Source organism: Talpa occidentalis, unplaced genomic scaffold (assembly GCF_014898055.3).
Source record: "Talpa occidentalis isolate TD23 unplaced genomic scaffold, MPIMG_talOcc4v2.1 talOcc4.12, whole genome shotgun sequence".
NCBI classification, from domain to species: Eukaryota; Metazoa; Chordata; class Mammalia; order Eulipotyphla; family Talpidae; genus Talpa; species Talpa occidentalis.
In genome coordinates this window covers 44,340,486-44,411,851 of record NW_023601212.1, presented here as the reverse complement: position 1 = coordinate 44,411,851, position 71,366 = coordinate 44,340,486, and the positions used below count along the sequence as shown (strand labels likewise).

General features: G+C 45.7%; 1 long non-coding RNA gene across 2 annotated transcripts; it reads left to right on the top strand.

Annotated features, from left to right (window-relative positions):
• Positions 1-22,978: 22,978 nt before the first annotated feature.
• Positions 22,979-45,072, top strand: LOC119241063 (uncharacterized). 2 transcript variants are annotated; one of them, XR_008551114.1, is made up of 5 exons: positions 22,979-23,012; positions 23,734-28,696; positions 36,644-36,831; positions 37,407-37,489; positions 39,528-45,072. It is a non-coding gene; the product is annotated as an uncharacterized LOC119241063 (long non-coding RNA). The 2 variants fall into 2 exon arrangements; XR_008551115.1 differs by lacking the exons at positions 22,979-23,012; positions 39,528-45,072 and adding an exon at positions 37,684-38,252 and having other exon boundaries at positions 23,083-28,696.
• Positions 45,073-71,366: the final 26,294 nt, after the last annotated feature.

Here is a 71,366-nt window from a genome sequence, read left to right as displayed (position 1 = left end):
TCCAGGAGCCATTCCAATAAGCCACTGTTAAAAAGTGCCTTCCTATTGCTGCTCAAAATGAATAAAAATGAATGACCTTCCTAAAAATGAGGTCTTTAGCACAAATATAAGCACAATGTATTTAGTTCTACTCTTAAGCCTTAGCCCTAGGAGTCACAAATCAGAGAAATAACTGCATTCTGATTTAACTTACCCTCCTCATATTTTTCTCCTTTGGGTTTTTTCTCATTAAAGTACAAGATTGCCATCAAATAGTTGCAAATTATGTAGTAAAAGGTTTACTAAACCAGTCAATTATTTTTGGAAAACATGTGTTTACTAAATAAAGTTGAATAAAGAATAGGTCACAGCCTGCTCCTGGAAACTGAAGGAACTCTCTTATTTTCTCCTTCCTTATCATAATTCTCCAGAGAATATACACATATTCTGCCCATGTTCCACATCATCAAATGATACCTTAGCCAACAAGTCACAATTATAGACTGTGATGGTTTCACAGCTCACGTCAACCCTTTAGAAATAAACAAGGATTTGAAACATTGGAATTACTTATAATTTTGTTAAAATTATAGTCAAAGAAATGAGATAACTATATCTATAGTTTTATCACCACTAAACAATCTTTTCTGGGTTTTAGAACTTGATCTTTATTTGCTTTATGCTGATCATGTATAAGAAGAATTAACAGAGTCATAATGATGTTTTTATTAATATTATGCATTGCTGTTTTGAATAAGCTGGGAGAGGATTGGCATCTAACCTTATTAGAGCTAGTAAGTATTGCTCATTGCAAATTTATGCCACAATATATTTAAGTGACAACAAGTTCTTGTCTTAAATGTTAATTCAGTTCATTTTAATTTATGAAACTCTGTTTTTTCTGAGCAGTATTAATTTTTATCCCTCATATCACATATCAGGTCTCAATGATGATCACTTGTAATATTTTCACTCCAGGATAATTTATTGGATACATGACTGAAGACACTGCATGGACTGGACAACCATACAAGACCTCTTTTAAATTTATGATTTTTTTTAATAAAAATCAACTAGCAATTTACGTATTTTATTTATCCTAAATACCCAGGGCATGTGCATTTTCAAATTAAAAAATGAATCACATTTTGGAAAGTTTCATAAATATTTTATGATATATATTTTCTAGGTGGGCACTAAATTAACAATGGTTAATTTTGTGGTATTCTTGTTTAAAATTACAATATGACAAATATTATCTGGCTGGTGGTGGTGGTGGGGTGTGTGTAATAAATTGATTCGATGTATATTTGCTCCTACATTTTATCCTTATGCAGAAGGTGTGATTATATATAGAGCAAATGGAACTGCAATCACATTTAATAACATTTTAAAAGTAAGTTATTTGTATACTGTTGTTGTATGGTCTATCAGATTAATAGATAGTTGCATTTACATATATTCAGACTTTGTTAGTGAAAGAAACCTCAGGTTCCATTTGACAATTTCTGAGTTCCAGATGTTATGCTTCTTCATACAGCTGTGCACAGCAACAAAGATAGGTAGTGACTCTTCATCCTGAATAAGAGCTAATAAAATCAATGACTTGATTTTCCTTAGGTTCAAATTATTGAGTTTTCTATCTTTTGTGAATAATTCGGTGTTCTCTTTGAGTTGTTTTTTAAGTTATAGGAATTATTTTTTTTCTATTTTAGATATGTCTTTTTATTAATATGCTTTTATTATTATGTACTGAAAGTGATAAAATGTTGTGTCATACATAAAAAACAATCGCAACACTAGTATTTACATTTTGAAGACTTGGTCATATAGTATATATTAGTATTAAAATAATTAGATGAGAAATTTGGGGAATTTTAAAAATTTCTTCAAGAAAATAATTTATAAAATAATCTACATACTCCTAAGAATATAATGATGTTACTTTGGGTTTGACAAGCGATTTGGGAGATTTTGCCAAAACAGTTATGTGCTCTGCCGTTATGTTCTCCACCACCTGTGTCCCCTGATATTAATAGTATGCTTTTGGAAGAACCTTTGTAATACAGGTTAGTGAAAATATAGTCAAAACCTTCTTTGATATAAAAGGAAATAGATTAGCAGATTTGATGAGTAGCTGAGTGAAGGGTAAGCCCAGGTACTGAAAACCAGCCCAAGGGTCCTTTCTAAATGGTTCTCACTAAGGCAACCTCACTACGCCTTGTGAATTATTGAACATCAGAAGAAAAACTAATAGGAACACATGCATTCTATGTCTTAGTGTTTATTCTAACAGTGTCAATTATGTCTGTTTTAAAAAGCAAAGAGACTGAACAAAATATGATTTTCTGTTGTCAGTTGACTTTTTTTTTCATTCCCTCTGTTGCTTTTTCAGTTGCTGTTCCCCTGCTTGTTCAGAGTTTCAAAAGAGGGAGCGTTAGTCAGGACACCTTTGTAGAAATTGATTATTTAATTTAGCAGCACTTTTGAAAAAATGGGTTTAAAATAAGAACATGGGCATGAAATATAATGTTTAAAAGCTAGCCTCAAGAGTTTAAAGATCTGACTACTTATGCTCCTTGCTTTTCCTGTGGCCATATATGACAGAATCTCTATCTTTCTCCATTTTCCAGCTTTATTCTCAATCAACTTTGACTGTAACCTGTCAAAGATATCATATTATTTTGATGGTTTCATGAATAGAAAATTCAGTTAGAGACGATGCAAAAACTTCCAAACCCATCTAAGCATTTTAGAAGCTCAGAAAACATTTATCTTCAGTTTGTTTTATAGGTTTTCATATTTTCACTGTTAGTTATTTATACATATTGGCCACAATTGCTACAGAATATTAATTCTCCCCAGTTTGTGGGGCATTCATAAAGTGCCATGATGCTTAAATTATGCACTGGAAATATATATCTTCATTTCACTGATGGTCAAGCCTGCTAGATACCAAGTGGCTGATGGTACTGCTTTAGGGTTTCAGTGCTTTATTGAAGATGATTTTGTTTTAAATGGAGGGGGAACGGAGTTAATTCCACTTCTTTATTTTATTCTCCACTTTAAAAATTTGTCAAAGAAGGCTCATCTAACAATAAAGTCATTCTCAGCTTTATATGTGCATTTGTAAATACATGAATAAATAAATGAAATTTTATGATATTCTCAATAGGCATTCCTGTGGTTTTTATTGAAAACAATCTGAATTTAGATTTTCAATTAATGCTAAAATAGAACTGTACAGGAAGTTACAAAACATTTTTAAAATCGTACAATTTTTGTATAAATGTTATTATTTCCTTTTAATATTGGTTTCTGGGGTAAACTCACTATAATATGAATTATGTTATAATTATGTTATAGTTACGAAAAACTATTGCATTCTACAGTGCTTTTAGTGAGTATAAGGGAATCATGGTGTAATTTACCTCTCTTCCCCTATAGGGTTCTAAACTTTTTAGTTATTATTAAAATTTTGCAGTAAAAAAGAATATATATATATTAATTTTATTTGTTTTTTTAATAGAGGCATGTTTTTATTTTATTTATTTATTTGTTTGTTTGTTTTTGTTTGTTTATACATGCACTGGGTACAGTCAGAAGCGCGGGAGGGTGAGAGAATTCACCAGAGCCAGAGCGGGGAGCAGAGCAGACAGAAGGACCGAAGTACACTGCTGAGGGGAGCAGCGGGCGGCAGGAGAGTTCTGCGCGCCATTTGGGACCCTCCTCCGGTGGCGGGGGAGCAACCGGGGATCGAACCTGCGCTGCAGAGGCTGCGGGCAGCTTCGCAACCCAGCAAGCTCAACCGCTGCACCACCGGGGAGGCCCAATATATTAATTTTATTTGTATGTGCAATCATCCAGCAGCCTCTCATAAAAGGCTGTTTCTTAAAAGCCAGATTAAAGATCTTGGCTTAGACGGAAAATAATACATTAACATTCTCATTCCAAGTCTTGATGTTGGTAACCATGATCTTGCTCTCAAAACACAAAGAGGGGAGGGGCGGAGCAACATGGTGGCGAGGAGACGCTGCGAGTAAGATCTCCCATTAAAAAAAGTTAATAGGGAGGAAAAGCGGCAGGTCCCAGAGAGAACTGGGACACGGAAGATAAACGGGTGACTCCAGCAAACTACCCGAAGAAGAAAGTGGCCATAAAAGAGGACTAGAAGGGAGGGAAGGGCAGAACCCTGCTCCCCTCCCCCGCCCACAGAGTTGGCACTCTCCGACCGGCAGAGAGGAGGGAAACAACACACTAAAAACACCAACAAGAACAAACGACGCAGCAAGCGGGACTGGGAGTGTGCAGCCACCACACCCCGTGAACGGGAGCTGAGGCGAACCCTGCAGGATTTGCCGCGGCGAGCGAAAGGCTCCGGGCATCATTAGAGAAGAACAAAGACCCCGGGAGACGCACACACAGCCCAGGCTGCCGGTAAGCTTGCACGGGAAAGCGGCGCGTTTGGCGCGCTTGAAAAGAAAACGCGGACCAGGATCGCAGCGGCCCAGGTCCCCGCGCCTGCGACCTAGGCTTGCGGGAGACGCGGGAGGTCCTCACTGAGGTGAAGGTCCCTCCCTGAGTGAGCAGGAACCAGGCGCCCAGGCACGGGAGCAGTGCAAAAGGCGCCATTCCCGCGCCACTGAACTGGGCTACAGCCCGCGTCCTGGACCTGAGGGCTTTGAACTGAGACCCGGGGCATGAAATTAGGGGCGTGGGTTCCCCACGACGGTGGGGCACAAGGCAGACACAGCACCCCAAAGCTGTTGAGGTTTACCCTACCATTCCCGCTCTGTTCCCTGTCCCACGGGGTGGGGGGAGCGAAAAACAGCCCCCCAAGGACAATAGGAGAGATCTCTGGCGCCACCTAGCGACCAGGAAAAAAAAAGTCACTAACACCCCATAGAACAGGAAATTTCTTAAGACTGCTTGAAAAGGGCAGAAGGCCTCTGGAGGACCCAGTGGCCAGCCGGGAAGTTAGCCCACCCCACGCCAGGCCCCTTCCGACAACAGTCTGAGCCCACAGAGGGAGCAGGCACCCACGTCCGGGGCAGACTGGGGGCGCAGAAGAGTGTGCCTGAAACTGGAGGCGCAGGGACTGCATCCCGCTTCGCCATTTTAGAACAGGGACATTTCTTCAGTAAAAACTGCCTAAAACCAGTAGAAAGCTCCCCCAGAAGACAGAGATGGTTCCTGGAAGAGCCAGAGGGGAGCGGAGAAGTTCACCCAAGATGCCAGTCAGTCCGAGCAACACTGTGTCCAACGCATATGACAAATTAGAAAACAGACAGTAGGGAGTAGGAGAACCACACGCAACCTAACAACTCCTCAGGAAAGAAGCACACCACAAAAAGAAAACCACTCCCCAGATTGCAACGACAGCAACTTGGAAGAACTTCTGAGCCTTCCAGAAAGAGAATTTAAAATTGCCATGATTAAAAAGTGATAGATCAGAAGAAGGAAATAGAGTCCCTAAAGAGGGAAATAAAAGAAATGCAGGAGATCAAAGAATTAATGGAGGAACTAAGAACTCTGGGAAAAGCAATGAAAGCAGAATAGATGAAATGGAAGAACGAATAAGTACTCTTGAAGACACAGAAATAAAAAGAACCAAAACAGAAAAGGAAAGAGAAGTACGAAGGAAAAGAATGAAGAAAGACTTCGGGAACTATCTGACTCCATGAGGAAAGGAAATATAAGAGTTATAGGAATTCCAGAAGGAGAGGAGAGAGATGTAGGAACAGAGAAAATATTCCAGGAGATAATTGAAGAGACTTCCCAAATGCGAAGAAGGAGCTGAAAATTGATATACAAGAAGCAAGAAGAACACCAAACTTCCACGACGAAAGGAAAAACACAGCAAGACACATAATAGTAAAGCTCCCAAGAATCCAGGACAAGGAAAAAATAATGAAGCTGACAAGAGGGAAGACACAGATAACATTCAAAGGAAAACCAATCAGGCTGACATCAGACTTCTCGGAAGAAACACTACGGGCAAGGAGAGAGTGGAGGGACATAGTCAACAGACTTCAAGAAAACAGATGCCAACCAGAATACTCTATCCCGCAAAGCTCTCTTTCCTCCATGAAGAAAGAAGAATATGGACCTTCCCAGACAAAGAGAAACTCCGAAATTTCATTACGAATAAACCCCCACTCCAAAAATACTACAAGGAATCCTAAAGCCAGAACCTCAGAGGGACGAATAACAACGAAAGAAGACCAAAAAAAAAAAGTTATTAAAAGAATAAATAAAATCAAAGGAAAGACAAACATAATGGCAAATACAGATGCTAACATATCAATATAACTCTAAATGTAAATGGACTAAACTCTTCAATAAAGACACAGAGTTGCAGCCTGGATTAAGAAACAAAACCCAACCTTTTGCTGTCTCCAGGAAACACATTTAGCTACAAAAGATAAAAATAGGCTCAAAGTCAAAGGATGGAAAACAATCCTACAAGCAAATGGGCCAAAAAAGAAAGCAGGAACAGCTATACTTATATCAGATAAAACAGACTTCAAACTCGAAAAAATAAAAAGAGACCCAATGGTCACTACATTATGATTAAGGGGACAATACTTCAAGAAGAAATAACACTCATTAACATATACTCACCAAACGAAAGAGCACCAAAATATATCAGACAACTGTTGTCCTCTCTGAAAACAGACATCAGAGAAAACACATACATAGTGGGAGACTTCAACACACCACTATCAACAATGGATAGATCAACAAGACAAAAAATAAGTAAAGAAACTAAAGCTCTAAATAAGGACCTAGAGCATTTGGGCTTAACAGACATCTATAGAAACTAAACCCAAAAAAAAACGGAGTACACATTTTTCTCAAGCGCACACGGATCATTCTCCAGGATCGATCACATACTGGGGCACAAGACAAACATCAACAGATACACCAAGATTGAAATCATACCAACCATCTTTTCTGACCACGAAGGCATCAAACTAGAAATAAACCATAAAAAGAAGGCAAGGAACTATCCTACCTCATGGAGATTAAAAGCCACACTAATGGAAGACCACTGGACTAACGAGGAGATCAAAGAAGAAATTAAAAAATTCTTTGAATTGAATGACAAGGAGGACACCAATATCCTAAATGTATGGGATGCAGCAAAAGCAGTAGTAAGAGGAAAATATATAGCAATAGAAGCTCACATCAAAAAACAAGAAAGAACTCAAAGAAACAACCTAATCTCGAAGCTCAAAGATCTAGAAAAAGAACAACAAAAAACCCCAAATCCAGTAGAAGAAAGAAATAATAAAAACCAAAGCAGAAATAAATGAAATTGAAACTAAAAAAACAATCCAAAAGATCAATGAAACCAAGAGCTGGTTCTTTGAAAAAAATCAATAAAATAGACAAACCCCTAGCCAGGCTCACAAAGGAAAAAAGGGAGAAAGCACAAATACACAGGTTCATAAATGAAAGAGGAGAAATCACAACGGACACAGCAGAAATCAAAAGAATAATCAGTAACTACTATGAACAGTTATATGGAAACAAGTTCAACAATCTAGAGGAGATGGACAAATTCCTACAACTCTACAATCACCCAAAGCTAGATAAAGAAGAAATAGAACACCTAAACAGACCAATTACAAGCAGCGAAATTGAAATGGTTATCAAAAACCTCCCCAAAAACAAAAGCCCAGGACCTGATGGATTTACAAATGAATTCTACCAAACATTCAGAGACGAATTAGTGCCTATCCTTCACAAACTCTTCCAAAAATTGAGAAGGAAGGGACAATACCAAACACCTTCTATGAAGCCAATATTACACTAATACCAAAACCGAATAAAGGACAACACAAAAAAGGAAAACTATAGGCCAATCTCCCTAATGAACACTGATGCAAAAATCCTCAATAAAATTTTAGCTATCAGAATCCAACAATGTATCCATAAGATAATTCACCACGACCAAGTTGGATTCATTCCAGGGGCACAAGGATGGTTTAACATCCGAAAATCAATCAACGTTATCCAACACATCAACAAAAAGAAATATAAAAACCATATGATAATATCAATAGATGCTGAGAAAGCTTTTGACAAAGTGCAACACCCATTCATGATAAAAGCCCTTGAAATTCTTGGGATACAAGGAACATACCTCAACATCATAAAGGCCATCTATGACAAGCCAACAGCCAGTATCATTCTCAATGGTGAAAAGCTGAAAGCAATTCCATTAAGATCTGGAACAAGACAAGGATGTCCACTCTCACCACTGCTTTTCAATATAATACTGGAAGTCCTAGCCAGAGCAATAAGACAAGAGAAAGACATCCAAGGAATCCAAATAGGAAAAGAAGAAGTCAAACTATCACTATTTGCAGATGATATGATAATATACATAGAGAACCCCAAATCTCCACAGGAAAACTAATTCAACTCATCAATCAATTCAGTAAAGTGGCAGGATACAAAATCAACATGCAAAAGTCAGTAGCCTTCCTATACACAAACAATAAATCTGAAGAAGAAGAAATAAAAAAAAACAACCCTTTTATTATTGAAACAAAAAAAATCAAATATTTGGGAATAAATCTAACAAAAGAGGTAAAGGACCTATACAAAGAAAACTATAAAACACTGTTAAAAGAAATAGAAGAAGACACAAAGAAATGGAAAGACATCCCCTGCTCATGGATTGGAAGAATAAACATTATTAAAATGGCCATCCTACCAAAAGCAATATACAGATTCAATGCTATTCCAATCAAAATCTCAATGGCATTCTTCAAAGAAATAGAACAATTATTGATGAAATTCATATGGAATCACCAAAAACCCCGAATAGCCAAAGCTCTACTGAAAAAAAAAGAAGGAAATGGAGGCATCACACTCCCAGACTTCAGACTATACTACAAAGCCATAATCATCAAAACTGCATGGTATTGGCACAAGAACAGACATACAGACCAATGGAATAGAATAGAAAATCCAGAAATAAACCCACAGATTTATGGTCAACTAATCTTTGACAAAGGAGCAAAGACTATGCATTGGAGCAAAGAAAGTTTGTTCAATAAATGGTGCTGGGAAAACTGGGTCGCTACATGCAAAAGAATGAAGCTTGACCACTACCTCACACCATACACAAAAATCAACTCAAAATGGATTAAAGAACTAGACATAAGACCTGAAACCATAAAATACATAGAAGGAAATATAGGCGAAACACTACGGGATTTGCACATCAAAGACATCTTTACAGACACATCACCCAAAGCAGTGATAGTGAAGGCAAAGATAAACAGCTGGGACTACATCAAATTAAAGAGCTTCTGCACAGCAAAAGAGACAATAACAAAAACAAAGAGAAACCCCACCAACTGGGAGAACATTTTTGCACCCAACACTAATGATAAAGGACTGATCACAAAAATCTGCAAAGAGCTGATGAGACTCAACAACAACAAAGAAAATAATCCAGTCAAAAAATGGGCAGAAGAGCTAAAAAGAAACTTCTCTGAAGAGGAAATGCAAATGGCCAACAGACATATGAAAAAATGTTCAACATCACTTGTAATCAGGGAAATGCAAATCAAAACTACCATGAGATACCATCTCACACCAGTGAGAATGGCACATATTAAAAAAACTAGCAACAACAAATGCTGGCGAGGGTGTGGAGAAAAAGGAACTCTTCTGCACTGTTGGTGGGAGTGCAAACTGGTCCAACCACTATGGAGAGCTGTGTGGAGATTTCTGGACCTACTAAACATAGAGCTTCCATATGATCCAGCAATTCCACTCCTAGGTATTTACCCAAAGGACACAGAAACATCAATTCCAAAGAGCACCTGCACCCCTATGTTTATAGCAGCACTGTTTACAATAGCTAAGCTTTGGAAACAACCCAAATGCCCAAAAATAGATGACTGGATCAAGAAGATGTGGTACATATATACCATGGAATATTACTCAGCATTCAAAAAAGATAAACACATGCAATTTGCAGCAACATGGATGGCGCTGGAAGGGATCATGCTCAGCGAAATAAGCCAAAAAGAAAAAGAAAAATACCGGATGGTCTCACTCATAGCAGGAATCTAGAAAACTTAAATAAGGGACCAGGAAAATGAATATAAGAAAGTGAAAATCAAAATCAACAAAAAACTATGAACCAGAGACACTTTTTGGGGGTGGGGGGCGGGAGGGGAAGGATTGGGGTCAGAATGGGGCCTTTGCAATTGTATGGGGGAATATAAAAATAAAATTTATTATTTAAAAAAAAATACACAAAGATCTAACCACTTCTCACCATTAATACTATAACTATACTAACACAATAGCTTTCTTAGACTACTTCTTTAACTTCTTGTTTTGTCTCACTGTTCAATTCTTACTTAAGAACAGATTTATTCAATACTAACAACTGCAATAGGATAGAGCGTCCAGGGTAAACTGGACTGAGCTTCAATTAGTATAGAGCAAACTGGAAATTTTAGTAGAGTGATGTAATAGGGAGAGGAGTGAACAGGAGATTGAGCAGTCTGAGAGATGCAGAAATTTTCAAAAAGTGAGAAGGGGGATTATTTAGTATGATTAGGACATCTTGGTTTGCTAGTTGGCACTTAATGAAGTTAGGTACTAACTCCTACAGAGTCTGAAATACAAAGTCGAGTCTAGTTCATGAGGTTGACTAGAACAAACTGCCAATTCTTTTGGCATCCTTGAGCTTAACCAGGCAGGACTTGAAGGAGGCTCTTGAGTCTAGCTTCTAGGATATAGCTTTGAGTTGTTAGAAACTATGTTAGTATTGGTTCAAGTCTTTTATATTTTTGTGGGGGGAGGAATGGCACACAAAAAGCAGATATTTGTGTTGACAGACTGTAGTTTTTTATAAGCCTAGCTCGAGACCTAGATGAGAGGATGACTCAGAGGAATCTGATTAAAGTTTGATTAAAGAAACCATCTTTGTTAGCAGTCAGAGAAATTTTTTTAATTATTTTATTTTTTAAAGATTTATTTATTTATGCATAAAGAGCTGGGGTACAGGCCAAAGATGGGTTGGGGAGTGAGAGGATTCACCAGAGACAGAGAGGGGAGAAGAACAGGCAGATCTAATGAAATACACTGCTGAGGGGAGCAGCAGGCGAGACAGGAGAGGTCTGCTGTGCCATGTGGGTTTTCTCTGGCCGGCCATGGATGAAACTCTTGCTTCATAGTGCAGTGCTTAATCACTTGCGCCACCAGGGAGGACCAATCAGAGAAATATTTTTTCAAAAGTAAATCAATTTCTGTCATAATCTCAAAAAAATTCTCCAGTGGTTACCTTAATACTCAGAAGTAAATTCCTTAATGTAGTATGTAAGGATTTAGATGATCTTCCCCAGTCAGTCCATCCCAAATCATACCCAACAATGTCTCTTATTCTGTTCCAGATAGTTCACATTCTTTATATTAGTTAAATATACCGAATATTTTATTATCTTAGAGCATTTGTACTTGCTGCTCCCTTTACTTGCAAATTTCTAATCCATATTTTATGTGACCTACTCATTTATACCCTGAGGAACACTCATATCATCTCAGAGAACCGTCCATGAGCTCTTTAAGATAGCATCCCACCATAAATCATTGACTCTTTGATTTTATGCATAGGACTCATCAATCTGATTATCTTTTATTCATATGTTCATTATTTAGTTGTAATGATATACTTTCTAAGGACAGGGATGTGTCTCTTCTTCATAGCTCTATGTTATGTATTTAGAAGAGAGTCTAGCCTAGCACTTGGTTGGTACTCAGTAGACATATGTTGAATAAGAATAAAATAATGAATTAATTTCCCATATGTGGTTTTATAATTTCATCTGAAAATATTAGTGTTGTTAGACATAGTTTTACTTTTACCTGTAATTTCAAGAAAGAACTTCCTACTCATTCAGAAAGAAGGACAATTAGTGCAGAAATTGGCTTAAAATGAGTCTCAAAATTTACATTGTCTACTTGAGGACATTATGAACAAGACATAGTGAATCTGATAAAAAAAATCTAATGAAGAACAAAAATGTATTTTGATTACCAATACATTAATTAGGAAAGCAAGCATAATCCAAACAAAAGAATGGCAGACAATGGGGAACATTTTAACTTACCCTTATTCAGGTGTATACTTTACCGAATTTAAAACTGCTTTCCTTTGAGCAAAATTTATATCACTACCTCACTACCTGCCCATGTTTTTTTTTCTTATCTGATATCTGTTGTTTAGTGAATTAATAGAGCTCTTCTGCCTACAAAATGTCCATCTTCAACCTTTCATCAACTTGAAATAAAGTATGCACTTACTTGAGAGAAAAAGAATTGTCATTTGATGGGGGTGATAATGACTTTCACACATTACGTTTCTGTAGGATTAATGATTAGATATTCATCCCAGGACATGGGTGTTTTCTGAATGATCATTAATCTCCAGGAAAGTGCCTGCACCTTGATCTTATTCTTTAAATTAAAGCTTAGGGGGAAAACAGAAGACAAGGCAACTGATCACAATTCTCTCAAATTCAAGTACCAGAGTATATTCTGATAAAGAATTCTAGTCTTACAGTATGTCATAATAAATGACTGAAGAAAACAAATGAATATGATTTTTTTTCCTCAAGTTCATCTCTTTTTTTTTTTTTCTTTTCTTGCATCGTTGTTCATTTTTTTTAGGTATTGGATTCTCCCTTCAGGGGTGGTCCCCATAGTGCTCCCACCAGAATAGCACCCGTGACCCATCACCATAATCCCTTGTGCTCTTTTCCTCCCCTCCGTTCACCCCCTCCCCCCTCCGCGCTGGGGGCCTCAGCTCTTGGTCAGCCTGCTGGGGTTGTCTTTTTCTCTACCTTTTGTTCAGTTTCTCTATATTTCCCACGTAAGAAACCACCTGATATTTCTCTTTCTCCTGCCTTACTGTGGCTAGCATCATCCCTTCCAGCTCCATCCGTATCACCACAAACAGCATGAATTTGTCTTTTTTGATTATGAGCAATACTCCGCAGTGTAACTGTACCACAACTTTTTGATCCATTCATCTGTTTTGTGGCATTTGAGTTGTTTCCATGTCAAGGCTATGACATGGAGTGGAACTCCGAGGAGTGGAACTCTGGATCATGTGTAGACCCGTTTTCAGTGTTCTGAGGAACCTCCACACAGCTGCCCATAGTGGCTGGACCAGTTTGCGCTCCCACCAGCAGGATCAGAGACTCATTTGTTTCCACCACTTCTCCAGCATTTGTTATTGCCAGTTTTGTTTTGTTTTGTTTTTTAATGAGGAGCATTCTCACTGGAGTGAGGTGGTCCCTCATTGTGGTTTTGATTTGCATTTCCCTGATTTTAGTGATGCTGAACATTTTTTCTATGCCTGTTGGCCATTTGCATTTCTTCTTTGGATAAGTGTCTTTTTACTTCTGCCCATTTTTTTGGACTGTTTTTTTTGTTGTTGTTGTTGAGTCATGTAAGCTCTTTGTAGATCTTTGATATCAGTCCCTTAGCTGTCATGTGGTGTGCTGATATTTTCTCTCATTCAGCGGGGTGTCTCTTTGTTTTGATCATTGTCTCTTGCTGTAGCCCCAACTGTTTACATTCTCCCTGGTTTTCCTTGCTTCTGGAGAAGAATCCTCAAAGATGTTTCTGAGGATCATGTCATTGAGTGTTGTCCTGTGTTCCCTTCTGTATATTCGATGGTGCCAGGTTTCACATGCAAGTCTTTCATCCACTTGAGTTGGTTTGTGTGTTGTGTGAGATAGTGGTCTACTTCATTCTTTTGCATGTTGCAATCCAGTTTCCCCAGCACCATTTATGGAAGAGGCAATTTTTTTCCAATGTATATTTTTTGCTCCTGTGTCATAGGTTAGCTCACCATATAGGTGTGCTTTTATTTCTGGGCTTAACTTTGATTCCATTGGTCTCTGTGTCTATTTTTGTCCCAACATAGTTTTTATTATAACAGCTTTGTCATATTGTTGGATGTCTGGGAGTGTCAGACCTCCATTTTTCCTCCCTTTTAGTCAGAACTTTCACTGCTCGAGGTTTTGTGATTCCATATGAATTTGAACAGTATTGGTTCCATTTTGTTGAAGAACACCATTGAAATTTTCTTTGAAATTGCACTGAATCTGTAAATTGCATACAAATAGGAAGTCCAATCTAGGTTTGTTACTTTTTTCCAGTTATGGAACATTCATAAAACAGAGTGTTAATAAAAAATGTATGTGTTGGGCCTCCCCGCTGGCGCAGTGGTTGAGCGCTGGATTGCAAAGCTGCCTGCAGCCTCTGCAGCACCGGTTCAATCCCTGGCTGCTCCCCGGCCACTGGAGGAGGGGCCCACATGGTGCGCAGACCTCTCCTGCTGCCAGCTGCTCCCCTCAGCAGTGTACTTCAGTCTTTCTGCCTGCTCTGCTCTCCGCTCTGGCTCTGGTGAATTCTCTCACCCTCCCACGCTCCTGACTGTACCCAGTGCTTCTATAAATAAATAAATAAATCTTTAAAAAAATGTATGTGTCATTTTCTGTAATGTCTAAAAAGGTGTTATTTTCTGGGGTGGAAATGTTGGTGAGGATACCCATTTTGTGGGGCCTGTGTGCAATTCCATTTCAACATTGCTCAAATGGGTTGAGACTAGAACATCTGTTGCCATTTTTTCTACCTTGAAAGTCACCATGTCTCAAACAACAAAGGTCACGGATAGACATGGAAATAGCCTTCTGCTCTGTGTCAGTGACTTCCTTTCATTGACAGTTGACAAAATTCATTTTTAGCCAAAAATAAAATCCCCTTTTTAAAAAATGGGAGTTAAATATTGTTGGCATTCTTTGGTTCCTTGAATGCCTCTTGCTATTCCCAGTGTTTTTTTTTTCTTTCTTCCTTTTCTTTGCACCCTCTTCATTTATGATACTTCTGACCTTGTGTAACAGGGTGGTCCCCAGGAAAGGGGGAGGTTCCAGGTTTCCTGGCCCACCCAAGTGAGGGTGGAGCTGAGCAGAGAGAGAAGAAGCTGCAGAGGAGACTGAGGAAGGAAGCAGAATGGAGCCAGAAGGAGACCTGGAGGAGGCACATGGAGCCTAGAGACACGTGAAGAAACTGTGCTTGTCTTTTGGTCGTGGACTGGGTGACACAGATGTGGGTGAGACCCGTAGGGAGGTGACAATGGCAGTTTTTATCTTGATTTTGATTTTGCTCTTTTCCTTGGGCTTGTCTGGTTGTTTCTGACCCTTTTCTGTGGGTCCCCACGGGTAGATGCTTTAGACTTGTGGCAGGCTGTGGGGCCGTGCTCTGGGCCAATCCCATTTGGATGTGTTAGGGGGAAATGATGTCCTGAGTTAATCCCATACAGGCTTTGTGGACACCAGCCCCACTCCAGACTAAAGCCATCAAGACATTGGGAAAGACAAATCCCATCACCACCAAAGGGAGGGTGGCTGGGACCTGAGGGTGGAGTTGGGCAGCCAGGTTGGATATAGAAACCAAACACGTGGGCCTTGGGGTCGCTGGCTCGCGATCACTCGCCTCCTGGCTTCACTGCTCCTGGCTGGCGGCCAACTCTGAGAGCGCCATTTTGGGATTCCTGATCAGCGGATTGGGTAGGACTCATTTAAAACTTTGTCTCCCACTTTTCTCCCAGAGCTGTACATTTCCTCATTTCCCCTTCCCTTGTAAATAAACCTTTTATTAACCTTTCACGTGTGCCTGCAGTAGAGCATTGATAAGTCCTTTTAAGTGCGTGGGTGAGGACCCACAGTCAGGCACCCCGTTTTGTATCGGGGTTGTTCTACAACAGTTGGAGTTTTACCCACAAGGGGGCGGGTAACTTTGGGTGCTTGATTTAGAAACCAGATTCTTTGCCTTTTCTGTATTGTTTCCTAATTGTATTAAAGTTCCTTCCCATTAAAGTCTCATGTTTTGTGTTAATGCGGCGGATGGCAGAACCCTATATAGAATAGGCAGGTTTGCAGGGTTTGGGCTGCCCCTCTCTCTGTCCTGTAACACTTGTACAGTTTACAAGTTTACCCAGAAATAAAACTGAGACACAGGGCAAGTTAGAGTAATTAGGCAGTTTTAGGGACACTGCACGAGGGGACCTCAGAGAGTTGAGGAAGGCTTCAGAGATGAGGGCAGCCAGAGGAATGTCACTAATTCCACTAGGAAAAACAAACATCCCAGGACCAAGGACAACATTGTTAATGCTGGCCTTGGTTTCCTTCAGGTGATAAACGGAGGTAGAGATTGGGGAAATGGAGAGTGGTTTAATTTATGGACAAATTAGAAGGGCAGCTGTTTAACTTCAATGCAGGGATGCCCACCCAGAAGACTGGGCCATAAAGATAAAGATGCAACAAATGGGGAAAGACAAACCTGTTAGATAAAGAATGTGAAGATCCCCCGCTAAGAAGCAAATTAAGTGAGACAGCCAAGAACTAACCAATCACAAAGAGACTGGTGGAGCTTTATAATAATGAGGGAAATAAGGTATATATTACCTGAGACATGACTCCACTTTGTCTTCCTTGCCCCTCCCAGGCCTGGTTTCATGGCCTGGGAGTCCCACTTTATTTCAGTTCCTTTTCTCCTCAATAAACTTTTTCTTTCTCTAAACAAACCTGCCTCTTCTCGCTTGCTTGCCTGTGAGTCTGTGAAGTTCCTGCTGCGGCTTCGTGAGACACCAACCCATGGGGGTCTAGTGGCTGGGACTCAGCGCTGCCCCTGCAGCCTGGGATCCATTCCTGGCTGGGAGACTAGGCCTGACAATTCCAGTATCAAAACCACTGTTGAACTACCACAAGTGAATCAATATAAATCTTGATACTGCCAGCTTTCCTGTCAATGATGGAACCTCTGCTGAAATAACCATGTTTTCACTTGTAGGATGAGACAGAAAATAAAAGTGTTCTCTTAGGCAGGACACTCGATTTATATCGATCTGTGACAAGTTGACTTGGAATACAGGATTTTCATTCTATTATGTTCTATATTTCTTTTTGCAAAGGCAATGAAATAATCACAGGAAGGTTTTATCATTTATTTCAAATTTTGTTTTATGGAATGTCATTGCTCCATTGAAAATTTTGTCTTTTTCTTCCCATAGTTATGAACAACTTTCAGGCCTCTTGTATTTGTTTTGTAAATTTTTTTATTTATTTATGCATACAAGACTGGGGTTGTAGGCCAGAGATGCAGTGATACTCTTCTGAGGGGAGCAGCAGGCAAGACAGGAGAGGTCTGCTGCACCATGTGGGCCAGCTCCCAGGCTGGGGATGAAACCTGTACCATAGTGGCTGCCAGTAGCTTGATAGTGCTGAGACTTATCGCAAGTGGGATTCATTGGCTTCAGTCAGAAGTTGGCTCTCAAAGAGAATTTTATTACCATATTGTTCACATATACACACATTCACATAGGCAAGGCAACCCAAAGTTCCCAGAGTAGCTCTGACTGAAGACAGTAGCCACGATGTGTCTTAGCCGGGCCTTCCACTCAGGGGAAAGTCCTCCGGCCGTGGAAGTCTCTAGGCTTGAGGGCCCAAAGTCCGGATGGTCCCCAGGATGTTGAACCGGTCTGCAGCATGTACTGCTGTCAGAGAGCAGGCCGCCGGTTTGTGGGAGGAAGAACCGAGGAGTGAGGCTTGGTTTATGGTGTGCCAAACTGAGGAGTGAGGAGAGGTTCTGGCTGGAGAACAGTCTGAGTCCAAAGAGGAGCAGCAAGCTGGACTCGGAAGAGGAGCTTCTTGAAAGTCCTTAGCTCAGAGCCAGGTTTGGGACTGCTCGGAGAATGCTCATGAATCCACTCCTTTTATGCATCCTTATCAGGTTCAGGCTCAGGCACCATCTGTTTTTATCATCTTTAACATTCAGGGTGTGGACGCAGCCCCATTCACTCACGGCGCTCGAAGACACCTTAACATACTCTTAGTTTCACTCTTAGCCTGTGTATTTATATTGCTTGTAAGCTTTTTATGTTGATTACATGCTTAACCCCTTGCACCCAGAGGGAGACCCCAGACCTCTTGTATTTGAGGCTGGAAGGGTCTGGGCTTTGAATTAGTGCCTTATTATTTTCACTGTTTTTTATTTTTACCTATAACTAGATGAAGCTTGTTGATTAAAACAATAAATATAGTAAAAATTGAAAAAGGGTAAAATGTTGCCGGTCCTGCCTGTAGGCCGACGGGGTTCAGGAACACGGCGGAGGGGCTGGGGATGAAAAGACACGTGCACTCCCTTGGCTGGAAGCAGGAACTCTCTTTATTCTAGGGGAGGGGCTATCTCTCAGAAAGCCTGCACATGCGCTTTACGTGGATTTGCAACACCGGTTACTGTTGCATCAGCCTCTGCTTTGGGCAGAAGTGACTCATCCTTGGGCGGAAGCGACCACCACCCCAGGTCCCCCTGCTGGTGTAAGCCTGGTACTGACATCTCCCCGTTTTTACTTTATTGATGGGGGGGGGACACACACTGGGCCTGTCTTAGGTTGTGGCAGTCGTACTCACGTGCTTACCCGTCATAGCCACCCACTACCAGGATCCTAGGTAAGGTAGTGGAGCTGTCTTAGGTTGCTACGGGTACACCACCATCTTACCCGTCATTGGCCTACAGGTGGTCAAGGGCAATGTTTGTCCACACCCTGGGATTTTCAGTGGGCTGTAATGGAGAATAGCGCACGTTTTGGAAAGCTACTTGCAGATTTTTCGTCTATTCCACTGGCACCACGTCTATTCCACTGGCACCACAGGATGTAGAAAATGATTTCCAGGCAGAAGAGGATTGTACCTAGGAGTGATAGTGCTTCCCCCAAGGATTTTGTCAGTCCCCAGGCCTTTGAAAGCCAGGGGAGGGCCTGATCAGGATTATATACCGAATGTTGTTAATGGTTAGAATTTTGTTAATGGTTAGAATTTGATTAGCCAATTGTGCAGTAAAATTGAGAAAGGTTTGGTTCCACAGGCCGTGCAGGTAGGCATTAAGGGTATGAACTTGAAAGGAATAGTTGAAAAGGATGGCAGGTGTAACACACATGAAGGCATAGGTAGGAATGCAAGGAACATGAGCAGTTAAAGTCAATAAGTCAATTTCTTCCTGTATTAAGGAAACTTGTGGATTCAACTGGAGTAATCCGACTGCGAGATGGTTGTTAATGGAATTTAGTGTGAGAAAGGTGCTGGAGACTCTGGAGTAGTCCAACTGCGAGATGGTTGTTGATGGAATTTAGTGTGAGAAAGGTGCTGGAGACTCTGGAGTAGTCCAACTGCGAGATGGTTGTTGATGGAATTTAGTGTGAGAAAGGTGCTGGAGACTCTGGAGTAGTCCGACTGGAGATGGCTGTTGATATCTGCGTTGAGTACAAAGTTGGATAGATCTAGGCCGCCGACCACTGAGGCCGCAGCTGCCAGCGTCGAGAAGACAGAGATCAAGGCGCCAACAACCAATGCCGGACCTGCTTGTCGATTTCAGATGATTACCTGAGAAGAAGACTCAGACACATTGACAGGCATAATAACGACCTTAGGGAAACACATGACAACAAAGGAATTGCTGAAGGTTCTGGACCAACAAGAGGAAAGGATTGTTTGTTGAACGACAGATTGAAAGACACTATAGAAGGAAGTCCAGTGGTGGAATTGGTAGACAAGAATGACAGGAGAATACCCCCCTTTCTGGAAACTGGCAGAAGGAAAGGGGGATTATTAACTATTGTCCAATGAATCATGTTGCAAAGGATGTGGGGGTGCTGGGCTGATGGCTGCAGAGCCGCCGCCATGATGGTGCCTGTAACAGTAGCCCCGTCAATATCCTTACACAAGCGTATGTACCCAGAAATATCCTGTTTATCCTTCCATGGGCGAATGGCCTCCTGGCACCATTTGTTAGCATTTTCAAACGCCAATTGTTTTTGACTAGTATAGAGGTAGGCTCGCCCTCACCCATAATTCGAGAGGCTGCTGTTAGAAGGCGAGCTACAAAGTCAGCAAATGGCTCTGAGGGGCCCTGGAGGATTTTTGTAAGGGATTGGTGAGGCTGTCCCCGGGATCCCAGTGCCTTCCAAGCTGATTTTGCTGCCAAGGCTACTTGTGCAAAAACAGCAGGATTATATAAACATTGTTGCTGATTAGTACTATAATTGGGACCCTCCCCGGTTAACATTTCTTTAGTTTTTTGGGGAAAACCTCTTTGAATATTGGTTTGAGCATACTGGTCACAGAGTTCTGTAAACTGACCCTTCCACAAAAGATAATCCCCTGGGCTCAAAACCGCGTGGAAAGTGTCCTTCCAGTCATTGGGTGTCATAATAAAGGTTTCAAAGGTGTCTAACATTTGGTGAACAAAAGGGCTCTGAAGTCCATAGTCTTTGATAGATTCTTTTAAGAGCTTGAGGTCTTGGAAAGGCAGTGCCGAATGTTGCCGGACCTGCTGTCCCTGATCATTTTGAACAACTGAGACCGGGCAGGCCAGAAGGGATTCCCGAGAATTTTCAGAGTTGGAGGGTACAAATCTTGAAAGAACAGAAGTTAGGGACTGTATAAGCCCAGGAAGGTCTGGGTCAGAGCCATGGGAGTTGAGTGGAGGGGCAGAGGGGAGAGTGGTGGGGGAGGGATGCCGCCGATTTTTGGTTGATGGGGGTGGTCTATCATAGGGAGGTGGATAGTCTGTATTGTCCTCCACATTCCCCTCGTCTGAAGAGGAATCTCCCCCCAGATTTGAGGATTGAGAAGGGGGGGTTTCTGTGGCTGAGCTTGCTGCGGCCGAGTATGTGGCAGGCTTTTTGCTTTTGGACTGAGCTGCAGAGTGCAGTACCTCAGCCACTAGTTCATAAGCAGCTGCTCCCCCATCACTAAGGGCATCACGGACTAGCTGCCACACAGAAAAAATACGGGGGGGAATAGTTTGGGGTCCATAAAGGTCCCTGTAAAGAAGGAAGTCTGCTTTGACCTTTTCCCAGTTTCTTACTGAGATGGTGTCCTGTGAAAGAACCATTTGCTGATATTTGTGAGGACTGAGACTAGATCATGAAGGGTCTGAACCTTAATGGGAGTTCCATAATGTTTAAGCAGAAGTTGTAGGGCTCTAACAAGTTGGCCCTTGGACATGGTATTGCCCATGATGCCGATCACTTACCTAATCCTTACCTTACTGATTGATCGGTCCCTCAGAGGATCCCTCGTACTTGTGTCCCACGTTCGGGCGCCACTTGCCGGTCCTGCCTGCAGGCCGACGGGGTTCAGGAACACGGCGGAGGGGCTGGGGATGAAAAGACGCATGCACTCCCTTGGCTGGAAGCAGGAACTCTCTTTATTCTAGGGGAGGGGCTATCTCTTGGAAAGCCTGCACATGCGCTTTACGTGGATTTGCAACATCCGGTTACTGTTGCATCAGCCTCCGCTTTGGGCGGAAGTGACTCATCCTTGGGCGGAAGTGACTCATCCTTGGGCGGAAGCGACCATCATCCCATGTCCCCCTGCTGGTGTAAGCCTGGTACTGACAAAATGTGCTCATTTGGACTGACAAATTAGTTCAAGCTAAAAATTGAAAACCTATTGATGGAATTCAGGTGATGGGGTTCAGTGTGGGGGGATTCTTGGATCCTCTGACAAATCATTCAGTAATGTTCCCTTTCATCAGCACATGGCAAGGTGATCGAGGAAAAGAGAGCAGGAAAGAGAGAAGTCTGCATAGACTCAGATAGGCTCTGAAAGAACAAAAGCTGCATTTTGCCAGGGTAAGACGTGTTCTTTCTTAATGTTTTGTGATGGAGTGAGTGTGGAAATTATTGCCTTGGGGTCAGAATGGGTGGGTCTTTTAAGTTTGATAATCCTCTCTAGCTCCACCTCTGACTGGTCATCTTTTCTGACCCCACCTTAGATTGCTGGAACCTTCCACAGGTGGGTTAATATTTATATAGATTGCCCTTATGATACCTCCCTCAGTAAAAACAAAAAAAACATCAACAAGGTGAACTTGACATTAACTGATATGCCGCTGCTCTTCCCACATCTGCTTTACTATCTGGACGACAATATTTTCACCCTTAGAAATTTTTCTATAACTGCAACAGAATTTTTAAGGCTTTCTTTAAAAAAATTCTATGGTGGGCCGCCCTGGTGGTGCAGCGGTTGAGCGCTGGGCTGCGAGGCTGCCCGCAGCCTCTGCAGCGCCGGTTGGATCCCCGGCCACCGCGCGAGGGTCCCATATGGCGCGCAGACCTCTCCTGCCGCCCGCTGCGCCCCTCAGCAGTGTATTACATCGGTCTGCCTGTTCTACTCCCCGCTCTGGTTCTGGTGAATACTCTCACCCTCCCCAGCTTCTGACTGTACCCAGTGCTTGTATAAATAAATAAATCTTTTTTAAAAATTCAACTTTTTAATACAGACACACACATATATGTAATATCCCAAATGCTAATATCTAAATCCAGAGTCCCCGCAGAAGGGCGACACCGACTTGTTCTCTTCTCCGAATGAGCGAGAATCCCAATTTCAGAGGGTTCTTGCCTCCACGTCATTCTATCTCCCCATCTTCAGGGCTCTGACGCCACACACTCCCGCTTCCTGCTCCCCCTCTGAGCGGCCCCCCACGGCTCTCGGCTCTCCGGGCTGTGTCCCCTCCTCACCCGGCTGACCCGCCCCTCGGCAGCGACTCGGTAACCCCTGTGCCTCCCGCCGGCCCTGGCGCCTCCGCCCGCCAGTGTCCCGCCTCGGCCGCACCGCCCCTCCGCACCACCAGGCCGCGTGCGCCGCCGCTGCCCCGCCCCCGCCCCCCCCCCCCGCGAGCCTCTATGTCCTCGGCCTTGCCCCGCCCCCTGCGCGTGACGTCCCGTCCCTGCGCGCTGACGCGGGAGCGGAAGTGGCTGAGCCGCGGCCTCCAGCGGCGCCCACCCAGGCGGAGCAGGCCGCGGGCCGAGGCAGGAGAAGCCCGCGGGCAAAGCACAGGAGGTGGGGAAGTGCGGGGAGACGCTGAGCAGGTTAGGGGAGGGCGAGGACGTCTCCCTGCCCGCGGCTGACGGCCGAGCCGTGAGTCAGGGGCCCCGGGGCGGGGCGGGCGGGCTGTGGAGAGCTCTGCGCGGGTCATTGGGGTCCTGGGGGAACATGGGGGTCAGAACATTCCCGAGTGTGACCCTGAGGGTGCGCGGCGCCCCTGAATGAATGTGCATCCCCCCTGTTTGCTCCCAGCGCCTCCCTGCTGCAACGATCAACCCCCGGATGGGTTTTCTGGGCTCTCCGTTCTGTTCCATTGATCTGTGTGTTTTATCTCTGTGGACTTAGGTTATAATTTGGAGAATGTATTGTAAACTTTTCTGGGGCTGACACCCCCTCCCCACGGCAGGTCCAGCAGGCAGGAGGGCAGAGCCGAGTCCCAGTCTCCCGGGGTGCAGGTTCTTACCCAGTAGGTTGCGTGGTGCCTGGGGCTCTGCATTTCTCACGGGGTCTGAGATGCTGCCCGTGCTGGGCCTGGGCCCACGTCTGAAGGGTGAGGCATCACTTACCTGTTGTGCAGCTGATGTGGCCATTCAGAGCCTGGAAGAGGGAACTTTGACACCTACAAACTGCCTCATGAGGCGACTTCAGACTCCCCTTGAATAGAACCAGGCTTTCCTGAGCCTTGAGTGACCAAGAGCCACACGGCTGCCACACTCTGGCTACAATGTCTGCTTTTCAAAAATGGGTTTGTAGTCACCATTTCAGTGTATTGAAACCTGTGACTATCTCTTTATCACTATCTTTATCACTAAAGGACACCCCCGAGATTCCCACAGCAAGGACAGCTGGATGCTATCACCAATGGGGATGGAAGGTCTTTCATGGGAAATCATCTGAGACACTGAAGGGCCCATTCCTAAGCTCTTGAGGTCTTTTCTCTGCTGATATCTGGCCCTAAGAGGATCTCTCCTGTATTAGAGCATGAATAAGCCACACTCATTCACCTGGGGAGTGGACATTTTGTCGATAATCAACTTTTTAATATTTATAATCTGTTAAACTGATATTACCTCCTCCATCATAAATCCTTTTATGCTTGCTTTGGAGAGAAGTTGAACAGGTCAGGGAAGGGGAAAGAAATCGATGTTTATTGAGCACCTGCTGGATATTACCTGACCCTGTGCAACAAGTCCATTACTTAAGTTATGTGATCTCACTGATGGCACTGTAGAGACATTATTCCTACTCCGTAGTTGAGAATCCTAAGGTCCAAAGGAGACAGGAACTTGTGTTAAGATCATACAAATAAGGACAAAAGTCAGGGATTTTTTGGACTACATATTTTTGGCCAAATCAGAGATTGTCAAATGAGGCTAATCTGGAAACCCCCTGAAGGCCAGCGGGAGGGGAGGAGTGTGGGCAACCCTGTCCATCCTCAGAACAGCTCTGTGGGTGTTGGACTTCCTCCTTCATAAGGAAAGAGCCTCAGGTTAAAATAAAAGTTTAATGTATCATTGTGTTACATGCATATGCTGTCTTTAATGTTGCACATGATTTCCTTAATAGTTTTAGAAATAGCTCTAATCCCAAATGTGATTGCTACTCACAGGAGACTGCATTTCAAAATAGCCTTTTCTGTAATTATTCCCATACAGCAGACTTAGCTGCTGTACCTACCAGAAGGAATTCCTGGAGATCTAGAACAGTTGATAAGAAAGCAATGCCTCAGCAGTGCCTGCAGTATTATTCAGGATAAGAGCCCCCCTTTGACTGTTAATGATTTGATCTATGTCATCTATACAAGTGGGAAACACACTAGAAGCAGTGACTGGTGTCCTCAGGATGTTGGTATTCACGGTGATTGTTTTGTTATTCATGTTTCCTCTGTTGACAAGTTTTTCAGTGAACTTGTATCATTTTGTGATTAGATTTTAAAAAGGTTATTTACATAGTCCTAAAGTTTAGATTCTTGCACATTGCTCTTAGTAATTTTCAGTATTGAAGAGCACACATCCATTCTCTGAAACGATCTCGATTATGTTTGTTATTCCAATGAATCGAATGTGAAGTTGAGTGTGAAGATGTATGTCCTACTTTAACAAAATGCCCTGGAGAGCGAGGCAGCGCTCCCGCCTGCCTGTGACTGTGCAGGTGTTTCTTTTCACAGACCATTGGCGTTTGCAGCTCTTTCTGCCCGCTGGTGTCTGTGCACTGTCCTGTACTTACCTTCGCTTTTAAATTGTCCTTTGGATATAAAAAAAATACAGAACAATTCTCTGGAGATAAAAATAGGTCTATTTCATCCTGATACATGTTCTTAAACATATTGTGGCAAGCGTTTCTCTATCCCAGCACCAGCTGTGATCACCTCCTATCTTCATTAGGTTTGCCATAGTGGGGGTAGGGCCAGCTCCAAACAGCAGCCTTAGCAAAATACATTTCTTTGCTTTAATAGGTGTACTTATATTGCACCAAATAAAAGGTGGTGCAGGCACACCTTGAAGATATTGTTGGTTCATTTCCAGAATACTACAGCAACCCTAATATTGCATAAATAAAGTCATTACTTTTTTGTTGGTTTCCTGGTGTGAATGAAAATTGTTTGCTCTATAGTGTCGTCTATTAGGTATGCAGTAGTATTTTGTCTAATGAGAAAATAGCCTAATTAGATATCACCGAGACATGAGGTGAACATATGTTTTTTTGGGAAATGGTGCTGCTGGACTTAGCCCAGTCCAGGTTGCCACACACCTTCAATTTGTGAAAAGCAGTATCTGATAAAGCAAAGCAAGCAGGATGGGGTGTGCCTTTATAGACACTTCTGAGAACAATCCTTTGGTTTTTAATAAAGTATACACATCTGGATAAGTGGACTTTAATTTAATGATGATGTTTATATGTAACTATTTTTTTTCAGCAGTTATGTCAGCACAGGAGGGTGTGTATTCTTTTCCATGATAGAAAGTATGCTGAACACTCAAGGTAGTGAACAAGGGTTAGCTAAATGCCTGCAGTCTGCCAGGGACTGGGCTATACACATAGCCTCTTTAAAATTTATTGTGGTCTTTTAAAAATGTCAAAAACTTATAGCTATCATTTGTTGAATCTCAGTTGTAAGTAGAAAATAGGGAGTTTAGTTTTTATTATGCTATTGAACAGCTACAGAGGAAGCACATATGACTTGGCTTCTGCCTAAATTCTTCCCCAGGCTGTAAATCCATGTGTCTGCAGTGAGGTAGCCAGTACTCCCTGCCACCACACTCTGATCCTTTTGCTCCCCAAACTGGACATTACTGTTGACATTTGGGATCATGGTACCATTGCTGTGCTTTATTGTTTTGAATCATTGGTGTTTTGTTATTTATCTTTTTAAAACACTTATTTATTTATTATGCACAAAAGATCTAGGGCACAGGCCAGAGAAGAAGGGGGTGGGAGGACTCACGAGAGACAGAGCGGGGAACAGAACAGGCAGACCAATTGAAATACACAGCTGAAGGTAGCAGCGGGTGAGACAAGAGAGGTCTGCCTCGCCAGGTGGGCCACCCGCTGGCCGGCCAGGGATCAAACTGGGGCTGTGGGGGCTGCAGACCCCCTCATAGTGTGGTGCTCAACCCCCAACCCCCTGTGCCACCAGGGTGGCCCTAGATTTATTTTTTAATATTTTATTTTATATAATTCTTATAACATTCCTATTTTTATTTTTATTTATTTATGCATTTTTATGTATGCATACAAGAACTCTACCAATTTCTAATTCAAAGTTTGCTTTTTTTGTTTAAAGATTTATTTTTGTGTAGAAGACCTGGGGTGCAGGCTAGCAGTGTCGGGTGATGAGAGGATTTACCAGTGACAGAGTGGGGAGCAGAACAGACGGATCTACTGAAATACACTGCTCAGGGGAGCAGTGGGTAAATACAGGAGAGGTCTGCTGTGCCCTCTGTGGGTCAGCTCCCTGACTGGGGATCAAACTTAGGCCATATTGTGGGCCATTGTGGTGATAATGGTGAGACTTAAGCCCTGGTCTACTAGGGAGGCCCTCAAAGTTTGTTTTGATGTTGAATAAGCATAATTATTTGTTGAGCTCATTTAATGTTACAGAATACTAATACAGATGTTCCAAAGTTAGTTTGGAGGGCCTCCCCGTGGCGCAGCGGTTGAGCGCTGGGTTGCGAAACTGCCCGCAGCCTCTGCAGCGCTGGTTCGATCCCCGGCTGCTCCCCGGCCACTGGAGGAGGGTCCCACATGGCATGCAGACCTCTCCTGCCGCCCGCTGCTCCCCTCAGCAGTGTCTTTCGGTCCTTCTGTCTGCTCTGCTCCCCGCTCTGGCTCTGGTGAATTCTCTCACCCTCCGGCGCTTCTGACTGTACCCAGTGCTTGTATAAATAAATAAATAAATAAATCTTTAAAAAAAAAATTGTGGCTCTTAGAACTATAACATCTATTAAAAAAATAAAAAGTTAGTTTTGAAGGTGCATGAAAAATATTTTCATTATGGATCTGATGGTGGGTATTGTCTCAGGGGGCTTGTAAATGTTATCTCTGAGACCTGAGGAATTGGTCGTACTCTTTAGATGCAGACTTTACTATTTGAGGCCAATTGAAAAATTGGCATCTTTGATAGAATGGAAGATATAGTGATCATTTAATTTTACATTAAATAATTTAGAATATTATAATAGCTAATATTCAGAATCATCTGGAATAATTGGAAAGCTGAGTCTGTGTGGGAGACTGTGGCATTATTTTCTCTCTGAGTCCAGGATAATGTATGTGCTATTGCTCGGAAATCCTCAGTGGCCACTTTGTTTTTGGTGGGTTTTGAGTGAACCTCCTCTGCTGTTTGTTCCCAATATTTGGTGTTGAGTTTTAATGGTTTCCATATTGTGGAAAATAAGCTAAGGTCATACATGTAACAACACTAAAAGTAGCCTTTCACTTGGGTCTGCAGGTAATGAATTTTATAGAACAACTTGTAGGGTGCGTATTCATCATTAGCGTACATGGAAAGATGGTGACATTTGCAGTGGCAGGTGCCTGTTTTCCTTAAGTCCTGGAAGAGAACAAGAAGAATCTTTACAATTCAAAGATTATAGTTTATGGATCAAGAATTTTTATACAACCTAAGCAGGGTGAGGTCTGAGCATCCCTAACATACAAATGCTACGTCCATGTTCAGGGGAGATCGTCTTTTCTGTTCGCAGTGTATCTGGGTTTTTCTGCTGAAATGAGTAAGTCTCATGTGGCCCTGTGTGAACCACTGATACTAAAGAATCTGTAGATGGTACCTTAGTTAGGATTGCAGGAAGATCATCAAGGGTTAGAACGAGTGCTCATCGTGTATGGTTCACTTCAATGTCTGTAATGAAACCTTGCAGGCTTCACTGATTAGGGATGAAGAAGGTTGTGGCTGACACCCCAGGATGCCAAAGCTGCTGCAGCCTGTGTGCTCATGAACAAAAGGGCACTGAGAAGCCAGTGTCTTGTCTTAAGTACCTTCCTGTGTGGAACTCAGAACCCCAAGGAAACAGGTGAGTGTCTGAGTTGATGCCTGGTGAGCAGCAGACCAGGTCAGCTTGCCAAGGAGCAGCCCTCAGCCGTGTTCCTCTGACACCTTGGGATCACAGAGCTGTAAGCATGAGGCAGCTCTGGAGTTGTGGCTGCCTAGGCCTTTTCCTATCAGAATAGCATCTGACAATCATATTATTTACTCTCTCAATGACCACTTTTTGAACTGTGCTTGCCTGCTGTGCAGAAGCTCTTTGCTATGCTATGAGGTGAGTTTGTACCTTGATTCTTCCATCCACTCAACAGATCAGGTGGGCACTGCTGACCCCTCTCCCCTGGGGTGGCCACTTCCTAGTCCTGCCAGTTGCTCTTCCTGCTGTTTGCTCAGGTTGTCTCCAGAGTGTGCTGACTCAACACAAGTTTTTTTTTTTCATTAGTCCCATGTGTCTTCTCCTTCCTCCCTTGTTTGGGGTGCTACAAGGATACAGAAGTACCTTCCTCCAGTCCTACATATTCTGTCATCGAGTCATTCTCCGTGGTGGCAGTAGTGACTGGAATATGGTGAAAACTAATTGTTGGAGACAGAGGAAAGGGTGTGTGTGTGTGTGTGTGTGTGTGAGAGAGAGAGAGAGAGAGAGAGATGTATACATATAGTGCATCAACAGATAGATACCTGTGGCATTAAAATTTCCTGATGATTAGGGAAAACAGCTGCTTTTTATTTCGTTTCCCCTTTTATTTTACTTCCTAAACTTGAGGTAGTTTAATTTCTTCATTTGCTAGTACTGCCGAGCTGATGTTCCTTTTTGAGAGTCTAAAGTATTTATTGCTTATACATAATGGAGCTTTTTGTGTCCTTGGTTCTACTGCAAAGGTCGCATCAGAATCGTGACAAGACTGACTGGTAGACAGAAGGAAACGCTGGCAAGGGTGAGGGGAAGGATGGACTCTCGTTCACTCCTGAGGAGAGAATCACTGCTCCACCATTCCACAGAGAACTGTAGGCTTAGGCGGTCTCTGCTGCCTTTTGTAGTAATTCTATATTTTCAGGAAATGACCTGAGGAAATGCTGAAATACGGATAAAAATCTTTATGCGTGGCCCTGTTGCCTAGCACGGAGACCCCCGGGAGCGGGTGAGGATCCCGCGTGTCCGGGTGATGAGGCGCAGCCCTTAGCCGGGGGCCCACGAACAGGCAGAGGGACGCTGGAGGGTCCTGGGGGAGCGGAGGGGCTCCCCCTGGCGGGGAGGCGTGACTCTGCGCCCGGAGAGTGTAATGGCAGTGCAGGCGGGTCGGGCCGAGGGGCGCGGGCGCGTCCCATCAGCGGGCGGCGCCGTCCCCCCACGCCCTGCGTGCGCGGGTCTCCCCAAGGACCGGGCGGGCCGTGTCCCTTCCAAGAAGCGCGGGGCCCCGGAGCCAGTGGAACGGGGCAGGGGGTGCTCTCTGCGCCCAGCGCCCCAACCCTGACCTGGGCTGCTGGCTGGGGGTGGGGCGTGGGGGAGGCCGGGCCGCCGCGTCCCCCTGGCTTCTAGCCGCACCCGCGTCTCCTGGCTGGCGCGATGGCCGGGACATTCGGTGCCCTGATTGCAAAGGGGGGTCCAGGCCCCTGCCACGCCCCCGTAAGGGGCGCTGAGCTGGGAGGGGGCTGAGAGGAGCTCGGGGGTTGGGTCTGCTGGGGGTTGGGTCTGCTGGCCATGGCCTCGCCTGGATCCCCGCACGGGTGAGGCTCTTCCCCCCCCTTCCTTCAGGCCGGCCCGTGACCCCTGCTGGCGCACATTGGAGGCTCCCCAGGCGCGCCCGGACCCTGGACGGAGGGACAGTGATCCCCGCCGCCCTGTGGGTCCTGACGGACACCTGTGATAAAGGCCAGTGAGTGGGGGGAAGCACATATGGGCCAGCGTGGACTCCCCCTCGCACCCCCGGGGAGACCCAGGAAAACAGTGGCGCCAACATGGCCTCGGCCCCTCCTCAGTAACATCTTCACTGCGGACGGGGCAGAGGACTGGGGGCCAGCGCTGGGGGCGCGGGAAGCGCTGCGAGGAGCCGCCACCTCTGAGATGGATGGAGACGTCGGGCAGCGCACGCAGGTGAGACCCCGGAGCCTCTGCCAAGACGGGGTGTCCCTGTATTCCTGGGATGTGTCTTGCAAAAGGGCAACCGCCGCCCGCCCGCCAGAGCCCCCCATCTGATTCCAGAAACACCCAGTAAATAGAGTCCTCCTGTCAAAGGGGCCCTTGTAGAGCCCGAATGTCATCCCCGCGGCCCACAGGGGCTCATGCCCCGCACCCGAATGCATACGCCCGTGGTGTCAGCCCAGCCTCTGTTAAGCAGCAGGTTGAAATCTAACCCGTAAGCTCCCCGTGATTTGTGCCCTCCACTGTCCTTACCTGGTGAAGAGGGGAGGCCCCGTGCCCCTCACCTTCCTGTGCTGGGCCTGGCGGCCCCGGCCCTATTGAGTGCTCAGCCTGCTGCCCAGTGAGTATATCCCCCCGACACCCCAACTCCCCTTCAAGCTTGAGTTTTTTTAAAGATGTGGTTTTATTTATTAATGCATACAGAACTGGGGTGTAGGCCAGAGTTTGGGGTGAGAGGATTCCCCAGAGTGGGGAGCAAAAAAGGTGATCCGTCAAAATACTCTGCTGAGGGGAGCAGAGGTCAGACTGCACCATGAAGTCAGCTCCCTGGCCGGGGACAGGACTCAGGCCATCGCGTGGGCCATTGCAGTGGGAGCGCTGAGGCTTAACCCCTAGGCCACCAAGGAGGCCCGAAACTTGATTTTTTTTACTGTTACTTGATGCTGACATTTGATCTTTTTTTTCATTTAAGATATTTTATTAGTAATGCCAGGGAGCAGAAAGTAAATTATTTTAATAAAAGAAAGACCAAGTACTTGTCACCTCTTTGTGTTGAAGAAATCCTCTAGCCCAGGATGGAGCCAGCCTGCCCAGGGTGTCAGGTCAGTCGGGGTGCTCCTGTTGCCATGAGTCAGTGCTTCACCGGAAGGGCAGCTCGTCCAAGCAGCCGGTCCCCAGGCACCATGCAGCCCTGGCCTGTGCTTATTTCCCTGGTCCTTGATCTTTAAGATAATGTCGGGTATTGGGGATCCCGGCTAGTCATGCTCTATGTCAGTACCTCCACTTCCATCTCTCTGTATACCTTGTTTTTGGCCACAGTTTCTCAGGAAGTGTGTCCCACCCTCCTCACCTCCAACCCACTGATGGTTTTCCCTTGAGTAGAGGTCTCCAAGCCCACTTCCAAGTTGTCTTCATACACGGGTGGGCCACTTCCCAGATGCTGGGTGCCACTGTTTGTTAGCTTCAGAATTTGTCCATCTCATCCAGATGGTTGACCTTGTCTGCATATAGACGTGCGTCGTGATCTTGGATTGTGTTTCTCTGTGACCCAGGATGTGTCTTTTTCTTGACCACAGTTCCTGTCTGCTGTGTCTGTTTTGATTTCTTCTCTTTCATTTTTGGTCCTGTTTATTTGATTGTTCTCCCTTTTTTCTTTGTGAGTCTTGCTGGAGGTTAGTACGTTTTACTTATATTTTCAGGGAACCAGCTTTTGGTTTCATGGATCTGTTGGACTGTCTTTTATTTCTATTTCAGTTAGTTCTGCTTTATTTTTTTGTTATTCCCCTTCTCCTACTGCCTTTTGGGTTTTTTTTTGTTGTTGTTGTTGTTGTTGTTCTTTTTCTGGTTCTTCGAGATGGGAGATCAGGTTATTTTTTTGTTTGTTTGTTTTTCTTGTTTCTTGATGTGGGCCTGAGTTATTCTATACTTTCCTCTTAATACTGCTTTTGCTGTTCCCCAGACCTTCTGAAAAGTTATTTCCTCATTTTCAGTCATTCAAGACCCTTTTTAATTTTTTCTTTGATGTCATCATGAATGCAGTGGTCGCTCAGTTGCGTGTTGTTCCATTGCATGTAGAGTGGGGGTTCCATGCTCATTGCATAGTTGACTTCTACCTTGATGCCATTATGGTCAGAGAACACCCTGGTATGATTTCAGTCTTCATGTGCTTGTTGCTGTTTGTCTTGTGACCCAGTACGTGACTGATCCTAGAGGATGATCTGTGTGCTCTTTGAAAAGTGTCCTCCTGTCCTCCTTTCCTTGCTAGCCCCACCTTCCTTCGTTCCTCCTGCCCCCACTTCTGTACTGTCGCCCTTTCTTCCCCCTCCCCCTAACGGTCCTGAGAGTCTCAGACTCACAGTGTGTTGTCAGGGGTCCATTTACAGTTTGTCTCTGTCTGATTCTGTGCTTGGTTTGTCTAGACTCCACATGTAAGTGAGACCATCCGGTGTTTATCTTTCTCCTTCTGGTTCACTTTGCTTAGAGGCATCCCTTCAGCTCCATCCATGTTGCTGCAATCGGCTTGAGTTTCTCATTTTTCTATCGCAGAGTAGTGTCCCGTTGTGCCTACAGACCCCATCCTGTTCCCCACATCTGTCCTGCGGCATATAGGTTGTTTCCACATCTTAGCTAGTGTAAATAGTGCTGCAGTGAGCATAGGAGCACAGGTTTCCTTTCAGATTAGTGCATTTGTGCTCTTTGTTTTTTTTTTTTTGTATGATTTATTTATTTATGCATACAGCAGCTTGGGTGCAGGCCAGAGGTGTGGACGGCACAGGTGATAGTACAAACCAAGACAGAGTGGGGAGCAGAGCAGCTGGGTCTACTCAAGTGCAATGCTGCGGGGAGAGAGGAGAGGTCCGCTGTACCTAGTGGGTCACCTCCTAGGCCAGGGTGACTTGTGCTGCAGTGGCTGCGGACAGCTTCACAGTGCTGAGACTAACCCCTTGCAACACCAGGAAGGCCCCTCTTTTGTGCTGTTTGGGTAGATACCGAGGTGTGGACCTGCTAGGTCGTGTGGACCTGCTAGTCTTTTATCCATTTTCAGTCTTTTCAGGCATCTCCACACTTCTTTCCATAGTGGCTGGACTAGTTCGCATGCCCACCAACAGCGTAAGAGGGTCCTTTTCTCCGCATCATCTGCAGCACTTGCTGTTTGTGTGTTTTTTTAACTGTGGGCCATTCTCACAGGTGTGAGGTGGTGTCTCGTGATGGTTTGATTTGCATTGCCCTGAAGATAAATGAGAAGGAGAATTTTTTCATGTGCCTGTTGGCCATCTGCATGTCTTCTTTAGGGAAGTGACTGTTTAGATCCTTTTCCCATTTTTGATTCGGTTGTTTTCGTTTTGTTGATTTGTATAGGTACTTTGTGATCTTTGATGTGAATTCTTCATCAGAGGTAGGGTGTGCAGGTGTGTTCTCCCATTCAGACGGTGTCTCTTTGTTTGGGTCACTGTCTTTTTTGCCGTTCAGAAAACTGTTTGATATAGTATCCATTTTTCCTCTTTCCTTTGTGTGTTTCTGAGATTGATGTTAGGGAGTGTTTTACATAGGTTTTTCTCTATATGTTTGATGGTTTCAGGTCTTCTATCCGAGTCTTTTATCCATTTTGAATTGATTTTCATGTGTGCTGTGAGGTAATGATCTAGTTTCATCATTTTACATGCGGCAGTCCACTTTTCCAGCACCCTTCATTGAAGAGGCTTTCCTTGTTCAAGTGTATGGACTTTGCTCCTGTCTTGTATGTTAATTGTCCATAAATGTGGTTTTGTTTCTGGGCTCTCAATTCTGTTCCATTAGTTTCTGTGTCTGGTTTTGTTCCATTACCATGCTGCTTTAACTACTCTGGCTTTAGCATATAGTTGGAAATCAGAAGTGTGATACCTTCATTTCCCCCCTTTGATATCAGGAAAGCTTTGGCTACTTGGGGTCTTTTGTGTTTTCTCATGAACTTCATTAATCTTTGTTCTATTTCTTTGAAGAACGCCATTGGGATTTTTATTGGGATTGCATTGAATCTCTAAATTGCTTTGGGTTGGATAGCCATTTTGACAATGCTGACTCCTCCAACCCATGAGCTGGGTATATCTTTCTGTTTATTTAAAGGAAGGGGGATGGAGTACAGATGATCCAGGGTTTGTGGGCCAGGCTAAATTTCAGTCTTTGTCCTTAGAGTAATGGATAGCAACATAATCCTTGTTTTTAGCTTTCACAGCATTTGCAGGATGACACTAAGAGTTTCTTGTGTTTTTTAAATAAGAATGCCTCACCCCATGCTCCACCCCCCCCCCGCCCAGAAAGCTTTTCCTCATGTGAATTACCTCTGCATTTTGCCAGTAACTTTCACATTATGCATAGGAATATAATAAAAATGAACATACAATTCTGCCTGACAAACATAAAACCAAAAAAAGTATTTGGGGATTTAATTTATTTAATAAATAAGATTAACTGAATGTTGATGGAAGAACGGTTAATAGTTTCTTGAAAAGTGTATTTTATATATATATATATGTAAATAAAAGGTCTATTTTCTTCTGAATAACATTGAGAACATATTGATCAAGGTAATATATAAACATAATTAGGAAATTTCTAGAAGAATCTGAGTGGAGTACCATTCAAAATTCACAGTTCTTGGGATCACGGGGTCATATCTTTCTCAGTCTAGTAAAAATATCACGAATTGTGCTACATCATTTTGGTAAGGTTTTAAAGAAGTCATCACACAGGCATCATTGAGCAAACCTGAATCTATTCAACAGTACTGAGCAACACGTTCTTATTTCTGAAATGCCACATTAGATATATAAAATTATCAATATTTATATACAAAGAAAAGTGATAGAATTTGTGATTACTGAATAGTCTAAGTCGTCAGACTCATCCAGATACTTCTTTTACATCTGAGAGAAATGTGTACTGTTATGGAGCATCAGATAAAATCCAGCTGTACTTTAATCCCATTTCAATCTATCCTCACAGAAAATATTGACTCTTTTTTTTTCCTGCAGACATGCATCTGTCAACTATCCAACTATGGGTCTAGATTTGCATTACACTTTTATTTCCTACCTGTTCCTTTTCATCTATAACACTTGTCCCATGAAACAGCTTTCACTGTCTGAATATGAAGGCAGGAAGTGCGGTGTCATCAAACCTGTTGGATAATGTTCATGGGCACAACAAATAATATTGGCTAAATTTAAGGAGATATATTTCTGTTTTTAGAAGTGGTAAAATCACTACTTATCGCCATGCATTGTTAATGTCATAGTTATCATTCCAGTAAAAATTTCATTTCGTACCAAGATGTATGACATTCTGCCCCCCCCCAAGTAAAGTCTTTAACACATTGAAATACCCACAAAGTATGTGCACTGGATTGAAAAGTAGGTGAAGTTACAGAAGCTCCTAGGGAGATACATAGACTGGGATCTCTGGAAATCTTAAAGATTTGTAAGCAATAGCAGAGAGTATATATATTGTAAAGATTAGTGAAGACCCACAAGATTGTGGTGATCATTAAATCCAAATGCAACAGTTCAACAGAATAAAAAATTCTTTCTTATGAATTCCTTCTTAGAACAGTTCTCTTGAACCATTTTTTTCCTGCTTGGTCTTATAAGAATACTAGCAACCTCTGGCTCACAGATCCACTATCCTAGATAGTATCATAGTATATTACATCAATTCTTTGGATGTGGACTAAGAGGTCATTGAGAAGGAACATGAGCTTCTTATCATGTCCAGAGGTAACATCTGTCACATTTGTTCACTTTGTATTGGGAAGAACGAGTCACATGATCACTCATAACTGCACAGGAACTGGGAAAGCTACGTTTGCATCACTAATTTCAGGCTGTAACTATTATGGAATTGAAAAAGGATTTATAGGTAGCTTCTTGTCTTTAATATAGAGAAATATTGCTATTCAATTGTTCTGAACGTAAGAGGGTGTTTTTGTTGCAGGTTTTGTGGGGTTTTTTTGGTCTGTTTATATTTTGCCTGCTCAATTTTCTGGCCAACTAGGTACATATAAAGCCCCCAAATGCAAATTAACTCATATTGGGAACAACAGAATGAAATAAATCTGCAAAAACAAGGTCAGCATAAAGAGCTCATCTCACTAAACAGAGGAAAGAATTGAACTCAATATTCTATATCCATGTAGAAAATGTTTGAATTAAGATGAATGCTTGAATTAATGCTTGAATTAATAAGGTGAACAGATTTTTGACTTTGAGATTCATGTAACATTCACAGTGATGATAGCCTAAAATGTCATTTATATTTGACTGCCTTATAAAGACCCTTTATATTTTTGTGTACAATGAATAATACTCTCAATTCTGAATCTCATAGGAACATCCAGGGAAGTGAAATAATGCCCCAGGCAAACATGCATGAAATTAATTAGCATCATAGAGTAAATGCCACATTTGGCCTTATATGGTGGCAGCCCTGTATGAGTCACTGAAATGGCTTTAAAATGGAAATGTTTGCTGGTAGCCCCTGACGTATTCATCTTTTTCTCCCAGCAGAAATACTCAGTGAGTACAAAGGAGATTATTTTTTTTTAAGATTTATTTATTTATTTATACATGCACTGGGTACAGTCAGAAGCACGGGAGGGTGAGAGAATTCACCAGAGCCAGAGCGGGGAGGAGAACAGGCAGGCTGAGGAAGTACACTGCTGAGGGGAGCAGCGGGTGGCAGGAGAGGTCTGTGCAGTATGTGGAACCCTCCCGGTGGCCAGGGATCGAACCAGCACTGTGGAGGCTGAGGGCAGCTTGGCAACCCAGCGCTTAACCGCTGTGCCACCAGGGGGGCCCACAAAGGAGACTATTTTACAATAGTATACACATTCATTTCACAAAGCAAAAGGAAAGTAAGAGGGATCATTTGCATGTCTGGACCTGGGATTTCTTGCATAGCACTCCAACAATAAACAAAACTCTTGCCAGGTCCCCATACCAAAAGCTTTCCCTATGGTCCTTGTGTCCCAGAAGATGGGTGATCTTGGCTCTCTTTTCCTTATATAATACTTTTCTTCTTTTCTGGATTTATTGGACTGCTTTCTATGGAAATTTTCATCTTTCTCCAATTTCTCTCTCTCTCTCTCTAGTCTATAGGTAGAGTGTACCAATGATGTTCCTGATGCTGGTTTTCATGGAAAGTCTTGTAGAGTTATCCTTTCAGAACGCTCAGGTAACCACACCAGGATGAGGTCCAGATCCTAGCACCTCTTAACAAGTTTCTGTCATGGACCGTGCATATGTGGGGATGGACCCAACTTACATTTCTGGAGGACTGTAGTGCAAGGAGAGGATGAAATAACGTATTCAGAATAGAGATAAAATATACAGGTCACAAATATCCTAACCTGCAGGATTCTCCTACAGAGACAAGAGAGTAAAAATGTTCTGCCCAGACAAACAAAAGCTGAAGAAGTGGTCCACTAACAAATCTTCCCTGAAAGAAATGTTAACAGGAGATCCCCTGTATAATTTGAAGAGAAAAGAAAAAAAGAAAAAGCTGAGCAGGGAAATAGAACCAGAAAACTAAAGTGAAAGTGGCAGTAGAAGATCCTCTATAGAGCTCACCAATCCAAAGGCAGAGAGAGGCCAGCCTCGGTTCAGGAAACAAAACCCAAGATTGCACAGTCCCCAGGAGACCCGTCTGACCCCCCAAAATAAACACAGGCTCCCGGCTGAAGGCTGTGTATTACACCAAACCACGGAATAGACTCAGGGATATCAGAGTCTGGGCCAAAGTATATTGTGCTGCACCATGATGTGCAACAAGAAACATTCTATGTGGAGCCGAGAGCCTTCATTTTTCTCACAATATATTTTGAATAGCAGCTGCTTTGTAATGTTTGCAATAGGATCCATGTCAGGATCTGCAGGTAAATGATGTTTTAGTCATGCTTTTATTTTACTTATTTTTTTTAAAGATTTATTTATTTTTATACAAGAACCAGGGTACAGGCCAGATGCACTGGAGGGTGAGAGCATTCACCGGAGACAGAGCGGGGAACAGAACAGGCAGACTGACGAAATATACACTGCTGAGGGGAGCAGCAGGCAAGACAGGAGAGGTCTGCCGCGCCATGTGGGAGTCTCTCCGGCCGGCCAGGATTGAACCAGTGCTTCAGAGGCTGCGGACAGCTTCACAGCATGGCTCTCAACCACCTGCACCACCAAGAAGGCCAATTTTTACTTATTTTTTAAACAGATTTCTTTACTTATGAACACAAGAGCTGGGGTGCAGCCAGAGGTGCAGGGGTGGGGGCAAGGGGATTCACCAGAGACAGCGCGGGGAACAGAGCAGGTGAACTGCCTGAAATCCACTGCTGAGGGGAGCAGCGGGGAGACAGGAGAGGTCTGCGGCGCCCTATGGGTCACCTTCCCACCTGGGGATGTGATGTTGGCACCAGATCATGTGACGAGTCCCTTCACGGTCGCCAAAATGTTGTAGGTTGTAGAGTGCGTGTGGGTCCTGGGGGTCACTCTGGGAAAGGTGCCCCCAGAGCTCCCGTTCCAGCGGGACACAACGAGTTCCCCAGCCATGTTTCTCCACGAGACAGAGACACTAGTTACATTAAAGGGCAGATTTAGGGCCTTCCCTGGTGGCGCAGTGGTTGAGCGCTGGGCCGTGGTGCTGCCTGCAGCCTCTGCAGTGCCTGTTCATTCCCCGGCCGCTGGCGAGGGTCCCACAAAAAACAGGGCAGATTTATTAGGGAAAGGGAAAGGGACAGGTTTTGCTGAGAGAGGCCTGCATGGTTGCAGGCGGGCGGCCTTGACAGATCACAGCAGGCAGGAGGCTACTGCCCTACAGAGGGAGAGAGTTGATGAGAAGAGGCACCTGCATAGTCACGGGTGGGCAGAGGGATGGCTGCCCCGAGCCCGTGCAGAGACTGCTCTGATACAGTCCTTTTCTGTTTGGGAGGGTCTCCCCTCCATAGAGTGGCTGTTTGTTGCTGATGTCAGGTAACAGGCAACACTAGAAAGGGACCAGAGATTCCAGGGTGGGCCCAATCTCCATATCCTTCCCCTCAGGCCTGTGTGCCACTCCCTAGAGCTTCAGATCCTGCTAGGGTGTCCTGCCCTGTGACTAGGCACTGGCGCCTAAGGGTCTGACCTCCACAGCTGGGTTAATGGTCTTGTTATTCCCCTCGAACCCCACCTCCTTGCGTGAGTCAGGTTTTAGTCGCATGAGGCCTCCTTTCCAGTCTTTCCATCAGATGGAACTCGAGCTGCAGAGGCTGTGGATGGCCTCAGTGCGGTGCTTAACCCCTGCACCATCAGGGAGGCCCCATGCCTTGCTTTTATGTCAGCTTCAGGTAAGGGGATTTTTAACAACGATTAAAAAAAAAATCTTTCCCCAAAATTCAAGCAACCTTGTTTGCTGTTTTAATGACTTGGGGATATTTTAGGGTCTGGCTGCAGCAGACACTGTCAGTGAAAGGCTGGGAGTCTCCGAGCCTGCAACAGACCCACCTGTGCCTCCTGCCTCGGAGTTATGTTGGGACAAGGCCTGGGGGTGGACTAAAAGTTTCAGGGAGTGACTGGCCAGGAGCCTGACTTGTGCTCCTCAGATGACCAGGTGAGCTCTTAGAAGTCTCCTGCTTCTCTACTCCCTGCTTGCTTCAAGTTGTAAATGTGCCCCTTCTGGGGCCATGGGTGCTCTGTCACCCAATGGCTCAGGGCTCAGACTTTGGAAAAAGATCACCTCTGGGCCTGCGGGATAAATAAAGATGAAATTTTTCCATAACCTCTTACAATCTAAAAATCAAAAGGTAGAAGGTCCTAACTCAATGCAAATAAAGCGAGGTGTGTTAAGAATTATATTTAAAACAGGACCTCTCCTGGTGGCATAGGTGGTTGTAGGTGGTTAAGCGCAGTGCTGTGAAGCTGTCTGCAGCCTCTGCAGCACCCATTTGATCCGGCTGGCCGGAGTGGGTCCCACGTGGCGCAGCAAACCTCTTGTGTAATGCCCGCTGCTCCCCTCAGCAATGTATTTCAGTAGATCTCCCTGTTCTGTTCCCCACTCTGTCTCTGGTGAATCCTCTCACCCCCCACATCTCTGGCCTGTACCCCAGTTCTTGTGTGCATAAATAAATAAATCTTAAAAGATTATTTATGCACTCAAGAACTGGGTTGTAAGCCAGAGATGGGGGTTGTGTTTGAGAGGATTCACCAGAGACAGAGTGGGGGGCAGAACAGGCAGACTGACTGAAACACACTGCTGAGGGGAGCAGCGGGGAGACAGGAGATATCTGCTGCACCATGTGGGTCAGCTCCCTGGACAGGGATGGTACTCATGCTGCTGGTGCTGGTGCTTTATAGTGCAGCGTCCTAACCCCTCGCGCCCACAGGGAGGTCCCTCTCTTCTATTCTTTTTTTTCCCTTTTTGTTGTAAAGGCAATGAACGAGTCACAGGGAGAAGCTTTGTTATACAAAATTTTGTTTTATGAAATATCCTGGCCCCATTCATTATTTTTCCTGCATCTCTCGTAGGTGTAGACAACTTTCTTGTATTTGTAAGCTGGAAGGGCTCAGACTTTGAAGGAGTGTCTTGTTTTCATTTTTATTTTTAATTGAAGCTATATACAGCTGTGGATTAAACAGAATAAATTTCTAAATTTAAAAATGAAGAATAGGGGCAAAAGTTGTTTATTTGGGTTGAAAAGCTAGCCGGAGCACAGGTTCAGGCTAGAAAGCCAGACACCCTCACTAAGAAAAAAAATGAGGTGACCTTGACATGAACTCCCAACACTGCTGCTCTGCCCTTGCCTGTGTGACTAGCGGGAGACCATGTTTCATCCTAAAATGTTTTTCTGTAACTACATGGAATTCTTCAGCCTTTTAAAAAATTACTTTACCCTGCCAAGGAACAAGGAGGTCATTTTACCAATGGAGTTTCCATCAGCTTCTGTTACTGGTCCTGATAATGATAGGGAGTTGTGTATATTATAGAAAATGTGAAGAGTAGAATAAAATAGGATGAACAGTATCAAAAAGTATTCTTATGACTTAGTACATTTCCTTCCTAGTTTTTCCCCTATATTGGCACTTGCCTGTGTAGAAGGTGGGCAGTAGCTTGATAATTATAAAATGAGCTTCCATTAAATAGGTCAAGGAATGTAAAGTCACATCATCTCATGATCTTCGTCCATAAAGAAGCCCCTATATGGCTGTCACCCATTTTTTCTTGGCTCTTCACTACATATCCTGGTATGTATCACTGCATGTATCATTAAACCTGGGGTACACAGCACCAGGGGACAGAGCCACTGAGCGGGATGTAGAGAAAATGCCCCCGGCCTGAGGCTGCTACTGGGTCAGACCTTGCGCCAACACCCATGCTGATGGCTGCTCCCCATGCTGTGAATGTGCAGCTCGGGCTGGGAGGAGGCGGGTGTCCTGGTGGGTGCATGTTTTCTGTGGCGAAGCCTCCGTGTGCTCCAGGGCCCTCAGCCCCTGACTGTGGCCTCTGCTGTGTGCCTCAGTGGCTCAGGACTTGCTCCTCTTCTGTGCTACAGTTTGCTTGTCTACAGGGCCTGGCCCCCAGTGTGCCTCGCTGTCCTGATGCCCTGAAAGGAGCAGCGGGTGCTGCCCTGGCCTTGTGTCCCTGTGGCCCCCCTGCTGTGGTGCTGGCCCCAGACCAAGTTGGGGTTGACTGTGTGTCCACAGCTGCACCCCTCAGTGGTGTGTGTCTCCTTAGGGAGCTTGCCCTCCCCTCCTGGAGGGTCAGTCATGCAGTTGCCAGTGTCATGAGCTGACCCCGCTGTGCATAGACAGCCTGAGAGTTGGGCCCTCCAAGCCTCTGTGGCCTTTCTTGTCTCGGTCTTCTCTGGCCGTGCTCTGTGCTGCCCTGGCCACCACCAGGCACCTGGCTCTTGGCTTACACTGTGCCAGGGTCTCTGGGCTCCCTCCCAAGGCCACTATCCACCTGGGATGCAGTGACAGGGCCCCTGTGTTCTACAACTGATGTTCACCGAGCACTCAAGCTGTAGGGGGACCTGAGGTGAGTCTTGTGCTGGGGATCAGTCTTTTTGGCCTGACTCAGGCTGTGGGTACCTGTGGCTGCTAGCTGGGCAGCTCATGGTTGGTGTGGCTGGTGGATACTGCCTGGTACCCTCAGTTGGGTGTCCTGCTACCTGGAGCCCTCAGTTTGGAAAGAGCCAGTGTGTTGAGCCACCTGGGCCCATGGGGCTGTTTTGGGGCTAGAGGGCAGCCTTTGTCCACACAAAGGAGGAAGGAGATGATGCTGCTGGAGGAGGAGATGCTAGAGAAAGGAGGAGCCCCACGTTGCCAGCTCCAGTGTGCAAGAGAGGCCTGTGGGGGCAGCTGGTGCTGGTGGGGCTCCAGGAGTGCCTGCCTGTGGGCAGTGCCCAGGCCACCGCAGTCCCATAGGAGTTATAATGTCACCGTAGATCCAGCGAAGGTGGTAATTGGAGGTCCATGGGGGCCTGGGGTTGGCTGTCCCTGTGTTGCCTGCCAGTGTCAGAGGACTGGAGTTCTGGGTGGTGGTCAGCAGCAGCCATCTCCCACATGGTACTGCTTACCCCAGGAGCTGGGGCCCTTTGGGTCCTGTGTGGCTGGTTGGAGAGCAGAGCCCTCCAGCTGGGCCCTATAGGGGAGGTGCCCCTGGTGGGCAGGTGGAGATCCAGCTCATGGTGACTGAGTGTTGTGTTGCCTGATGGGTCACTGCCCCCGTTACTGAGGTTTGCAGCCTCCCTGAGTTTGGGTGGGCAGTGGGGGTGCCTGAACTGCCAAAGGCTGTTGTCCAAGCAGTTGGCTGTGTGCTGAACCCTGCCTTGTGTGCATGGGTCAGTGCTGCTGTCACATGGTGGGGGCTGTTTGGTAAAGAGGAAGAGAAAGCTCTGAGCCCCCACGTGGCTGTTCCTCCTCCCTGATGCACATCAAGTGCTGGCTGAGCCCTGTGTACAAGGGCCCCTGGGGTGGCATCTTGCCCCCTGTGAGTGCCGCAGCTTGGACATGGGATTCCGGCTCTCAAGAAAGTGGAGGGCCATGACAGGCAATGCCCCAGAGGTTCTGGGGCCAGCTTCAGGCTCCAACTGCCTTTAGAGTCTGGCCATCCAGGGGGGTGGCTGTGGGAGCCCTTGCTTGTGCCTGCAGGGCCAGTGTTGGGGCAGCCTCCACGAGAGGGCACCTGGGATCATGGAGGGCTTATGCCCGGACTTGGCTCCATCCAGCTCAGTGGCTCTGTCCCCTGGTGCTGTGTACCCCAGGGTTGTGCTGCCCTTACTGGAGTGCCCCTGGAAGAGTGTTTAGCTTCAGCCCCATTGCAGTGGTGGCAGGGGTGCCTTGCCCATGTTGAGGGGGCCTGGGGGCCATGGCCTGGGCTGTCAGTGGTGGGCTCTGAGGGGTGGTGGCTCCTCTGCCACCACCCTTGCATCTCCTATGGCACCTTAGAAAGTGTCCTTTTTACTCACTATGATAACCCTGACCTCAACCAACGGTGTGGGCTGGGCTGACTCTGCTATGCCTGTGTGCTCCCTGTGGGGGTTGCCTCTGCTCATCAGTGAGGTGAGATTGTGCCAGGGCAGATGGGCTCGTGGCAAGTGGGGAACAAGCACCACGGCAAGCGTGGTCCAGGTGGCTCTGAGAGGCCACGGGGACTGTGGGTGAGTGCTTTGGTCTGGGAGCAGCACTGGGGTAGGGTGCTTACGGGACAGCTCTCCATGTTGCCTGCAGGCTCCCCAAGACCTGGTTGCGGATGCAGTGGGTTGTGCCTACACTGTGCCCCACAGGTGGGGGGCCTGGTCAATACTAAGTGAGCCATGGGCTCCTGCCTGGAATGCAGCAAAGGGGCCTCATGTTGTCCCAAGCTGCTGGGGCCTGAGCTGCAGCCCAAACCACCACCCCTCTTAAGAGGGTGTGCTGTCTGGGGTGGCCCCTGTGGGGCTACATGGTGTTCTCAAGCACAAAGGCAGGTGCAGAACTGGCTCCCCTGAGCCCCGAGCTGTGGTGAGGCCAGGCCTCGTACCCAAGCCCATGGTGTGGGGGGCTGTTCCCTGGGCTGTGACTGTGGTGTAGCAGGGCTGGGAAGAGATGGGGGCTTGGGCTATCTGGGGTTGGAGGGGGGCTTCCATGCCTCAGAGCTCCTGCCTGAGGCCTCCGTGGCATTGCCCCAGTGGCTTGGGGCCTGTTCCCCTCATGTGTTCCTGTTGAGGGGGCCTGATTCCCTAGGTTCCCCCTGTCCTGATGCCTCACTCCAAAGAGCAACATGTGGCTGGGGGTTGCTGCCTGTGCCTATGCTACCAGGGGGCTTTGGCTGTACCCCCTGTTGGCGAGGTGCCCCACCACACTTGGCAGAGTGGGCCCTGGACTTGTGTGTGTTATGGCCAAGGTGTGTTTGTGCCTGGAGCGCTCTGGACCACAGGCACGCCTGAGGTCTACGCTGGGACACACGCCGCTCTTGTGAGTTGGCTGTTAAACCCTGGAGCCCCTGAAGCTGGGGGGGGAGGGTAACCCTGCTCAGTGTGAGGGGAGCCTGTGCACAGGTGCCCATGAGGAAACAAGGATCCACCCCGGTGCGGCGAGGGCTTGCCTTCAGCCCCTGGCAGGGGCTGCTCGCTAGGAATGCCCCCATCCTCCCGCTGCAGCTCCGGGGTGTCTTTGCTCCTTCCTGGATGGCAGGAGACGCCCCCGAGGGAGTGGGGTGTGGGCGCAGGCAGCCAGGTGTGTCGGTTCCTGAGGGAACCTACACGTGGCTGCTTGGGTCCCCGGCCCCTCCTCCTCCCTGGGTTGCCGGTGGGGAGGGAGCCGTGGCTGCTGCTGCGCCCTGCTGAGGTCTACCAGTTGGCCGGCCCGGGGCCCGCAGGCATTCAGGTGGGTCGACTTGATGGCCCGTTGCTGCCCGCCACCAGCTGGTGCTGCGGATGAGGCGGAGTGCGACAGGGCACCTGGCACGGCAGGGCGCGAAGCAATGCGATGCTGCAGGGCAAGGCCAGACTGGGCGGGGCGGGGCGGGGCAGGAGCTACAGGAGAGGGGGGGCAGGACGCCAGGACTGGACAGGAGAGGGCGGGGTGGGACAGGACGCTATGCCACTCGGATACAGTGACCCTATTCAGATCTGTGTCCTTTCCCTTCAGATGCCCCTTTTTGTTGGAGTGACTGCACCCCAGGAGCATGATGGGGAGAGACCCCCCCATTTCAAACCTGCATGTCTTCATTCCTCTAGCATAGCATTAAAAGGCCTTGGAATGCCCGTCAAGTGATATGAAGGGACTCACTTTCACCAGTTATTTGGGGTTTCTTGCGTGAATCCCATATTCTCGGCAGAGTGACGCTCTATTTCCACGTCCAGTCACAGCTGCTGCACTCAGAGAGCAAAAATTAGAAAAATAGACTCATCCTCGCAGGTTTTCCCCATAACCTTCATGGGCTTGGGACAGGGGCGGGCCAAAATAAGGCGTGCACAGTGTCATAAGCCAACTGGGATTCTACAAATGGAAAATCAGCCTCAAATGTCCATGACACACACACACACACACACACACACACAGGTCATGATCCAGGCAGGCCATGACCAAGGCTTCCAGAAAGCTTGGGAAAGCGGAGAGGCCACCTTCCCTCACAGAGCCGGAAATCAAGAAAATGACTTTTTGAGTCAGTCCAGCCATTATGAGTTAGACACAGGACGGTGTGACATAAAAAACACGGGGCATCCAACTTCAGGAAGCTGCCGAGGCTGCTTCTACCACTGGATAATTTGTAGTCAGAGAACACAAAGGATTCATCCTCCACATTGACATGCGGAGTAGAAACACATTTTTTCAAACCCAAGAGCTAATAATGGGAAACATCCCAAAGCTAGAGGGAAATGGATGTAAATCCATCCCCATGCTATTTCTTTGGAGAAGCAAGAGTCAACTAATCCAACACTTACAAATCGACCAAAAATGGAAGGGTAACATGGTAAAATGAAGGCAAACATGGGAACAGCTGAGTGGGAGGATTTTCTAGCAACAAAATCCATCATGAGGATGACTAAAAAACAACGGAGCCAAGAGTCGGCCCCCGCTGGCTCCAGGACGTGATCCCTCAATGGAGGCCTCTTTCCAAATGTCAAGGAACCCACTCTTTACAAGCAGATAAAAGGGTGAGTGAGTCCTCACACGACCCCGAACTCAACAGACAAGAGACTCCTCCGGAAACAATACGGGGGTTCAGTATCTGGAGAAATATCCTACAACCCAAGGACACAGGTCAGGAAGCTACTAGCACTGTCCACCCCCAGAGCTGCCTCCTTCTACCTTCTGTGAGGTCCGGCTGCACCTCCAGCTGGGGGCACGGGCGAATCCCTGCCCGCCTCCTGATGGGATAGAAAACATTTGTATCGAGGATGCCTTCGTTCAGGGACATGGGTGCAAAGCCTCCCCAAAAGGTTAAATGCAACAAAAGTAAAGTCCCGGGTGCTGGGAGGGCACTTGGTCAGCCTCAGTGGCCTGTCCTGCTGCCAGCCCGGTCACTTCCTCCCCAACACACAGAACCCTTGGCGGCAGTGACACCATGGTCAGAGGAAAAGCGCCAAGGGCATCCTGGTCAACACCAGAACAGGGAGAGCACACACACCACCAGGACGATGGTCGTCTGCTGGGGTGCTCTGGGCCACTCCAGGAAGCCCTGAGACAGAAGAGGGGGTGACAACGGCTGGGGGGGCCCCCACTTGCAGGACGAGGATTAGGCCCAGGAATGGCTCGGCCTGGCACGTGCGGAGCTGTTGTGATTTCAGGGGGATGCGACCGGGTGACAGATAAATACACAAGCTGTGTCCAGGGTGCCTGGCAGAAGGCAGAGTCACACGGTCCTGCCACACCCACACTGCCTGGGGGGGCCGAGGGTCACCCTATCGCCGGCGTCCTGGCAGAGGGAAGGGGAGACTGTCCCTGAGAGGCTGCTCTGCATGTTCCCCACTAGCAAGGGTCGCGGGGCTAGAGGCCGGTCTGACCCCAGGTTTGTCCACCCAATCCTCTCCTGAGCTCCGTCTGGCTCCCGCCTCTCCCCAGGGATGGCATGGGCCTCTTGTCATTTACGGAGCCCTAGTAGCCCAAAATCCCTCCACCCCACGCCAAAAGCTCCCCGCAACGTCCTGTCATCTCTGCTTCGAGCCCTTCCAGACTGCGCTCCACCTGTCGCCGCCCCCCACACCCCCTACCCCGAGGCTGCCCAGTGCCCCCACTCTCAACGCGGTGTTCTGCTCCCCGCCCGAAGGCCTCTCCCCAGTCACCGGGCGCAGGAAACTCACTTGAGCTCCATGCGGCCTGACAGAGCCTGTCCCGGGGACTCGGCTGGGGGCGGGTGGGGCTCAGCTCCCCGTGGGGAGAGAGGGGTCCGGCTTTCCCGCCACCGGAGTCGTGGCCCCGCGCGCCCCCCCCACCCATCCTGGCACCTCCCGCCGCCCGCGGGTCCCCGGGAAGACTCACCCTCTCCAGCCAGACCCAGGCCGGGTTCTGCGGGGGCGCAGGCGCGGGGGAGGCGCGGGTGGGCGGGGAGAGAGGCCCCGGCAGCAGGGAGGGGGCGCTGTCCCCGCCCGGGTCCCTGGGAGGGGGCCACACCGGGGCGTGGCGCCAGGACCGCGCGTGGACGCCCGCAGGGGCCTCCTGGGCGACTCTGGGGTCCGCAGCTGGGGGGGGAGGGGACAGGAGCAGGGGTGTGGCAGGCGGGCCCGCAAGGGGGACAGACTGCAGGGCCAGGGGCCCCTTCGCCCATTGTTACTACTGCGCCCTCCCCGGGCGTGTCATCTCTCCGTGCCTCAGTTTCCCGACCTGATGGCGGGGCGGGGGCAGGTTGGGGGGGGCGGGGGGGCAGCACGCCCACCGCGTGCCCCGCGCCAGGAAAGCGAGAGCCATGGAGCTGGGACCTGAAGCGTGCCTGTCACCGCCCTTCCTTCCAGCGCTGCCAGAGTCCCACAAAGCCATCTGTGGGGGGAAAGCCCCCCTTTCCTCGTGACGGGGAAGTGGAGCGCGCGCTCCCTCCCGTGTCCCCGCCCCTCACGCCCCCCTCCCTGGCCTGCCGCCCCCACAGGGCTTGGGTCTGGGGCCTTGGCCTAGGCCAAGCTCTGATTTCTTTCTTTTTTTTTTTTTTAAAGATTTATTTATTTATACAAGTACTGGGTACAGTCAGAAGCGTGGGAGTGTGAGAGAATTCACCAGAGCCAGAGCGGGGAACAGAACAGACATACTAATGAAATACACTGCTGAGGGGAGGCACAGCAGGAGAGGGCTGCACGCCATGTGGGACCCTCGCTGGTGGCTGGGGAGCGAACCAGTGCTGCAGAGGCTGCGGGCAGCTTTGCAGCCCAGCGCTCAACCACTGCACCACCAGGGGAGGCCCAAGCTCTGATTTCTTGGGCTCCCCCCACCCCCCACCCTCAGGTGCTCCGTTCCAGAGCCGCTGCCTAAGTCCCAGCCTTGCGTTTAGGGGCTTGGCCCTTCCAGACTTTTTTGAATAGTTTGAGGTGAGGATGTAAGTTTTTTTCACAAATGGATAAATACTTGAGCCGTCCCAGTGACTCAGACAAGCAGCGCCACTGACCGACCGGCAGGGTCCAGCCCAAGGCCCTTATGGGCATCTCGGGGAACCCTAACAGCCCAAGGGCAGGTGCCCCGGAAGGAGAAGGGAACGAGGGAACGAGGCCTAAAGGACGTCACTGTCCTGCCTGGGGGACACGCGCCAGCAAAGTGGGAGCCCTTAACCGGAGCTTAGGGGTGCGTCTTCGTACTGTCGGACCCAAAACCCTTTGTTGACATGCGTCTCCATACCTGGACCTGCCGGGTCGGCGCAGTGTGGAGCCAGGAGGAGCCTCCAGGAATGTTGTGTCCAGAATGTTCTAGGAAGGACACATAAAATAAGATCTGTTAGGAGGCTGCTGCAACAAGCCAGGTGAGAGAGGGCACGCCTGCAACGAGGTGGTGGTGAGGATGCAGCTCAGTGGATAGATTCGGACCCGCCTTGGAGACGGAGCAGAGGACGCCCTCGTGGAGGACATGGCAGTGGGGAGTGGAGGGCAGGGGCTGTGGGAAGCGTTTGCACTTTTGAGTCCCAGCATCTGCATGTCCTGTAGGGCCCTGTGTGGAGTGGAGATATTTTTTTTAAAGATTTATTTATGCATCCAAGAGCTGGGGTGCAGGCTAGAGGTGTGGGGGTGAGAGGATTCACCGGAGACAGAGTAAGGAACAGAACAGACAGACTGACTAAAATGCACTGCTGAGGGGAACAGTGGGCGGCTCAGGAGAGGTCTGCAGCACCAAGTGGATTACCTCCCTTGCCGGCCAGGGGAATGGAACTTGTGCTGCTGAGGCTGCAGATTGCCTCATAGTGCTTAACCACTGGCACCACAGGGAGGCCTTTCCATTGCCTTAATATTGAGTCACATGAACATATCGGAAGGAGTGTGAGTGACTGCACGGTGCAGGATGCAGCCCCGACACGGAGCCTGCTGGGCAGGCCTCTGCCATGAGCCACTCCCTGGGCCGTGGCATGCGGCCCCTGGCTCTGCCCCCCCCGCCCCACTGTGGCCCAAAGGGCAGGGTTCTGTGACACAACCCGGGAATCCCGTCAGTGAGCAGTAGCCCACAAAGGAAGACTCTGTCCTTCCTGGGGGCACAGGGATTCGTCTCGGTTATATGAAGCTGTCGGAGGCCAGTGTGGCCTGAGTGCAATCCCTGGCCAGGAAGCATCGCTCCACCAGAAAAGGCAAACGGCTAGAAAAGATGAATCCAGTCAGGTGACAACACAAAATCAATACATACACAAAACTCAGTTGTGTGTCTACACCCTCATTAAGACCCCTCGGAAAGCATCAATAGGAAAATTGTACAACTGCATCAAAAAGAATGAAATACCTGGGGAAACAGTTAATGAAGAAAAACCCGTACAATGAAAAACTAGTAAATGCCAGTAAAAGAAATGAAAAGCAGAAATAAATGGAAAGGTACTCTGTGCTGTGATGGGAATAGTTAATAGTACTGAAATATGAAGACTTCCCAGAGCAAACCACAGGGTCAGCGCAGCCTACTCACAATCCCCACGGCAGCTTTCCCAGAAACTAAGCCTCCTGAAGCGCTGAGGTGGGGGGCGCCGAGGCCCAGAAGCGCTGACTCCCCAGAGTGAAGCTGGAGGCGTCTTGCTCCCGGACTCGAACTGAACCAAACACAAAGTCTCCACTGGAGGTAATTTCGTAGATAACGAAAGTGAGGAGCCGAACCCAGGAAGCGGTCAGGGTGATTCTGTGCAAACGACGCCAAACAGCAAATCTGAATTCAGCTTCTCCGGAAAGAGTCACTGACATTAAGGATGTGCTTGTCCTGGGCAGGGGCTTCCACTCCAACCGGCCCAGCCTAAACAGACGCTGATGCAGGAGGATTTCTTCTTCCTGAAGGACGCCTGGAGAGAGGCAAATGCCGAGCGCCCTCCTCACATCCTCTCCCCCGCCTCCAGGGCCACAGAGAGGTGAGAAGGGAGTGGGGGGGGGCTGCTCAGACCCGGCCTCAGGGGTAGCTTTGCCTCCTGCCGGCTAGACCCAGGCGGGAGGGGGTCCTCAGGCCCAGAAAACGCTCCCTGCTCCCCAAACTCCATGTAAACCCGCTGTGATAAACACCCAGGCCAGCGGTGCAGAAGTGCCCGGAGGGGGGGGTCGGGGGGGGGGTCGGGGTGGGGGGGGGGTGGCGCAGGAGGCCGCGCTTCAGCCCCTGGAGGTGGACACAGAGGGTCACGATCAGGAACCAGCCCGGACCCCTCTAGTCCTCCAGGCCCAGTACGAACCCCAAATGCCCCCCAGTTCTGCACATCCAACCCTCCTGCCCTGGGTCCTCCACTGCCCTCCGCGGTCACCCGCCCTCAGGGAGATGTCCTCAGCTCCCCTCGCCCTCGGCTCACCTCCTCCTCTCCTGGCCCGAGGGGGCCCCAGATAAATGCACGGATGACTACTCCCGGCTCGGTCTAGAGAGACCAGGTCCCAGCAGCCCCAACCCCACCCCAAAGTCGGGGAAGCCAGAGCGAACAAAGCAGCTGGGACTGCACTGCCCGCATGCGTGGTCTGGCGGGGTGGCGCAGGTGCGGCAGGTGGGGCGGGCAGGTGGGGGAGGGCACGCCCACTGCGCAGGCCGGCTGCTGCCGGACAAGTTGGGAAATCAAACTCAAACAGAGGCAAATAGCCCTGTCTTCTCCAAAACTATGTCAACGAAAACTCCGGGAAGCCACTAAAACGGCAAAACGGGTCTACTTGGATTTAAAACTTGCTCAGGGCCTCCCTGGTGGCACAAGGGGTGAAGACACAAGCTATGAAGTGATCCGTCGCCTCTGCAGCACGAGTTCTATGTCCAGCCGGCCAGGGAGCTACCCACATGGCACAGCAGACCTCTCCTGTCTCCCTGCTGCTCCCCTCAGCAGTGTGTCTCAGTCAATCTGCCTGTTTTGTTCCCGTCTCTATCGCTGGTGAATCTTCTCACCCCCGAGAACTCTGGCCTGTACCCCACTTCTTGTAGGCATAAATAAATAAATCTTCAAAAAATTAAAAACTTGCTCAGGATTATTTAGCAGTGACCACAGATGCCTCCCAAACCCGCCCCTCCTCCCAGGAGACAGAATGGGGCGCTCTCCCCAGCCCCTTCCAACAGTGCTACTGTCAGTCTTGGGTGGAGCCAAAGCTCTTTGATCGTATTTCTGTCATCATAATTAACACGATTACTTTTCTATTGAATGTAATAGAGCCTTCCGCTTGATTTTAGAGCCCAGGGGTACAGGGAAATGCTTTTGTGGCTACAAGTCACAGAAAAACCTGACTTCAACCATTAGGAAAATTCTAGTTTACTTAGGAATGCTCGAGAAGGCTGGGACTGCTCCAGTCCCACGTTCTTTCTGTCCCTCTACTCTGCTATCACTGGCTCTAGGCCAAGGGAGCACCCTGGGATGTGGCAGGACGGCTAGCCCAGTTGCAGGCATCATGGGGCAGCCCAATAGTCACAAAAGGAAGAGAGAAGCAAAAAGCCTCTTCTTACACCTTTCTTCCCTACCAGGAAGGGGAATATTTCCAAGTAGCACCAGCAGAATTCCTCTTATGCACACAGGACAACACCGGGTCATACGTTTACTCCTCGACCCACCTCTGGTAAGGGAATGGACTCCTGCACTTGGAACCAATCATGAGATGTTCCCTAGAGTTAATGTATTATTCAACGTAATTGGGGTTCCCTCAGGAAGGAAGAGAGGGAAACGCCCAGGCAGTCTTCCTTGTGGAGAAGATGTATGATGTGTCCTCAAACAAGTGAAAGGCAAGTGAAGAGTAGGAATGAAGTAGAAGAGACAAGCAAAGAAGAGGCAGGAGGGAGAGAGGGAGGAAGGAAGGATGGAAAAAAGATGAATTTACTCTATAACTAAATCATATCTTTATGACTTACTACAGTGCAATAGTTTTTTTTTTTTTTTAAAGATTTATTTATTTATTTATACAAGCACTGGTACAGTCAGAAGCGCGGGAGGGTGAGAGAATTCACCAGAGCCAGAGCGGGGAACAGAACAGGCAGACCAAGGAAATACACTGCTGAGGGGAGCAGTGGGCGGCAGGAGAGGTCTGCGCACCATGTGGGACCCTCGCCAGCAGCCGGGGATCGAACCAGTCCTGCAGAGGCTGCGGGCAGCTTTGCAACCTAGTGCTCAACCTCTGCGCCACCGGGGAGGCCCTACAGTGCAATAGTTTTAAAACTTTTTTCAGCAATCAAAACTTTCATATAAAAAACATAAAATCTTGTTTTTTGTCATTCTGTGGGTCAGCGTAAAACAAAGATAACCCATTTTCCATCTGTTATAAAAGTAACAGACACCAGATGTTTTTTGTCTTATTCCTGTTTTACTTCTTGGGGAAAAATGTTCCTTGCCATTCTAGAGTGAAGACAAGCACTTTCTTTGAAGAATTTTAGGGAAACTGGACAAAACTAAATAATATGCTTTTGCAAACTTAATTTTTTCAAGGCAGTAATGTCTCCCAGATCCTCTTTGTGGACTGCCCTGTGGACATGCTCTTTGGATGCTTAGGCATTGTTGGTGGAATCTCAGGAACCATGTTCTGAAGGCCCTGGTTGTGGAGGCTTCCTTCTGTGTATCTGGATTCCAAGAAGCCAAGACAGGAGACCCACGTCAGAAACCAGGAGACAAAGGTACAGAAGTCTAAAAGTAGAGGTGCTCAGTTAAGCAGTGGGTAGCAAGGTGTGGACCTATTTTCACCACCTTGCTACCAGGAGAATCCAAGCCAGTTCCAATGTTTTTTTTTTTTTTTTAAAGATTTATTTAGAGGTGCAGGAGGGTGAGCAGATTCCCCAGAGACAGAGCAGGGAACAGAACAGGCAGATGGATTGAAAACACTGCTGAGGGGGGCAGCGGGTGAGGCAGGAGAGATCTGCCACACCATGAGTATCTCCCTGGCCAGCCAGGAATTGAACCTGTGCTGCAGAGGCTGCGGACAGCTTCATAGCACTGCGCTCAACCCGCTATACCACTGGGGAGGCTCCAGTTTCAATGGTTTTGACAATGAAACTCACCTGGGTATGTGTGGTTTGCTTTGTCAGCTGTAGATACTCCCCAAAGTTAAAATGAAACCCTTGAATTGGTGTCTTATAAAAAGGCTATACTGTAATATGTAATATACTCTAATGTGTGCTTCAGTTTCACGTCAACTGAAACCAACCTCACAGCCCAAAAGGACCTATCTCCCCAATCACAGATCTCCTGGACCTAAGGACTGAGTCAGAATGAAGGGCACCTTGGCCCCCAAACAAACTCCATTCACTTCAGACGCTTTCCCCTTAAACTTCCTTCTGATATACATCTTCAAATTCATACACTCATGAAATTATCATCAGTATACACATATACACACAGAAATCCATAGCACACATGCATGCACATATATACCCACATCTGTATTTCTGTGTATGTGGCTTTGAATCTTGCTTTTTACTTAGTAGTGCTTTGACTTGCAGATGTTGCCATGTCAGCATGTATTGATCTATCTCATTCTGTTAATAACCACAAAATATTCCATAATATGTATACACTTTAATTTATCTACTCTCTTATTTATGGACAGTGGAGTTTTACTTAGCTCTCCCCCCATTTTTTTTTTTTTTGCCTTAGAAGCAACACTGCTATAAATATCCTTAGGCACAGAAATAGGTAAGCTTAGATGGATGATACAAATATTGATACAGATAGAGGATAGAGAGAGAGATATAATGTACTTAAAAATATATCCATAAGATAAAATTGACCGGCAAAGGAGATGCATTTTACATCTTAACAGGTATCATGCACCAAAATGTTGCACAAATTTACCTTCCCATAAGACCTCAGGCAAACCTCACAAATATTAGATTGTGTCCATTTATTTGGTGTCAGTTACACAGATGATCATTTACACTACACCATCATTTTGGTTTGTATTTCTTTATGAATGTAACTGAGAGAGCAGTCCCATATTTGATATCTATTTGCATTTTTATTGTCATTTAACTGTTGATAATCTATTTTTCAATAGAATAATTTACCTCTTTCTTACTGATAGGACGAGCTCTTCGTAAAATAAGGAGAAGCCCCATGTTCAATCATGTGTGGTAGAAACTTTTCCTTTGTTTATATTTTGCCTTGCATATTTTTTGTAAAACTTAAAATTGAGGGGGGGCAAAATTAGTAATATTTTCCTTCATTACTTCCTTCATCAAAATTACTTTTTAAGTCGACTACCACTATCTATTCCTAGAACTTAAGTTATAACTATTTTCTAAAGATTTATTTATTTATTTATTTATTTATTCGTTTATTTATTTATACAAGCACTGGGTCCAGTCAGAAGTGAGGGAGGGTGAGAGAATTCACCAGAGCCAGAGCGGGGATCAGAACAGGCAGACTGACGAAATACACTGCTGAGGGGAGCAGCGGGCAAGACAGGAGAGGTCTGCCACGCCATGTGGTACCCTCGTCGGTGGCCAGGGATGGAACTGCTGCTGCAGAGGCTGCGGGCAGCTTCGCAGCCCAGCGCTCAACCGCTGCGCCACCAGGGGAGGCCCTATAACTATTTTCAATCTGTATCATTGCTTTCAAAAGATGGTGGTTGTGCACTGTGGAAAGCTGTGTGGAGATTCTTCAATCTATTAAAGATAGAGCTTCCATAGGATCCAGCAATTCCACTCCTAGGCATTTACCCAAAGGACACAGAAACATCAATTCCAAAGAGCACCTGCACCCCTGCGTTTATAGCAGCACTATTTACAATAGCTAAGCTATGGAAGCAACCCAAATGCCCAAAAATAGATGACTGGATCAAGAAGATGTGGTACATATACACAATGGAATATTACTCAGCATTCAAAAAAAAAGATAAACACATGCAATTTGCAGCAACATGGATGGAGCTGGAAGGGATCATGCTCAGAGAAATAAGCCAGAAAGAAAAAGAAAAATATTGGATGGTCTCACTCATAGCAGGAATCTAGAAAACCTAAATAAGGGACCAGGAAAAGGAATAAACTATAAGAAGAAAAAATCAAAATCAACAAACAACTATGAACCAGAGACACAGTATGGGGGGGAGGGGGCCGTGGGGAAAGGAGGGATTGGGGTCAAAATGAAAGGGAACTGCTAAGAAAAAGAAATATTTCTCTGTTAAAGAGTCATAGACCTGGAAATGTAAAGTAAATAATAAGTTTGCTTCCTTAATAAGCATATCTAAACAAGATTTGGCAGCTGGCCATCCTGGAAGATCTGTGTCCTGCCCTTTTTCCTGTGTCAAGAATTTTTATGCTAACTAACCAACTTTATCAATGTGAAGTGGTTGTGTATAAAACAAACTCTTTGTCTCTAGACCAGTGCTCAGATCTTATGGGACTACCCAGGTCTGAGACCTCATGCATGACCTGACCTCACCATTCCTAAGTACCGCTAGTTCTTATCCTGCCTGGGTAAAGGCTAGAATTTATTTCTGCAACATTTTTTGGTTCCCTGACCAGGAAACAACAAGCGCGTTGGCCCTTTGAGCCACTGGGTCTGGAGGACGCAGAGTGGGGGATGGGAAAGAGAGCCAAGGAAGGGGAAGTGCGCTCCGCTGAGGAATGTCGGTGGTCTCTGACTTGGTTGCTCCTGCCCAGCCCCCATGTCGCCTTCCAGGCCAGACTTCCAAAGGGCTGAGTGAGGCCAGGACATGGTGCGGACGTCCGATCAGGTAAGGTCCCGGGATCCTGGTTCCCATTTGGCCTACCCAGAGTGGTAGAAGGAGAGGCTGATCACCTCTCAGGGAGGCCTCACTGGTCTCATTTTGTTTTGGTAGGGAACCTTGGAACTCCCAGAAAGGGAGGGATGGTATGGTTATATCCATCGGTGTGTGTATGTGTGAGTGAGTGGTGTGTGTGTATGAAATCTCCACAGCTGCAGCTGCGGAGATAAATTGGGCTTTGCCTGTGGTTCTGTCGATGTCATATTGTTGTAGAGCAACCCCGATACAAAACGGCTGATCGGTGACTGGACTTGTCAAAATCTCAGAGGGGAAGGCCAGAAAAGCATCTGTGTGCTCCCCCTTCTCTTGCTGTAACATTGGATACAATGGAGCAGACAGAGGACAGAGGGTCCTGGAGACCGTGCTTTAAAAAATAAAAAGAGCAAGGAAACTGAGAGGGAATTTTCTGCACCACTTTCTTTAGAACCTAAGGGGCATTCTTACAAATATAACTTGGGAAATAATTACTTATCTGAAAAAAATTAGTTAAAAATAAATATTTGAAAGTAAATTAATAATTTTTATCAGTGTTAGAAGTATTGGCAAAATAACTATCTGAAAAATTAGTGCAAATGGCCAAAATTCTAAATGAAAGAGATCTCTGTGTCTGTGTCTTTGCCTTTGTGTTCTTTTGTCTCTGGAGGGTTGCTGTGTTAAATTTGTTATAAATGGCGCCTATATAAATTCTAATAGAAATGAAACCAAATTTTGAAATAGCGATCTAAAATTTTTGGTAAACAAAAACTAATTAAAAATGTAATGGTTTAATTAAAGCATATACACCTTAAAATTATAATGTTAAAAAGTTAATAGCTTCATTGTATGTTTAAATGTGTTTAATTTGGGAAAGAAAGGAGCTTGGAGTAAAAAGGAGTTATTGACCTGGTCTATGTCAACAGAGATAAATGTGGATAAATGTGGTTTTGTTCATACCTGGACTTCCCCAGGTGAGCATCTTAATTGATTTTTCCTTCCCTTGTCTTAGCTAAGAGAAACCTCAGCTATATGAAATTGTTATTTGCTGTCTTGTTTTAGGCAATGCTCCAGATTTTTTTTTCTTTTGGCTTGGATAGTGGACTATTTTCAAGTAATGGAAAACTGTCCTACTGGACATTCATGGACAATGCTGCTGACTAATTGTTGCTTCTCTTACACACATTGTAACCCTGAAAAAAGACAGTCTCCTAAGATTACACCCTGAGATCTGTGCCACCATAGATATGGTGGAATAAAATTTAAAAGGGGGGATTGTAACAGGGTGGTCCCCAGGAAAGGGGGAAGTTCCAGGTTCCCTGCCCCACCCAAGGGAGGGTGGAGCTGAGCAGGGGGAGAAGAAGCTGCAGAAGAGACTGAGGAAGGAAGCAGGATGGAGCCAGGAGACCTGGAGGAGGCGCATGGAACCTAGAGACACGTGAAGAAACTGCGCTTGTCTTTTGGTCGTGGACTGGGTGACACAGATGTGGGTAAGACCCATGGGGAGGTGACAATGGCAGCTTTTATCTTGATTTTGATTTTGCTCTTTTCCTTCCGGGCTTGTCTGGTTGTTTCTGACCCTTTTCTGAGGGTCCCCACTCGAAGATGCTTTAGACTTGTGGCAGGCTTTGGGGCCTTGCTCTGGGCCAATCCCATATGGATGGACTTTTACCCACGAGGGGATGGGTAACTTTGGGTGCTTCATTTAGAAGCTAGACTCTTTGCCTTACCTGTAGTGTTTCCTAGTTTTATTAAAGTTCCTTCCCTATAAAGTCTCATATATTTTGTGTTGATGCAGCGGATGGCAGAACCCATTTAGAATAGGCAGGTTTGCGGGGTTTGGGCTGCCCCTCTCCCTGTCCTATAACAGTTTCAATTGTAACTCTGCAGTTTGAACTTCCTGTCCTAAGGGAAACTAAAGCTACAGTTGGTATCTCTATTTTAAATCTGTTCTTTTTATCATTATTTAAATGGTGGTTTATTTCTCCTATAAGACTAAGGATATGCTGAGTTTAATAATGAAGATTTGTTGACTGCTTAATGAGCTTTTGGTGTATTTTTGCTTCTTATTGTAGGAAAAATAAATTTTATTGTCATCACCTAAAATATATATATATATATATATATATATATATATATATATAACAAACATGTTTATGTATAAGTTATCCATTACAAAGGAATAATAGCATAACAGCTCTTATGATGTCTTCAAGTGAAAAATGTAAGGCTGACCTCTTAATTAGCTGAAATTGGGTTGGGACAAGGCCTCAGTGTTGACTAAAAGCTTTAGGGAGTAACTGATGGACTTTATCTGGCCAGGTGCCTGACTTGTTTGCCACAGATGTGGGTGAGAGACCCGTGGGGAGGTGACAATGACGGTTTTTGTCTTGATTTTGATTTTGCTCTTTTCCTTTCTGACCTGTCTGGTTGTTTCTGACCCTTTTCTGTGCGTCCCCACTGGAAGGTGCTTTAGACTTGTGGCAGGCTTTGGGGCCTTGCTCTGGGCCAATCCCATTTGGATGGAGTTTTACCCACGAGGGGACGGGTAACTTTGGGTACTTGATTTAGAAACTATATTCTTTGCCTTTCCTGTATTGTTTCCTAATTGTATTAAAGTTCCTTCCCTATAAAGTTCCAGATGTTTTGTGTTGATGCGGCAGATGGCAGAACCTATTTAGAACAGGCAGGTTTGTTACCAAACGCCAGCCTCAGTTTCCCTCAGCCAATAAAAGGAAACTGAGTTTGAGGAAAAGGAAAGCGGTTTTATTTGTCCACGAATGAGGAGGGTGGCGGACTCATGTCCGAAAAACCACCGACCTACTCTTTGGCAGTGGGCAGGGGTATTTATACAAGGGGGAGATGGGTAGGGGTCCACGAAGGGGAGAGCGAAGGGGTCCGCACAGAGACAAGTGGACGCCAGCTCAACACGGAGATGGATGGGTACCAGCTGGTTTTCATCAAGGGGAGGGGGAAAGTGTCAGCACAGAGATGGGTGAGGGGAAGGGGTCTTCACAGAGGCCGATGGGTGTCAACTCATTCATCTTAAGGGAAGGGTGTAGGGGCAGGACTGGACCAGTGCAGGTTTTCTGATCCCATGCAGACCGGGTAAAGGAACAGTCAGAGTCCTCAGTGGTTTTTTGCAGGTCTTTTATTGGGGGTTCACCAGGCCTATGGCAGGCAGGGGTGCTGGCTGGGGGGCTGGGAGCCTGCCAGCCTGCCAGCCCTCAGCAAGTCTTCACTCTATCTGGGCTCTCCAGCGTTCGTTCTGCCGCTTCTCAGATTCTCTTTCGGCTTCTGCTGCTCCTGGCATCCCTGTGACACCGCCCTTAAAAGCACAGTCTTAGCCCAGGTGAATCCCATCTACCTGTGCCCACACCCTATTCCAGGTGCCCACCATCAGGCATGCATTCAGGAGCACAAGGATCCATCATCTATCCTGACGGCAGGAGGGCAGAAAAAGCCTGACATTTTCCTTACCCTACAAAGGGGAAGGTGTCAGCTCAGAGACGGGTGATCGCCAACTTGTTTTCATTGGGGGGGGGGGCGGGGGAAGGGTCTGCAGGGAAACCGGTGGGTGCCAGCTTGCTTTTCTTCCCAAGGGGAGGGGGAAGCTGCAACAAATGAAAAAGACAAGCCATCAATCCTGTTAATGCTAGATAAGGGGAATTGCAAGAAATGGGGGAAAGACAAACTTGTTAACTGTATTAGGTTTGCGGGGTCTGGGCTGCTCCTCTCCCTGCCCTATAATCTATTTAGGACAGAGCCATATGTGGTTAGTCAGCCCCATGGGGAACTTGGGCTTCCTTATGGCACTTGCTACCATAAGTGCAAATGTAATTTTTGGTTTCTCTAGTGTGTTTGTTTCTTATGTAGATTTGCTGTTAAAAAAAAAAAAACTGCTTGGGCTTTGTGAAGATCTGTGTGTCTATGTATAATTTGCTTGTAATGATTTGCTAAGACATTTGATTTGTGCAAATTGTTCTGTGCAACAGTTTTACTCAAAAGATTAGGTAGGTAGTACGTTGGACCATGTGGCCAGATCAAAGATGGCATCTGAGGCCACTTGGCAGAATCCTGTAAAACTCAGAGGTGCTTGTTGCTAGGACTTTGGACTTTTTTTTTCTTTTTGTTATCTCTGCTGTCTCATCATCATTTATAAAGGCAATAATGATTCTTCAGCAATATGTTTCTTTATCTCCGACTACTTCCTGACCGCTGCCTGAGGGGTTTTGCAAGCCAATTTTGGAGCAATGGTGTTTAAATAAGCAAATGTATGCCTGGGTGTTAACAAAAATTAACTGGTAATAGCTGGTAGCCTTGATGGATTCCTGGAGATAACTTGAATTTTTGCAAAGTCTGGATCAGAAAAATTAAAAAGATTTTGTCTGAGTCTCCAAGGATTTACTGCTATGAATTTTGTGTACACAATTTGTTTTGGACATGTTTGCCATTTTCAATCCTGGATTTGTTCAAAAACAATATTCTAAGTTTCTGCTTCCTACTAAGGAAGATCTGCTGTGGAAAGCACTCTTTATGATGCATGATGTAACTGTATGAGGTTTTCATACCTGTGTTGTTGCTGCGTTGTTTCTGTTGTTCCTCCCTAGTGTGGTGGAGGTGTAATCTGTGCTTAGATGTTGAATCTGCTCTTTCAGCTTCTGTCCCAGGAAACCCAAGTATTGCCTCCTTGGTGGCTAACAAGAGATGACTCCTTTTGCTTAAAAGTTAACTGTTGCTTTTGCTCTTTCTGGCTGCTGTACAGGATACCCCCAGGATTGGCTTATAATAAAAAAAAAGTCTTCAACACTGAAAACAAGGTCATGTAACTCTTGCGATTAGTAAAGCTTTTTCTTCCTATTTCCAAAGTCTTAGGTTTGTAGGATAACAACTGTAAACTGATTTCTGCCAGCAACATTCCACATTTTTTTGGACTTTAACATTTTTTTTCTGAGCCTATGGAGTAAAACTGCAGTTACATAAGATATTCCACATGGCATAAAAAAAAATACTGTCTATATGTTGTATGTCTGTATGTCCTTGTGTCTAACTGTCTTGGTCTCTAGAGGTTGACAAAATGGTATATATTGCAAAAGCCTACCAGGAAGCCCACCTGGGGGCAGGAATGCAGATACCTGTCTGGAGGATTCAGACAATGAGCCTTCCCCCTCCCCTACGAGTCTCTGCTCAGGCAAAGAACCTCTACCTGCCCACGAACCTTTTCGCGCCCTACAAACTTTTCCCTCCATATGAGCCCAACTTCCCACCTGACCGCTCCTTACCCTATAAAACCCTGCTTCCCCCTAACAACGTGCGCGACTCCACTGACCCCCACCTTGGGTCCGTGAGGTCCGCCCGGGAGCAATAAGATTCCCCCAGGAAGCTTGGCCTGGCTGTTCTTTACCACGCCGTACCTTACAATGGTGCCAACAGACATTGAAAAAAAAGAAAAAGAGTCTCCAGTTATGAGAAAAACTAAAGGTTATGGTTTGACCGGTGCCTTCATAGTGAGACACAGGGCAAGCTAGAAATTAGGCAGTTTTAGGGACAGTGCAGGAGGGGGCCTCTGAAGAATTTAGGGAGGCTTCAGAGATAAGGACAACCAAGGGAAAGTAACCAATTCCACTAGGAAAAAAAATCTCAGGACCAAGGACAACATTGTTAACGCTGGTCCTGGTTTCCTTCAGGTGGTAAAGGGAGGAGGAGGAGGAGGAGGAGGAGGAGGAGGAGGAGGAAGAAGAAGAAGAAGAAGGAGAAGGAGAAGGAGAAGGAGAAGGAGGAGAAGAAGAAGAAGAAGAAGGTGACGAATAAGAAAAAATATTGCAAAGAAGAAAAAGAAGAATAAGAAGATGAATCAAAAAAACGAAGAATAAGAAGAAATCGAAGAAGATTATGAAGAAGATTATGAAGAAGAAGAAGAAGAAGAAGAAGAAGAAGAAGAAGAAGAAGAAGAAGAAGAAGAAGGTGGTGAAGAATAAGAGTACTGTGAAGAAGAAAAAAAACAATAACAAGAAAAAGAAGCAAAAAGCGAAGAATTAGCAAAAATAGGGGAATAAGCAGAAATCAAAGAAGAACAAGAAGAATAAAAAGAAGAAGAAGATGAAGAAGAAGAAAGACAAGAACAAGAAAAAGAACTAGAACAAGAATAATAAGAAGATGAAAGTGAAGAATAAGAAGAATAATGCGAAGAAGAAGAAAAAGAAGAATAATAACAAGAAGAATCAAAAAGCGAGGTTAAGGAGAAATTGAAGAAGAAGTAGGAGGAGGAGGAAGAAGTGGGGGAGGAGGAGGAGCAGGAGCAGGAGGAAGAGGAGGAGGAGGAGGAAGAGGAGGAGGGTTAGGTTAGGATTTGTGTTAGGGTTAGGGTTAGTGCTAGGGTTAGGGTTAGGTTTAGGGTTAGAGTTAGGCTTAGTGTTAGGTTTTAGGTTAGGGTTAGGGTTAGGGTTAGGATTTGGGTTAGGGTTGGGGTAGGGGTTAGAGTTAGTGTTAGTGTTAAGTTTTCTGTTAGGGTTAGGGTTAGGGTTAGGGTTAGGATTTGGGTATGGTTTAGGTTTAGAGTTAGGGTTAGGGTTAAGACTATGATTTGGGTTAGGGTTAGGGTTAGGTTTAGGGTTAGGGTTAGGTTTAGGATTTGGATTAGGGTTAGTGTTAGGGTTAGGGTTAGGATTTGGATTGGGGTTAGGTTTAGGTTTCGGATTTGGGTTAGGGTTGGGGTTAGGCTTAGGGTTAGGGTTAGGATTTGTTTTAGGGTTAGGGTAAGGGTTAGAGTTAGTGTTAATGTTAGGTTTTGGGTTAGGGTTAGGGTTATGGTTAGGGTTAGCATTAGGGTTAGTGTTAGGGTTAGGATTCGGGTTAGCATTAGGGTTAGGATTTGTGTTAGGGTTAGGGTTAGGATTAGGGTTAGGATATGGGTTAGGATAGGGATAGGGTTAGGGTGAGGATTTTGTCTTGGGTTAGGTTTAGGGTTAGGGTTAGGTTTAGGGTTTGGATTTGGGATAGGGTTAGGGTTCCGGTTAGGCTTAGTGTTAGGGTTAGGATATGGGTTAGGGTTAAGTTTAGGGTTAGAGTTAGGGTTAGTGTTAGGTTTTGGGGCAGGGTTAGGGTTAGCGTTAGGTTTAGCATTAGGGTTAGTGTTAGGGTTAGGGTTCGGGTTAGGGTTAGGATTTGGGTTAGTTTTAGGGTTAGGATGGATTAGGGTTAGGGTAAGGGTTATAGTTAGTGTTAGTGTAAGGTTTTCGGTTATGGTTAGGGTTAGGGTTACGTTCAGCGTTAGGGTTAGGGTTAGGGTTTGGTTAGGGTTAGATTTAGGGTTAGTGTTAGGGTTAGGATTTGGATTAGGGTTAGTGTTAGGGTTAGGGTTAGGTTTAGGGTTAGGATATGGGTTAGGGTTAGGGTTAGGGTTAGAGTTAGGGTTAATGTTTGGTTTTGGGTTTGGGTTAGCGTTAGGGTCAGGATTTGGTTTAGGGTTGGGTTTAGGATTAGGTTTAGGGTTTGGGTTAGGTTTAGGGTAAGGGTTAGAGTTAGTGTTAGTGTTCGGTGTTGTGTTAGGGTTAGGGTTAGGGTTAGGTTTAGCGTTAGGATTAGGGTTAGGGTAAGGATTTGGTTATGGGTAAGGGTTAGGGTTGGGTTAGGGTTAGGGTTAGGATATGCATTAGGGTTAGGGTAAGAGTTAGAGTTACTGTTAGTGTTAGTGTTAGTAAAAGGTTTTCTGTTAGTGTTAGGGTTAGGGTTACGTTTAGCATAAGGATTAGGGTTACTGTTAGGGTTAGGATTTGGGTATTTGTTAGGGTTAGGGTTAGGGTTATGATTTGGGTTAGAGTTAGGGTTAGCGTTAGGTTTTGGGTTAGGGTTATGGTAATGGTTAGGGTTAGGATTTTGGTTAGGGTAGGTTTAGTGTTTGGATTTGGGGTAGGGTTAGGGTTAGGGTTAGGGTTAGGGTTAGGGTTAGGGTTAGGGTTAGGGTTAGGGTTAGAGTTAGGGTTAGTGTTAGGTTTTGGGTTAGGGTTAGGGTTAGGTTTAGGGTTAGGGTTAGTGTTAAGGTTTGGGTTCGGGTTAGGGTTAGGTTTAGGGTTTGGATATGGATTAGTGTTAGGGTAAGGGTTAGAGTTAGAGTTAGGGTTAGTTTTTCTGTTAGGTTTAGGGATAGGTTTATGTGTATCATAAGGGTTAGGGTTAGATTTAGGGTTAGGATTTGGGTGTGGGTTAGGGTTAGGGTTATGCTTTGGGTTAGTGTTAGGTTTAGGGTTAGGATATGGCTAAGGGTTAGGGTTAGGGTTAGGGTTAGGATTTTGGTTAGGGTTAGGTTTGTGGTTAGGGTTAGGGTTAGGATTTGGATTAGTGTTAGAATTAGGGTTAGGTTTAGGATATGTGTTAGGATTACGGTTAGGGTTAGAGTTATGTTTAGAGTTAGGGTTAGTGTTAGGTTTTGGGTTACGGTTAGGGTTAGGGTTAGGATTTGGGTTAGGGTTGGTTTTAGGTTTAGGGTTAAGATTTGGGTTAGGGTTAGTGTAAGTGTTAGTGTTAGTGTTAGGTTTTGGGTTAGGGCTAGGGTTAGGGTTAGGGTTAAGTTTAGCTTTAGGGTTAGGGTTAGGGTTAGGGTTAGTATTTGGGTATGGGTTAGGTTTAGGATAAGGGTTAGGATTAGGGTTAGTGTTAGGATTTGTGTTAGGGTTAGGGTTAGGGTTAGGATATGGGTTAGGGTTAGGGTTAGGACTTTGGTCAAATTTAGTTTAGGATTAGGGTTAGGTTTAGGGTTAGGATTTCGGTCAAATTTTGTTTAGGGTTAGGGTTAGGTTTAGGGTTAGGATTTGGGTTAGGGTTAGGGTTAGTGCTAGGGTTAGGGTTAGGTTAGGGTTAGAGTAAGGGTGAGTGTAAGGTTAGTGTAAGATTAGGGTTAGTGTTAGGTTAAGTTCACGGTTAAGGTGAGCGTTAGGATTTGGGTTAGGGTTAGGGTTAGTATATGGGTTAGGGTTAGGGTTAGGGTTATATTTAGGGTTAGTATTAGGTTTTGGGTTAGGGTTAGGGTTAGGCTTAGGTTTAGCTTTAGGGTTAGTGTTAGGGTTAGGGTTCGGTTTAGCTTTGGGATTTGGGTTAGGGTTACGGTTAGGGTTAAGTTTGGGATAAGGATTAGGGTTAGGGTAAGGGTTAGAGTTAGTGTTAGTGTTAGGTTTTCTGTTAGGGTTAGGGTTAGGGTTACGTTTAGCGTTAGGGTTAGGGTTAGGGTTAGGATTTGGTTATGGGTTAGGTTTAGGGTTATGATTTGGGTTAGGGTTAGCGTTATGGTAGGGTTAGGGTTAGGATATGGGTTAGGGTTACGGTTAGAGTTAGAGTAAGGGTTAGAGTTAGGGTTAGTGTTAGATTTTGGGTTAGGGTTAGGGTTAGTCTTAGGATTTGGGTTAGGGTTGGTGTTAGGGTTAGAGTTAGGGTTTGGATTAGGTTTAGGGTTAGGGTTAGAGTTAGTGTTACTGTTAGGTTTTGGGTTAGGTTTAGGGTAGGGTTAGCGTTAGGGTTAGTGTTAGATTAGGGTTAGTATTTGGGTATGGGTTAGGTTTAGCGTAAGGTTTATGGTTAGTGTTAGGGTTAGGATTTGGGTTAGGGTTAGGGTTAGGTTTAGGGTAGGATATGGGTAGGGTTAGGGTTAGGTTTAGGATTTTGGTTAGATTTAGGTTTGGGGTTACGGTTAGGTTTAGGGTTAGGTTTTGGTTGGGATTAGGGTTAGTGCTAGGGTTAGGGTTAGGTTAGGGTAAGAGTTAGGGTTAGTGTTAGGTTTTGGGTTAGGGTTACGGTTAAGGTTAGGGTTCAGATTTGGGTTAGGGTTAGGGTTAGAGTTAGGGTTAGTGTTAGGATTTGGGTTAGTGTAGGGTTCGGGTTAGGGTGAGGTTTAGCATTAGGCTTAGGGTTAGGGTTTGGGTATGGGTTAGGGTGAGGGTTATGTTAAGGGTTAGGGTTAGCGTTAGGATTTGGGTTAGAGTTAGGTCTAGGGTTAGGTTTAGGGTTAGGATATAGGTTAGGGTTAGGGTTAGGGTTAGGATTTTGGTTAGGTTTAGGTTTAGGGTTAGGGTTAGGATTAGGGTTTGGATTTGGGATAGGGTTAGAGTTACAGTTAGGCTTAGTGCTAGTGTTAGGATATGGGTTAGGGTTAGGGTTAGTGTTAGAGTTAGGGTTAGTGTTAGTTTATGGTCAGGGTTAGGGTTAGGATTATGTTTAGCATTAGGGTTAGTGTTAGGGTTAGGGTTTGGGCTACGGTTTGGATTGGTTTAGGGTTACGGTTAGGGTTAGAGTTAGGATTTGGAATAGCATTAGGGTAAGGTTTAGAGTTAGTGTTAGTGTTAGGTTTTCGGTTAGAGTTAGGGTTAGGGTTACGTTTAGTGTTAGGGTTTGGGTTAGGTTTAGGGTTTGGATTTGGTTATGGGTTAGGTTTAGGGTTAGGATTAGGGTTATGATTTGGTTAGGGTTACGTTTAGCATTAGGGTTAGGGTTAGGGTTAGGGTTAGTATTTGGCTTAGGGTTAGGGTTAGTGCTAGGGTTAGGGTTAGGTTTAGGGTTAGAGTTAGGGTTAGTTATAGGTTTTGGGTTAGGGTTAGGTTCAGGTTAGGGTTAGGATTTGTGTTAGGGTTAGGGTTAGGGTTAGATTTAGGGTTAGTGTTAGGTTTTGGGTTAGGGTTAGGGTTACATTTAGCTTTAGGGTTAGGGTTAGGGTTAGGATTTGGGTGTGGGTTAGAGTTAGGTTTTGGGTTAGGATTTGGTTAGGGTTAGGGTTCGGGTTAGGGTTAGGATTTGGGTTAGGTTTGGGTTAGGGTTAGGGTTAGGATTTGGGTTAGGATTAGGCTAAGGGTTAGATTTAGTGTTATTGTGAGGTTTGGGGATAGGTTTTGGGTTAGGGTTAGGTTTCGCTTTAGCTATAGGTTTAGGTTTAGGGTTAGGGTTAGGTTTTGGGTATGGGTTAGGGTTAGGTTTAGGGTTAGGGTTAGTGTTAGGTTAGGATTTGTTTTAGGGCTAGGGTCAGGGTTAGGGTTAGTGTTAGGCTTAGGATATTTGATAGGGTTAGGTTTAGGGTAGGGTTAGGTTTAAGGTTTGGATTTGGGATAGGTTTAGGTGTACGGTTAGGCTTAGTGTTAGGGTCATGATATAGGTTAGGGTTAGGGTTAGGGTTAGGGTTACATTTAGCTTTAGGTTAGGGTTAGGGTTAGGATTTGGCTATGTGTTAGAGTTAGGTTTTGGGTTAGGATTTGGTTAGGGTTAGGGTTCGGGTTAGGGTTAGGATTTGGGTTAGGATTAGGCTAAGGGTTAGATTTATTGTTATTGTTAGGTTTGGGGTTAGGTTTTGGGTTAGGGTTAGGGTTAGCTTTAGCTATAGGTTTAGGTTTAGGGTTAGGGTTAGGATTTGGGTATGGGTTAGGGTTAGGTTTAGGGTTAGGTTTAGGTTAGGGTTAGGATTTGTTTTAGGGCAAGGGTTAGGGTTAGGTTTAGTGTTAGGCTTAGGATTTTTGATAGGGTTAGGTTTAGGGTAGGGTTAGGTTTAAGGTTTGGATTGGGATAGGTTTAGGTTTACGGTTAGGCTTAGTGTTAGGGTTATGATATAGGTTAGGGTTAGGGTTAGAGTTAGGGTTAGTGTTAGGGTTAGTGTTAGTTTTTGGGTTAGGTTTAGCGTTAGGTTTAGTGTTAGGGTTAGGGTTCGGGTAGGGTTAGTATTTTGGTTAGGGTTAGGGTTAGGATTTGGATTAGGGTTAGGGTAAGGTTTAGAGTTAGTGTTAGTGTTAGGTTTTCAGTTAGGGTTAGGGTTAGGGTTACTTTTACCGTTAGGGTTAGCGTTGGGGTTAGGCTTAGTATTTGGGTATGGGTTAGGGTTAGGGTTAGGGTTATGATTTCAGTTAGGGTTAAGGTTAGGTTTAGGGTTTGGGTATGGGTTAGGGTTAGGTTTCGGGTTAGGGTTAGGATTTTTGTTAGGGTTAGGTTTAGGTTTAGGATTTGGGTTAAGGTTAGTGTTAGGGTTAGGGTTAGTGTTACGGTTAGGGTTAGTGTTAGAGTTAGAGTTAGGGTTAGTGTTAGTTTTTGGGTTAGGTTTAGGGTTAGGGTTAGGATTTGGTTTAGGGTTGGGGTTAGGGTTAGGATTAGGATTAGGTTAAGTGTAGGGTAAGGGTTAGAGTTAGCGTTAGTGTTAGGTTTTGGGTTAGGGTTAATGTTAGGGTAGGTTTAGCGTTAGGATTAGGGTTAGTGTTAGGTTTAGTATTTGGGTTGGTTAGGTTTAGGGTAAGATTTAGGGTTAGGGTTAGGTTTAGGTTAGGATTTGGGTTAGGGTTAGGGTTAGGGTTAGGATTTAGGCTATGGTTGGGGTTAGGGTTAGGATTTGGGTTATGGTTAGGGTTAGGATTAGAGTTAGTGTTAGTGTTAGGTTTTAGGTTATGGTTAGGGTAATGGTCAGGGTTAGGTTTAGCATTAGGGTTAGGGTTAGGATTTGGGTTAGGGTTAGGGTTAGTTGTAGGGTTAGGGTTAGGTTTAGGGTTAGAGTTAGGGTTAGTGTTAGGTTTTGGGTTAGATTTAGGTTAAGGTTAGGGTTAGGATTTGGGTTAGGGTTAGGGTTAGGGTTAGATTTAGGGTTAGTTTTAGGTTTTGGGTTAGTGTTAGGGTTAGGATTAGGGTTACATTTAGCTTTAGGTTAGGGTTAGGGTTAGGATTTGGGAATCGGTTATAGTTTGTTTGGGTTAGGATTTGGGTTAGTGTTAGCGTTCGGGTTAGGGTTAGGATTTGGGTTAGGATTAGGCTAAGGGTTAGAGTTAGTGTTAGTGTTAGGTTTTGGGTTAGGGTTTGGGTTAGGGTTAGTTTTAGCTATAGGCTTAAGTTTAGGGTTAGGATTTGGGTATGGGTTAGGGTTAGGTTTAGGTTTAGGGTTAGTTTAGGGTTAGGATTTGGTTTAGGGTTAGGGTTAGGGTTAGGGTTAGTGTTAGGGTTAGGATTTTGGATAGGGTTAGGTTTAGGGTTAGGGTTATGTTTAAGTTTTGGATTTGCGATAGGGTTAGGGTTACTGTTAGGCTTAGTGTTAGGGTTATGATATAGGTTAGGGTTAGGGTTAGGTTTAGAGTTAGGGTTAGTGTTAGGATTGGGTCAGTGTTATGGTTAGGGTTAGGTTTAGCGTTAGGGTTAGTGTTAGGGTAAGGGGTAGGGTTTGGGTAGGGTTAGTATTTTGGTTAGGATTAGGGTTAGGGTTGGGGTTAGGATTCGGATCTGGATTAGGGTTAGGTTAAGGGTTAGAGTTAGTTTTAGTGTTAGGTATTCAGTTAGGTTTAGGTTTAGGGTTACTTTTACCGTTAGGGTTAGTGTTAGGGTTAGGGTTAGTATTTGGGTATGGGTTAGGGTTAGTTTAGGGTTATGATTTGAGTTAGGGTTAAGGTTAGGTTTAGGGTTTGGGTATGGGTTAGGGTTAGGTTTAGGGTTAGGGTTAGGATTTTGGTTAGGGTTGGTTTAGGGTTACGATTTGGTTAGGGTTAGTGTTAGGGTTAGGGTTAGGATATGGGTTAGGGTTACGTTTAGGGTTAGAGTTAGGGTTAGAGTAAGGGTTAGTGTTAGATTTGGGGTTAGGTTTAGGATTTGGTTTAGGTTTGGTGTTAGGTTAGGGTTAGGGTTAGGATTTGGTTTAGTTTAGGGTAAGGGTTAGAGTTAGTGTTAGTGTTAGGTTGGGTTAGGGTTAATGTTAGGGTTAGGTTTAGCGTTCGGATTAGGGTTAGTGTTAGGGTTAGTATTTGGGTATGGTTAGGTTTAGGGTAAGGTTTAGGGTTAGGGTTAGGTTTAGGGTTAGGATTTGTGTTAGGGTTAGGGTTAGGTTTAGTGTTAGGGTTAGGATTTAGGCTAGGGTTGGGGTTAGGTTTAGGGTTCGGGTTAGCATTTGGGTTAGGGTTAGGGTTAGGATTAGAGTTAGTGTTAGGTTTTAGGTTATGGTTAGGGTAATGGTTAGGGTTTGGTTTAGCATTAGGGTTAGGGGTAGGATTTGAGTGTTGGGTTTGGGTTAGGGTTAGGATTTTGATTAGGGTTAGTTTTAGGGTTAGGGTTAGGTTTGGTGTTTGGATTTGGATAGGGTTAGCATTACGGTTAGTCTATTTTTAGGGTTAGGATATGGGTTAGGGTTAGGGTTTGGGTAAAAGTTAGGGTTAGTGTTAGGTTTTGGGTCAGGGTTAGTGTTAGGGTTAGGATTTGGGTTATGTTATGGTTATTGTTAGGGTTAGGGTTAGAATTTGCATTAGGGTTAGGGTAAGTGTTAGAGGTAGTGTTAGTTGTAGGTTTTTTGTTAGGTTAGTGTTAGGGTTACATTTAGCATTAGGTTTAGGGTTCACGTTAGGGTTAGGATTTGGGTTAGGGGTAGGGTTAGGATATGTATTAGGGTTAGGGTAAGGGTTAGAGTTAGTGTTAGTGTTAGATTTTCTGTTATGGTTAGTGTTAGGATTTGAGTTAGGCTTGGGTTTAGGGTTAGGGTTAGGGTATGGGTTATGGTTAGGGTTTTGTTTAGGATTTTGTTTAGGTTTAGGTTTAGGGTTAGGGTTAGGTTTAGGGTTAGGATTTGGGTTAGGGTTAGGGTTAGGTTTAGGTTTAGGTTTAGCGTTAGAGTAGGGTTAGTATTAGGTTTTTGGTTAGGGTTAGGGCTAAAGTTAGGGTTAGGATTTGGGTTAGGGTTAGGGTTAGGGTAGAGTTAGGTTAGTGTTATGTTTTGGGTTAGTGTTAGGGTTAGGATTAGGGTTAGGGTTACAATTAGCTTTAGTTTTTGCGTTTAGGATTAGGATTTGGTTATAGGTTAGAGTTAGCTTTTGGTTAGGATTTGGGTTAGGG